This window comes from Hevea brasiliensis, chromosome 4, assembly GCF_030052815.1.
Source record: "Hevea brasiliensis isolate MT/VB/25A 57/8 chromosome 4, ASM3005281v1, whole genome shotgun sequence".
Lineage (NCBI taxonomy): Eukaryota > Viridiplantae > Streptophyta > Magnoliopsida > Malpighiales > Euphorbiaceae > Hevea > Hevea brasiliensis.
In genome coordinates, this window is record NC_079496.1 from 33,036,119 (window position 1) to 33,108,207 (window position 72,089).

The window sequence follows — 72,089 nt, forward strand, 5'->3', positions numbered from 1 at the left end:
ACATGCCGGGACCCGTGTAGTGACACACGGGCTGTGTACCTTGTAGTAGCCAATTTTCAAACTCGAATTCCCTCTCTTGTTTTTAGATTCAAATGAGACACCTAAAACCTTTTGGACTCAAAATGACCTAACCCTAGAGCAACCATTATAAATAGAAAAGAAAACATCAGAAAAGGGGCTGGCTGGCTCGCTCTCTCTTTTATGTTTTGACAACAATTTGGAGGAGTTTCGAAGGAGAGAAATCCACATCAGTACCAAAAGAAGCTTTCCAGCTAAAGCTCCACAAGATCAAAGCTACAAACTCTCTTCAGTGCCTTCATTTCATCTCCCAAGACAGATTTTTATTGTTCTATTTCTTTTACATGATTTTCTTTTTTACTGTTTTTATCTTTTATCATGATGTTTGCTGAACTCACCATGAGTGAGTAGTTTTCTTATTCTGGATTTAGGAGAGTAATGCTTGTAATTATTATTATGGATGAACACTAAGTTTTATTTATTGGATTTGAGATTCATTCCTTGATTTAATTTTTTGTGCTACATGTCGGTACCCACTTAGCCATGATTGTAGATGTTAATTGAAGGACTGAAAGGTGAAGATTAATATTAGAAAATCAAGATCTTGAACCTAGGAATTCTGACCTAAACATAGGCTGATATCTTTGTGGAACTTTAAAAATGGCCAAAGATCTTAAAGGATTTTAATTAATTTGATCACCACGAAAGTAGGGTTTTAGTTAATTAGAATACACCCTTGATGCCTTGAGAGATGATTTAGGATAACTTAGGATTGATTTCCATCAAGGCAAACAATCCTCAATCCAATAAATAAACGAGGTAACATCCCTAGTAAGATTCAAGTGTGAAATCTTAATTCCAGAATTATTTCAAACAAATCATTTCATTTTAAGTTCACCATTCTAGTGTTTAAAGTTAACAAACTTCATTCCCTAAGTATTCGATAGCCTAGACAGTCAAAATTACTGTGTAGATTGGTAGTTGCAAATCAGATTCCTCGTGGGAACGATACTCTACTCATTACTTTATTACTTGTTAGTGATCCATGTACTTGCGGGGTTGTCAAACCAGGCAAACAAGTTTTTGGCGCCATTGCCGAGGAATTTTTTGATTTTAGTAATATCTAGAGATAGGCAATTTAGCTGATTTAGGCAATTATATTTATTATTTAATTTTATTTTACTAGTTGTATTTCTCTTCTTTTATCTCAGGTCCATAATCTGGTATATGACCAGAACAAGGCCAGAAGAAGAAATTTTGGACTGTGATCCGGAGATAGACAGAACTTTGAAAGCCATTAGGAGGGAAAGGAAACATCAAGAGCACGGTCAAAGAGATCGTGAAATTCCAACCATGGCCGATAATAATGACAGACCAAGACTCTTGAGAGATTACGGAGCTCCATCTGTCCAAGGATTTCAGCCCAGTGTCACTAGATCCACAGTGGAAGCCAACAACTTTGAATTAAAACCAGCATGGCTCTAAATGATTCAACAAACCCAGTTTGCAGGTTCACCAACAGAAGACCCACACTCTCAACTCCAGTGCTTTCTTACCCTATGTGACACATTTAAGATGAATGGAGCGTCTGATCAGGCAATAAGACTCAAAGCATTCCCATTCTCCCTTCGGGACAGAGCAAGGAAGTGGTTACTATCTCAACTAGCTAGAACGTTCACTACTTGGGAAAACCTCTCTCAAGCTTTTCTAGCAAGGTATTTTCCACCTGCAAAGACTGTAAAACTGAGGCTTGAGCTCAACACCTTCAGACAAAAGGAAGGAGAATCACTCTATGATGCATGGAAAAGATACAAAGACATGCAAAGGAAATGTCTACACCATGGCATAGAAGATTGGCTATTAGTACAAAATTTCTATAATGGATTACTACCCTCTATAAGAAGCACAGTTGATTCAGCTGCAGAGGGTGATCTAATGGAGAAAACAGTGACACAAGCACTTGAACTTCTGAAAAGGGTTGCATACCATAATTATGAGTGGTCAAATGAAAGAGGAAATGCAAAGAAAACTACAGGGGTCCTGAAAGTAAATGCCTTAAGCATGATAAATGCTCAGTTTGATCAGCTCACAAAGAAACTCGAAAGAATGCAAGCCAACGCAGTTGGTATAAACAGTTAACATGAGGACAGCTATAGAGGAGGATACATGAGTTCAGAATACAACAATTTCAATTAACCCTCCATAGAACAGATGAACTATGTGAATAATGGAGGAAACTTCAACCAGAGGTAGCCCAACAATCCATATTCAAATACTTACAACCCTGGATAGAGGAACCACCCAAATTTCTCATGGTCCAATCAGTAGAACTTGCCAATAAACAAGCAACAAGGGTACAAACTACCAACACCCCCTGGATTTTAGAACATAGGTCAAAACTTTACACAGTCATCACTACCTCTACAACCTCAACAACCTGAACAGAAAATGACTATGGAAATCATGATGGAAATTCCTAGCAGCTCAACAACAACAAAATGAATTAATTAAACAGCTGACTTCCAAAGTGGACCAACTCGCTACTCATAACAAGATGCTAGAGAATCAAATCGCTCAGTAAGCAAGTTCTTCAAGTAAGGCTGCTGGCAAACTGCCTAGCCAATCAGAAATGAACCCAAGGGAGCATTGTAAGTCAGTTACACTGAGGAGTGGGAGAACTCTAGCACAACTAGAGGTAGAACCGACAGAGGAAACTATAGAAAAATCTAAAGACCAAGCAGAGAAAAAGGAGGAAGAAGTTAAGAAAGATCAAGAAGAGGAAGCAAGGAAAACAAAGAAATTACCAGAGCCATACTAACCTCCCCTACCTTTTCCTCAGAGATTTCAGAAAGCCAAATTGGACAAGCAGTTTGGGAAGTTTTTGGAAGTTTTACAGAAACTTTACATAAACATCCCCTTCACTGAAGCACTTTCTCAAATGCCATCCTATGCTAAATTTTTTAAGGAAATTCTATCAAAGAAAAGAAAGCTAGAAGACTATGGAACAGTAGCTCTAACAGAGGAATGCAGTGCCATACTGCAAAATAAACTGCCTCCAAAGTTGAAAGATCCAGGAAGCTTCTCCATACCTTGCCTCATTGGTAACAGGAAAATAGACAAGGCTCTTTGCGATCTTGGGGCAAGCGTCAGTTTAATGCCTCTATCAATATGCAAAAAGCTGGAGATCGGAGAACTGAAGCCCACAACAATCTCATTGCAATTGGTTAATCGATCTGTTAAATATCCTGTGGGAATACTTCAGAACATTCCTATCAAAGTGGGCAAATTCTTCATTCCAGTGGACTTTGTTGTCCTTGAGATGGAAGAAGATGTTAAAATTCCTATCATCCTAGGAAGACCATTCTTGGCAACTGCCGGAGCCATCATAGATGTTGAAAATGGGCGATTAACCCTCAAAGTAGGAGAAGAAGAAGAGGAGTTCAACTTGTTCGACACAAGAAAATACAAATTTAAATCTGATGAATGCTTCAAGGTTGGCACAATTGACGAATAAGTTGAAAAGGAATTTCATAAGACACATACTAAAGATCCTCTTGAAGCATGTATTGTGCACAGCCACACAATGGATGATGAAAATACAGAAATAGCAACCTGTACATAACAGTTAGTAGCTCATCCACCCCTACCCTCAGTTAAGGTTTCCGAGATGGAGAAGTTGAAGGAGGAACAAACCATAGGTAAGCGCCAGGAGAACGCCAAACAGGTAGAGCTTAAACCTCTCCCCTCCTCGCTAAGGTACACATTTCTTGACTCAAATTCTAAATATCCTATTATAATCAGACCTAACACACCTCTTCCTCACTCCCTATTGGTGCCTTCCCCTTTTCTTCTCTTCCCATTGGTTGAAACACCTCATCCATATTTCAGTCTGACCCAAATTCTACAATCTTAGTTGTTTAAGTTATCTGAACTTTATCATGCTAGGACTCCAAACCATATCACACCTCTCTCCCAAAACCCTATAAATACCCCACTAAATAAAAAAAGAAAAAAAAAAGAAGGTGGAGGAGAAGACAAAAAAAAGAAAAAAAATTTAAAGAGAGGAATAGCCAAAATTCTTTTAGTTCTTCTTTTTTTCTAATGATATTTCTTAAATGTTAGTTCTTTTATTTTCTTTTCAAGATCTATGTCATGTAATGTTTAATTCTATGTTCCTTGTTTTTAATTTATTTTATATATTTATATAGATCATGTAATCATGTTTAATTTGAGGGGATACACAACTCTGCACATATTTAGATTTCTGTCTCTCGTATTTTTATAATTTTTTGTTATTTTCTGAATATGTAAAAAATTTATAAAAATTATATTCATATTCTACACGAAATTCTATTAATTTTAGGCTTAAGAATCACTAAAAAACTTTAATAGTTTATAAGTTATGGCTGTTTGAAGTTAGGGTTACTGTAAAATCTAATTTGCAGGATATTCGACTTATGGAGCCCATATCTCCCTTGTTTCTTAATATTTTTGTGTAAATCTAGTATCTAAAATTAATTTCAGAATCTTATGAATCTTTTTCAATTAGTCTTGCATTCATATCTATTGTGGTTAATGAGTTATGAATGTTACAAAAAAGTAGTACGATTCTGTTACTTAGAAAAGTTACGATTTATATAGACCATTCGACTAGGGTTTTGTTTGATTTATAAATTTTATGATCTTGTATGATATGTAGGCTGTCTTCAGTAATTTTTTTTTATCATTTTTAGGCATGTCTAACTATTTTTAAAAAAATCGGGTTTCTTACTGCCGTTAATATGCTAGAATTTGGAAATTGTATATTTATGCATGTTCTTGGGTTTTAATTGATATTTGATCTATTTTTTTGTGTTCTTTTAATTCAACAAGTGTTATGAAGTGTTTGGATCATGTTAGAAAACTTAGACCATTAGGTAGTTGTAACTAATTAGGAATCTTAACTCTTTAGGAGACTAGAGTTAGAATCCAATGTAAATTATTATTAATATTTTCTTTATTTCTTTTATTTTCTTTATTTTTTATTACAAACAAAATTGGTAAGTAGCCCTAAGGTAAGTACCAAAGAGGGCATTTGCGTGGAGCTTATGTGGAACTAAATGGGAGTAAGCCATGGATATCATTACCCTTTTTTAAGGGTAGCTTGCCCTAATGACAACTGCATTTACCAATAGGTAAGTAGCTCTAAACTACTCGAATAATCATTGGCATGAAATTTAGTAATAATAGAATTTTTATTTGGTAAATTAAAATTAACTTTATTTTTAATTTAATCGATTTTTGCATGTAATTAATTTAAATAAATAATTTGTAAATTAAACTAATATTGGCATGTAAAATAAATTTAATTTAATACTTGGTAATTGTAAAATAAATTTGCATGTTAGGAATCTTTATTAGGTTGTGATTGTTTGGTTCTTATGTGATATTAGAATAAATTACACATATTAGAATAAATTACACATTTTAGAATCTTTATTAGGATGTGATTGTTTGGGCCTTATGTGACAAGCAGTTTGGGAAGTTTTTGGAAGTTTTACAGAAACTTTACATAAACATCCCCTTCACTGAAGCACTTTCTCAGATGCCATCCTATGCCAAATTTCTTAAGGAAATTCTATCAAAGAAAAGAAAGCTAGAAGACTATGGAACAGTAGCTCTAATAGAGGAATGCAGTGCCAAACTAAAAACAAACTGCCTCCAAAATTGAAAGATCCAGGAAGCTTCTCCATATCTTGCCTCATTGGTAATAAGAAAATAGACAAGGCCCTCTGTGATCATGGGGCAAGCGTCAGTTTAATGCCTTTATCAATATGCAAAAAGCTGGAGATCGGAGAACTGAAGCCCACAACAATCTCATTGCAATTGGTTGATCAATTTGTTAAATATCCTGTGGGAATACTTGAGAACATTCCTATCAAAGTGGGCAAATTCTTCATTCTAGTGGAATTTGTTGTCTTTGAGATGGAAGAAGATGTTAAAATTCCTATAATTCTAGGAAGACTATTCTTGGCAACCGCCGGAGCCATCATAGATGTCAAAAATGGCCGACTAACCCTCAAAGTAGGAGAAGAAGAAGTGGAGTTCAACTTGTTCGACACAATGAAACACAAATTTGAACCTGATGAATGCTTCAAGGTTGACAGAATTGACGAATAAGTTGAAAAGGAATTTCATAAGACACATCCTAAAGATCCTTTTGAAGCATGTATTGTGCATAGCCACACAATGGATGATGAAAATATAGAAATAACAGCTTGTGCACAACAGTTAGCAGCTCATCAACCCCCACCCTCAGCTAAGGCTTCCGAGATGGAGAAGATGAAGGAAGAACAAACCAAAGGTAAGCTCCAGGAGAACGCCAAACAAGTAGAGCTTAAACCTCTCCCCTCCTCGCTAAGGTACGCATTTCTGGACTCAAATTCTAAATATCTTGTTATAATCAAAGCTACCACACCTCTTCTTCATTCCCTATTGGTGCCTTCCCCTTTCCTTCTCTTCCCATTGGTTGGAACACCTCATCCATATTTCAGTCTGACCTAAATTCTGCAATCCTATTTGTTTAAGTTATCTGAACTTTATCACGCTAGGACTCCAAATCCTATCACACCTCTATCCCAAAACCCTATAAATACCCCACTAAAGAAAAAAAGAAAAAAAAAAAGAGGTGGAGGAGAAGACAAAAAAAAGAAAAAAAATTTAAAGAGAGGATTAGCCAAAATTCTTTTAGTTCTTCTTTTTCTCTAGCGATATTTCTTAAATATTAGTTCTTTTATTTTCTTTTCAAGATCTATGCCATGTAATGTTTAATTCTATGTTCTTGTTTTTAATTTATTTTATATATTCATATAGATTATGTAATCATGTTTAATTTGAGGGGATACACAACTCTGCACATATTCAATTTTCTGTCTTTCGTATTTTTATTATTTTTCATTATTTTTTGAATCTGTAAAAAATTTGTAAAAATTATATTCATATTCTACACGAAATTCTATTAATTTTAGGCTTAAAAATTACTAGAAAAGCTTTAATATTTTATAAGTTATGGCTGTTTGAATTTAGAGTTGCTGTAAAATCCAATTTGTAGGATACCCGACTTGTGGAGCCTATATCTCCCTTGTTTCTTAATATTTTTTTGAAAATCTAGTGTGTAAAATTAATTTCAAAATCTTATGAATCTTTTCTAATTGGTCTTGCATTCATATCTGTTGTGGTTAATGAGTTATGAATTTTATAAAAAAGTAGTACGATACTGTCACTTAGAAAAGTTACGATTTATGTTGATCATTTGGCTAGGGTTTTGTTTGATTTATAAATTTTATAATCTTGTATGATATGTAGGCTGTCTTCTGTAACTTTTTTATCATTTTTAGGCATGTCTAACTATTTTTAAAAAAATTAGATTTCTTGCTACCATTAATCTGCCAGAATTTGAAAATTGTATATTTATGCATGTTCTTGGGTTTTAATTGATATTTGATCTATTTTTCTGTGTTCTTTTAATTCAAGAAGTGTTATGAAGTGTTTGGATCATGTTAGAAGACTTAGACCATTAGGTAGTTGTAACTAATTAGGAATCTTAACCCTTTAGGAGACTAGAGTTAGAATCCAATGTAAATTGTTATTAATATTTTCTTTATTTCTTTTATTTTCTTTAGTTTTTTATTTTTTATTACAAATAAAATTGATAAGTAGCCCTAAGGTAAGTACCAAATAGGGCATTTACATGGAGCTTATGTGGAGCTAAATGGGAGTAAACCAGAGATATCATTGCCATACTAAAAGAGAAGACCCTTTTTAAGGGTAGCTTGCCCCAATGACAACTGCATTTACCAAGACGCAAGTAGCTCTAAACTCCTCGAATAATCATTGGCATGAAATTGTAGTAATAATAGAATTTTTATTTGGTAAATTAAAATTAACTTTGTTTTTAATTTAACCGATTTTTGCATGTAATTATTTTAAATAAATACTTTGTAAATTAAAATTAATCCTGTTTGTAAATTAAATTAACATTGGCATGTAAAATAAATTTAATTTAATACTTGGTAATTGTAAAATAAATTTGCATATTAGAAATCTTTATTAGGTTGTGATTATTTGGGCCTTATGTGATGTTAGAATAAATTACACATATTAGAATAAATTACACATATTAGAATCTTTATTAGGTTGTGATTGTTTGGGCCTTATGTGACAAGCAGTTTGAGAAGTTTTTGGAAGTTTTACAAAAACTTTACATAAACATCCCCTTCACTGAAAGCACTTTTTCAGATGCCATCCTATGCCAAACTTCTTAAGGAAATTCTGTCAAAGAAAAGAAAGCTAGAAGACTATGGAACAGTAGCTCTAATAGAGGAATGCAGTGCCATATTACAAAACAAACTGCCTCCAAAGTTGAAAGATCCAGAAAGCTTCTCCATACCTTGCCTCATTGGTAATAAGAAAATAGACAAGACCCTCTACGATCTTGGGGCAAGCATCAGTTTAATGCCTCTATCAATATGCAAAAAGCTAGAGATCGGAGAACTAAAGCCCACAACAATCTCACTACAATTGGCTGATCGATCTGTTAAATATCCTGTGGGAATACTTGAGAACATTCCTATCTATTAGTAGTATGCCCTAGAGCATATCATTTAGTATGTATCTAGTATATGTTTTATTAATAAAGGGCATTTTTACTTTTTCATTTACATAATATATTTATGTGTAATAGAAAAGGTCCATTGATATTTTATTAGAAATTCTATTCTTAAGTTGTTAAGAATATGAGTGACAGTATTTCTAGCACAAAGTATCATAAATAGGTTCACAATCGAGGATACTTCACAATAAGGACATGACTTATCCAGAAAGATTATATTCATGTTTGTTCCCAAGGTATTTATATGAGATATTAATAAGATGGAATGGTGAGTCTCATGCCATATAATAAACATGATAGGCATTTATACATGATAAGTAGGTCAAACCAGTGACATTTATGACAAGTACATGGAGTTTACTTTTGTCAATGTATTGTCATAAATCATATCAGTGCATATAATATTTAGATCTGAGATAGCACAGTTATCTTGTATATAGGTGGTTTGAGTTTGATACTGCTTTCATACTTGTACTGTGTATGGGTATATGGGCATGTGTTGGCTTCTACTAGTTATATATGGAGGTAGGTGTTGATCAAGATGGAATCTATTCCTCTAAGTAAATAGGGATAAAATCCTATGTTCATTTAATTATTCTTGATGTTTCAAGTTCCTGGCCAGGACAGATAGATTTAATTAGAAAAAGAGTTTATAATGAGAAAATCTTTTTAATCAAGAACTGAAATTAAAAGAGAATATAATATTCATAGCAAATGGGGTTTGACATAAACCATGACTCCAGCTTGAATTGGGATTTTGTAATAGAGAGATTCTAGTGCATGGTAACACATGATTATAGGCTCATTTAAGGTAAACCTTATTACTAATTGGGTGGCCATAGCATGCTATGCTAGGTGTTAACCATGGTCTATGAGGTGCATAAAATGATTTAGAGAAATCATTTATGGTAAGAAAGAGTTATGATGATATTAAGAGTTGATATCATGTCTCATTGCCAATTAGTGATGAGCCTAATAAGTCACACATATATACAAGTAATCACCAACTTAAATATGATTTAATTAATTAATTAAAGAGTTTAATTGATTAATTAAATAGGTTTGGTTTGCAAGTAGATTGCAAAGTCCCTAGCATGGCTTGAAATCAAATCTAGGTTATTAGATGTATAGTATAAGTTAAATTTTATTTAAAGTGTTTAAATATAAATTTAATTAATGAGAAATTAATTAATAGAGATTAATTAATTTATTTATATTTGATATAAATTGATTAGAAGAAGAGAAATAATTATTTTGGGTTGAGAGCTCAAAATTAAGACACAAGGGTATTTTGGTCATTTCACAGGGTGACATGTGGCACCATGAGATGGTGACACATAGCACTACACATAAGCTTGCCAAATGTCTTTTAATCATGTAAGATAGTTAAAATCAAGATTAAATATAGGTTTGACACTTGGCACAATGTGATTGGGTCAATTAAACCTAGAGCCAATCAGAAGGTGACATGTGGCAAGGGTTTTAAGTGATGACCTAGCTATATAAGTATTGTTATAAAAGAGTAAAATGTGTAGGCTGCTATTCTTTCTTTGTGCCACCACCCTTGGCTACCCTCTCCCCTCTTCTTCTTCATCTCTCATCAATTCAAAGGTATTAGCAAATAATCTCTTGAATTAAAAATACTAGAAATTATTTCTAGTGTCCTATTTACATTTGTAATCTCTCAAAAGACAAAACTTGATTTTCTAATTCATAGAAAAAGCTTTAGAAGCTGTTCAAGGGCTACCATAGGTGATCTTGGTGTGGACAAGCTAGAGGGACAACATCTGGTGTCCTAAAGACGCATCCCAAAGGTGCCAAGCACACTGCAGTGCATCAAAAAGGTTAGTGCACTTATTCTTAATCTAATCTAGGGTTCTAATGGATTAATCTGCTAATTCTAAAATCTTAAATGGCAAATGTAGATCCAAAAATATATTAAAAGAATTTTAATATGCTGTTTATCATTGAAATCAAATAGATAAAAATAAATCTTGCATGATGAATGTGACCCTAGAAGAAAATTTTTGAATTTCAATGATCTAAACTTGTATTTTTTATGCTTCCGCTCCTTCACTATCAAAGTGGGAAAATTCTTCATTCCAGTGGACTTTGTTGTCCTTGAGATGGAAGAAGATGTTAAAATTCCTATCATCCTAGGAAGACCATTCTTGGCAATCGTCGGAGCCATTATAGATGTCAAAAATGGGCGACTAACCCTTAAAGTAGGAGAAGAAGAAGTGGAGTTTAACTTGTTCGACACAATAAAACACAAATTTGAACCTGATAAATGCTTCAAGGTTGACACAATTGACGAACAAGTTGAAAAGAAATTTCATAAGACACATCTTAAAGATCCTCTTGAAGCATGTATTGTGCACGGCCACACAATGGATGATGAAAATATAGAAATAGCAGCCTATGCACAACAATTAGCAGCTCATCCACCCCTACCCTCAGATAAGGCTTCCGAGATGGAGAAGTTGAAGGAGGAACAAACCAAAGGTAAGCTCCAGGAGAACGCCAAATAGGTAGAGCTTAAACCTCTCCTCTCCTCGCTAAGGTACGCATTTCTCGACTCAAATTCTAAATATCCTGTTATAATCAATGCTAGCCTGTCTAAGTTGGAAGAGAAAAAATTGTTAAGAGAACTTAGTATCCATAGCAAGGCCATAGGGTATAAAATAGAAGACTTGAAGGGAATCAACCCTTCGATTTGCATGCATAGGATACCCATAGAAGAAAACCGTAAGCTCACGATCGAACACCAAAGAAGACTTAACCCAAACATGAAAGAAGTAGTCAAGAAAGAAATTTTAAAACTATTAGATGCAGGTATCATATACCCAATTTCTGATAGTAAATGGGTTAGTCTAGTACATGTAGTTCCTAAGAAAGGTGGGACAACTGTTATCTAAAATGCAAACAATGAACTAATCCCTACTAGAATAGTCACTGGGTGGCGAATGTGTATAGATTATAGGAAATTGAACAGTGCTACCAGAAATGACCATTTCCCTCTCCCTTTCATCGACCAAATGTTAGAAAGGTTAGCGAAACACTCTTATTTCTGTTATCTAGATGGGTATTCGGGATTCTTTTAAATTCCTATTCACCCAGAAGACCAAGAAAAGACAACATTCACTTGTCCCTATGGAAAATTTGCATATAGGAGAATGCCTTTTGGTCTTTGTAATGCCCCTGCTACTTTTTAAAGATGCATAATGGCTATCTTTTCTGATTATATTGAAGATATCATGGAAGTTTTTATGGATGATATTTCTGTCTATGGAACTACTTTTGATGATTGCCTAGCTAATTTATCTAAAGTGTTGCAGAGATGTGAAGAATCAAACCTGATCCTAAATTGGGAAAAATGCCACTTCATGGTAAGGGAAGGTATAGTTCTGGGACATTTTATATCAGAAAGAGGAATTGAAGTTAATAAGGCAAAAATTGAGATTATTGAAAACATGCCACCCCCAACATTAGTCAAGAGAGTGCGAAGCTTTTTGAGACATGCAGGATTTTACAAAAGATTCATTAAGGACTTTTCCAAAATAGCTAAGTCACTTACCAACTTGTTAACTCAAGATGTTCCCTTTGATTTTGATAAAAATTGCCTTGTCTCCTTTAACAGGATCAAGGAAGCCGTCATATCAACACCAATAATGCAGCTACCAAATTAGGAGCTACCATTCGAGGTGATGTGCGACGCGAGTAATTTTGCAGTTGGAGCAGTGCTCGGGCAAAGAAAAGATAAAAAGCTCCATGTTATTTATTATGCTAGCAAGACACTTGATGATGCGCAAATCAATTATGCCACCACAGATAAGGAATTCCTAGCAGTGGTGTTTGCAATGGACAAGTTCAGATCTTAACTCATTGTGTCAAAAGTGTATTCATAGATCATGGTGCAATATGGTGCCTTTTGAATAAGAAGGAAGCAAAACCAAGGCTGATTTGATGGATTCTACTTCTGCAAAAATTTGACCTTAAAATCAAGGACAAAAAAGATCCGAAAATGTAGTAGCTGACCATCTTTCCAAACTAAAATTGGAGTACACAGAGGACTTTGAAGATTTGCCAATTAATGATTCATTTCCTGATGAGCAATTACTTGCATTCTCCAAGGCTCCATGGTACGCTGACTTTGTTAATTTACTTGTATGCAGGGTATTGCCTCCAAACATGACTTATCAGCAAAGGAAGAAATTCCTACATGATGTGAGATATTACATATGGGAGGAACCTCTACTGTACAAGAGATGTAGTGATGGGTTGATAAGAAGATGCATACCAGAGGAAGATATGGAAAGTATCATTCATAACTGCCATTCATCACTATATGGAGGACACTTCAGCACCTCAAAAATCGCAGCCAAGATTTTACAAGCAGGGTTTTTCTGGCCACATTTATTTAAGGATGTAAGATCCTTTGTGCTAGGTTGTGATCAATGCCAAAGAACAATTAACAGTTCAAAAAGGAATGAAATGCTAGTACATGGTATACTTGAGATAGAATTGTTTGATGTATGGGGAATAGACTTAATGGGCCCATTTCCCTCTTCCCGTGGAAACAAGTATATTCTGGTTGGAGTTGATTATGTGTCAAAATGGGTAGAAGCAATTGCAACACCAACCAACGATGCTAGAGTGGCCACAAGGTTCCTCAAGAAGAACATCTTCACAAGATTTGGCACACCACGAGCAATAATTAGTGATGGAGGAAGTCACTTCTGCAACTAACAATTCAAAATACTTCTGAAAAAGTATGGAGTGACTCACAAGGTGGCCACACCTTATCATCCTCAAACCAGCGGTCAAGTAGAAATCTTAAACAGGGAACTAAAGTAGATTCTGGAGAAAACTGTAAACAGGTCCATGAAGGATGGGTGTATGAAGTTAGATGATGTACTACGGGCATACCACACTGCATATAAAACCCCAATTGGCACAACACCCTTCCGACTGGTTTATGGAAAATCATGCCATCTCCCTGTTGAACTTGAGCATAAAGCTTACTGAGCAATTCAGATCCTAAACTTTGACCTCAAAGCTGCTGGTGAGAAAAGACTCCTACAACTGAATGAGTTGGAAGAAATTCGACAGGATGCATATGAAAATGCCAAAATCTTCAAGGATAAAACCAAAAGATGGCATGACAGGCGCATAGCAAGGAAAGAGATAAAAGAAGGAGATCTTGTCCTTTTATTCAACACTAGATTGAAACTCTTTCCAGGGAAGCTGAAATCATGATGGTCCGGACCTTTCAAGGTCACCCAAGTCTTCCCACATGGAGCAGTAGAAGTGTGGAGCGAAACCTCAGGTGCATTTAAGGTCAATGGGCAAAGGCTAAAGCCTACTTTCAGGGAGAGCCCATAGAAATGGGAGTCAATTACACCCTCGACCATCCTACTGACAGACCATAAACAAGCAAAGTCTAACTAAAGACTATAAACAAGCGCTTTTTGGGAGGCAACCCAAAATTTTTCTGAACTTTTCTTTTTTTTTTTATCCTTTTTCATATTGATTTTTGTTTCGTACTCATTAGCATTTCATTTTTAGGATTTTTTGGAAAGCTAAGTAGAGATGAAGAGAGGAAAGGAATCACCAAGTCCAAACCACAAAAGGGAAAATTGGACAAAACCAGGGAAGTATCTCTATTGCTAAACTTTACATCCATTTCAAGTGTTGTGGTGATAAAACATTTTTCATTTGACAAAAATTTGGAAAATCAAAAAATTACACGGGTCGTGTACTGGTTTTACATGCCCTGTGTAACTTTCTGGAAGTCCGTAAATTTCTTGCATTTTTAACTCTGAGGGAGATAGAAAGTTACACAGGTCCATAGCCCAATTTACACGGACCATGTAATGTTCCTAGCAGAAAAACTTAAAGCCAGAAAGTTACACGGGCCTCCTTGTATTTGACACGGGCTATGTAACATATCCAGTAAAACAACTCAAGAGACAGAAAGTTACATGGGTCCCAGAGCTCATTTACACGGGCTGTGTACTATGACAGAATTTGAAATTTTCGGGCAGAAATTTACATGGCCCTACATGTCCAGACCTGTGTAATGATACATGACCCGTGTATCATGTTGCAGACGCGACTCCTGGGGCGCGAAACGTGCGAAATGAAGAGTCCTAACGGCTCTTTAAATGCACCCCTAGCGTTAAAACCCTTCATAAATGTAAAACCCTTTATCTACACCCATCCTAGTCTATAAAAACCTCTCAAATCTCATCTCACTTCACTAAAAGCTACTCTTCTCCTTCTTAAAAACTCAGCCATGGCTCCTGTAAAGAGATCTGCAAGAAGAATCGGCTTTTCCTTGAGGCAAAGAGGAGAATCCTCACCTTCTCCACCTCAGCCTCCACCCCAATGCCCAAGAACAGGGGTAGCCACTCCCCAACCATCTCAACAAGCCCATCCTCCACCGCAACCACAGCCACAACCCGAAATCTCCATTCCTTGGGAATTCCGTGATGATGCCCACAAAGCAATGTGCACCCGGCTTCACACCCGAAAAATAAGCTCCACCAAATACATGGACTTTCTGCTTTTGGAGCAAATCGAGCTGCAGGATGAAATCAATGGGCTACTTGATAGCATCGGGTGGACAAGGTTCGCCCAACTCCAATTTCTAGCATACAGGACACCACGCTGAAATTTTTGGGCAGTTTCAAGGCCACCTTATGGCCTACTGATAAGAAGGATAGGGCAAGATTGAATTTCGCCTCCTCGGTGTCGTCCGAGTGATGAACATAGACGAGTTCAACACCATCTTTGACTTTGACAACGCCGACCACCAAGAAATCCCTAGGAACTGCATGCTCTACAACAATATCAGCTTCTGGAATTCCATTACCCCGAACACGGAGCCATATAACTCCAGCAAATCCAAATCCATGGGCATCACAAGTCCAACCCTACACCATATGCATCGGTTCGCCGCCCACACCATCATGGGCCGTGGCGACAGCCTTGGCATTGTAAACACCAACGAGTTATTCTTCTTATGGTGTATGGTCACCGGACAGCGCTGTAGCACCGGCTTCTTTTCGTGCAACCATCTCTGATACCTCTGTCATCAGTCTACCGGGCACATCGTGCTTGGTGGCCTTGTCATAACTATTGCCCTCCATTTTGGCTTCGTTCCAAGACATCACAGACTACGCTCTATCACTGGAACGTCAAGAATATATCAAACTATCTGTATATCCATGGGGATATGTAAGAAGGTGGGAAACATATGCTACCTTCTGGATGCTGAAAGAAATGCCATCCCCCAGAGAGACGTAGCACGAGAAGGACCTGGTGAGACTTCACAGCCTCAAGAAGAAGGCCAAGAGCCAATGCTTCAGAAGTCCCCCGCTCAAGTGCCCCCATACACACCACCACCCACAGACCCGGTACTCACATTCCTACAGTGCATGGAGACCACAATCAACAACAGGATGCGAGCAATCGAAGACAGCCTCCAGGAAGCCCACAACAAATTGGACACGCTAATGGAGAAGCTATATGAGGAGGAGGAGGAGCCAGCATCGTCATCATCACCATCAGAGACCTTTTAGAGCTAGGACTATAGGATAGGATCTTTATTGTAATATCTTACATGCCTTAGTCCTAAGTTGCAATCATAGATCTCTTTTATATGCTTAATGTCCAAACTTTTCAATATCTAATAAATAATATGCTTCCTTATAATCTTTGTATATTTTCTCTGATTTTGCATATTATTTTAACATTGAGGACAATGTCTTGTTTGAGTTTTGGGGGGGGGGGGGGGGGAAAGGGGTTCAAGTGCATTGCATATCATTACATGCACATCATTACATTGTTGAAATTCAGCTATATTATTCTTGTGTATCAAAATTTTTGAAAATTTTTGGAAAATTTTTGGACTTTAAATTGTGAAACTTAGCACTATAACTAAATTCTAGTAAGCTAATAATTGGACTCCACAAGATAGAGGTATGAATGTATCTAGATAGGCAAAAAGGGATTCTAATATGTTGTTTGTGAAGAAACCAATCTCTTTAATAGAACTAGACTAGTTAAACCTCTTCATAAGTATTAATTTATCACATTGAACTTGTAAAATTAGGAGAACAATTTTTGAAATACAAGCAAATAAAAAAAAATGCCTCACTAGCTCTAAAACATATCTCTTTGACCTATCAAAGTGAAATCCTAGCATATGCCTGATGAAGAAATGATTAAGGCATTCTTTGATATAGCCTCACCAAGCCTTAGCCACCCCTAATTAAAATGTATATCCCTTGTAGCCAACTTGAAGCCTATGTTTATCCTTTAAAATTTATTACTTACCCATGTTATTTACTTAGCCCCTAGCCTAAACACCAACCATACCCTTTTGAGGAAGCAAAATGCATAAGGAAAATTAAGAAGGATATAGAACTCAAGAAAGAGTGCAAGTGTGTAATTGAAATCAAAGAAAAATTTACCTTTCCAACCCAACAAAAGCAATGAGTTTGGGAGAGAGGACAAAAGGGACATAAAAAAAAAAAGAGAAGAAAAGAGAAGAAGTCCTAAGACAAGTATCATGGAAGCATGCTTGGCACTATAAAAAACCAAAAGCTCCTCTTTTCCATGCAAAATAAGTAAAAACGAACTTAGTATACTTGGATTTTATGCATACATGCTATCCTTATATTTGCATTCCCTAAAAACCTTTCATTGGCAACCAAGTCATTATCCCTTTGGCCCCATTACAACCCTTTTAAAGACCTTTTGATCTTTTGAAAAGTGCATGCTATATTAGTAGAGATAGAAAATTGAGATATGCCTATGGAGTTGGAATTGAATTACTTTATTACAATTACTCACAAAAGAGGCAAATTTAGGGGAGTTAGTGTTTCTCAAATCTTTCTCGATAAAACAGGTTATTTGTGGCTTATTAATGGTCTTGTATAGAGAAATAATTAGTCAAAACACCATAAAAGGAGGTGAAGTTCTAAACAAGCAGCTATTAGAACCCTTATGCCTTGAAGAAGGGAAATTGATATGAAGGTTGGAGGAGTTCAATTCTATGCTTATTAAATTGTTGGTTATATTCCTAAGTATCCCCTGAAATGTGTTTTAAAATAGAGTTTTGTTTTGCTTGAGGACAAGCAAAAGTTTGAGTTTGGGGGTATTTGATACATTTGAATTGTATAGATATTTTTAAGCACATTTATATACTATTTCATAGCATTGAGGCAAGTATTTTCATGCATAATAGTTGATTTCATTAGTTTTTGTAATTTCTATTGTCAAGCCCTTAATTCCATGTTTTCTGCATCATTTCAGGTGTTTAGGTGAAGCCCCAAAGTATGGGAGTGCAAAGGAAAGCTTGGAGAAGTCAAGAGACAGAGAATTGTTGCTGATACAAAGTAAACGGGTCGTGTGAACCAAGCCCCAGACCCGTGTAACTCTTTGCCAAAAGAAAGCTAAGAGAATCAATGGAGAAACACAAGTACACGGGTCGTGTAAGTAGACTCGTGTAATCTGCAGGGACCCGTGTAAGTCTCTGCCGGGGACAAGCTTGAAGAACCTTATGGGAATAATAGTACACGGCCCGTGTAACTAGGCCCGTGTAATTGGCGTAGACCCATGTAACTCTCTATGCCAATGCAAAACTCTGCAGTTCTACTCCAGCAAGTTACACAGCCCTACATGCCAGGACCCGTATAGTGACACACGGGCCGTGTACCTTGCGGCAGCCAGTTTTCAAACTCAAATTCCCTCTCTTATTTTCGGATTCAAATGAGACTCCTAAAGCCTTTTGGACTCAAAATGACCTAACTCTAGAGCAACCATTATAAATAGAAAAGAAAACATTAGAAAAGGGGCTGGTCGGCTAGCTATCTCTTTTATCTTTTGATAGCAATTTGGAGGAGTTTCGAAGGAGAGAAATCCACATCAGTACCAAAAGAAGCTTTCTAGCTGAAGCTCCACAAGATCAAAGCTGCAAACTCTCTTCGGTGCCTTTGTTTCATCTCCCTAGACAGATTTTTATTATTCTATTTCTTTTACATGATTTTCTTTTTACTGTTTTTATCTTTTATCATGATGTTTGCTGAACTCACCATGAGTGAGTAGTTTTCTTATTCTGGATTTCGGAGAGTAATGCTTGTAATTATTATTATGGATGAACACTAAGTTTTATTTATTGGATTTGAGATTCGTTCCTTGATTTAATTTCTTGTGATCTTAATGCATCCTATGTACCGGTACCCACTTAGCCATGATTGTAGATGTTAATTGAAGGACTGAAAGGTGAAGATTAATATTAGAAAATCAAGATCTTGAACCTAGGAATTCTGACCTAGACATAGACTGATACTTTTGTGGAACTTTAAAATTGGTCAAAGATCTTAAAGGATTTTAATTAATTTGATCACCACGAAAGTAGGGTTTGAGTTAATTAAAATACACCCTAGATGCCTTGAGAGAGGATTTAGGATAACTTAGGATTGATTTCCATCAAGGCAAATAATCCTCAATCCAGTAAATAAATGAGGTAACATCCCTAGTAAGATTCAAGTGTGAAATCTTAATTCCAGAATTATTTCAAATAAATCATTTCATTTTAAGTTCACCATTCTAGTGTTTAAGGTTAACAAACTTCATTTCCTAAGTATTCGATAGCCTAGACAGTCAAAATTACTGTATACATTGGTACTTGCAAATCAGATTCCTCGTGGGAATGATACTCTACTCATCACTTTATTACTTGTTAGTGATCTATGTACTTGTGGGGTTATAAAACCAGGCAAACAAGTTTTTGGCGCCGTCGCCGGGGAATTTTTTGATTTTAGTAATATCAAGTGATAGGCAATTTAGCTGATTTAGGCAATTGTATTTATTATTTAATTTTATTTTACTAGTTGTATTTCTCTTCTTTTCTCTCAGGTGCCCGATCTGGTATATGACCAGAACAAGCCTAGAAGAAGAAATTTTGAATTGTGATCTAGAGATAGACAGAACTCTGAAAGCTATCAGGAGAGAAAGGAAACATCAAGAGCATGGTCAAGGAGATCCTGAAATTCTAACCATGGCCGATAATAATGACAGACTAAGACTCTTGAGAGATTACGGAGCTCCATCTGTCCAAGGATTTCAACCTAGTGTCACTAAACCCACAGTGGAAGCCAACAACTTTGAATTAAAACTAGCATGGCTCCAAATGATTCAAAAAACCTAGTTTGCAGGTTCACCAACAGAAGACCCACACTATCACCTCCAGTGCTTTCTTTCCCTATGTGACACATTCAAGATGAATGGAGTGTCTGATCAAGCAATAAGACTCAGAGCATTCCTATTCTCTCTTCAGGATAGAACAAGGAAGTGGCTACTTTCTCAACCAGTTAGAACGTTCACTACTTGGGAAAATCTCTCTCAAGCTTTTCTAGCAAGGTATTTTCCACCTGCAAAGACTGCAAAACTGAGGCTTGAGCTCAACACCTTTAGACAAAAGGAAGGAGAATCACTCTATGACGCATGGAAAAGATACAAAGACCTGCAGAGGGAATGTTCACACCATGGCATAAAAGATTGGCTATTAGTGCTACCCTCTACAAGATGCACAGTTGATTCAGCTGCAGAGGGTGATCTAATGGAGAAAACAGTGAAACAAGCACTTGAACTTCTAGAAAGGGTTGCATACCATAATTATGAGTGGTCAAATGAAGGAGGAAATGCAAGGAAAACTGCAAGGGTCCTAGAAGTAGACGCCCTAAGCATGATAAATGCTCAGTTTGATCAGCTCACAAAGAAACTCGAAAGAATGCAAGCCAACGCAGTTAGTACAAACAGTCAACATGAGGACAGCTATGGAGGAGGATACATGAGTTCAGAATATAGCAATTTCAATGAACCCTCCACAGAATAGATGAACTATGTGAATAATGGAGGAAACTTCAACCAGAGGCAGCCCAACAATCTATATTCAAATACTTACAACCCTGGATGGAGGAACCACCCAAATTTCTCATGGTCCAATTAGTTGAACCAGCCAATAAACAAGCAACAAGGGTACAAACCACCAGCACCCCCTGGATTTCAAAACAGAGGTCAAAACTTTGCACAGTCATCACTACCTCTCCAAACTTAATAACCTGAACCGAAAATGACTATGGAAACCATGATGGAAGGATTCCCAGCAGCTCAACAATAACAAAATGAATTGATTAAACGCTGACTTCCAGAGTGGACTAACTCGCTACTCATAACAAGATGCTGGAGAATCAAATCACTCAGCAAGCAAGTTCTTCGAGTAAGGCTGCTGGCAAACTGCCTAGCCAACCAGAAATGAACCAAAGGGAGCATTGTAAGGCAGTTACACTGAGGAGTGGGAGAACTCTAGTACAACCAGAGATAGAACCGACGGAGGAAACCATAGAAAAATCTAAAGACCAAGCAGAGAAAAAGGAGGAAGAAGCTAAGAAAGATCAGGAAGAGGAAGCAAGGAAGACAAAGAAATTACTTAAGCCATACCAACCTCCCCTACCTTTTCCTCAGAGATTTCAGAAAGCCAAACTGGACAAGCAGTTTGGGAAGTTTTTGGAAGTTTTACAGAAACTTTACATAAACATTCCCTTCATTGAAGCACTTTCTAAGATGCCATCATATGCAAAATTTTTTAAGGAATATCTATCAAAGAAAAGAAAGCTAGAAGACTATGGAACAGTGGCTCTAACAGAGGAATGTAGTACCATACTGCAAAACAAACTGCCTCCACAGTTGAAAGATCCAGGAAGCTTCTCCATACCTTGCCTCATTGGTAACAAGAAAATATACAAGGCCCTCTGCGATCTTGGGGCAAGCGTCAGTTTAATGCCTCTATCAATATGCAAAAAGTTGGAGATCGGAGAACTGAAGCCCACAACAATCTCATTGCAATTGGCTGATCAATCTGTTAAATATCCTGTGGAAATACTTGAGAACATTCCTATCAAATTGGGCAAATTATTCATTCCAGTGGACTTTGTTGTCCTTGAGATGGAAGAAGATGTTAAAATTTCTATCATCCTAGGAAGACCATTCTTGGCAACCGTTGGAGCCATCATATATGTCAAAAATGTGCAACTAACCCTCAAAGTAGGAGAAGAAGAAATGGAGTTCAACTTGTTCGACACAATGAAACATAAATTTGAACTTGACAAATGCTTCAAGGTTGACACAATTGACGAATAAGTTGAAAAGGAATTTCATAAAACACATCCTAAAGATCGTCTTGAAGCATGTATTGTGTACAGCTACACAATGGATGATGAAAATACAGAAATAGCAGCCTGTGCACAACAGTTAGCAGCTCATCCACCCCTACTCTCAGCTAAGGCTTCCGAGATGGAGAAGTTGAAGGAGGAACAAACCAAAGGTAAGCTCCAGGAGAATGCCAAACAGGTAGAGCTTAAACCTCTCCCCTCCTCTCTAAGGTACGTATTTCTGGACTCAAATCCTAAATATCCTGTTATAATCAAACCTACCACACCTCTTCCTCACTCCCTATTGGTACCTTCCCCTTTCCTTCTCTTCCCATTGGTTGAAACACCTCATCCATATTTCAGTCTCACCCAAATTCTACAATCCTAGTTGTTTAAGTTATCTGAACTTTATCACGCTAGGACTCCAAACCCTATCACACCTCTCTCCCAAAACCCTATAAATACCCCACTAAAGAAAAAAAGAAAAAAAAAAAGAGGTGGAGGAGAAGACAAAAAAAAAGAAAAAAAATTTAAAGAGAGGAATAGCCAAAATTCTTTTAGTTCTTCTTTTTTTCTAGCGATATTTCTTAAATGTTAGTTCTTTTATTTTCTTTTCAAGATCTATGCTATGTAATGTTTAATTCTATATTCCTTGTTTTTAATTTATTTTATATATTCATATAGATCATGGAATCATATTTAATTTAAGGGGATACACAACTCTGCACATATTCAGTTTTTTCGCTCTCGTATTTTTATTATTTTTCGTTATTTTTGAATCTATAAAAAATTTGTAAAAATTATATTCATATTCTACACGAAATTCAATTAATTTTAGGCTTAAGAATCACTAAAAAAGCTTTAATATTTTATAAGTTGTGACTGTTTGAAGTTAGGATTCTTGTAAAATCTGATTTGCAGGATACCAGAATTGTGGAGCTCATATCTCCCTTGTTTCTTAATATTTTTGTGTAAATCTAGTGTCTAAAATTAATTTCAGAATCTTATGAATCTTTTCCAATTGGTCTTGCATTCATATTTGTTGTGGTTAATGAGTTATGAATTTTATAAAAAAATAATACGATTTTGTCACTTAGAAAAGTTACGATTTATGTAGACTATTCGGCTAGGGTTTTGTTTGATTTATAAATTTTATGATCTTGTATGATATGTAGGCTGTCTTCTATAATTTTTTTTATGATTTTTAGGCATGTCTAACTATTTTTAAAAAAATCGAATTTCTTAATCTGTCAGAATTTGGAAATTATATATTTATGCATGTTCTTGTATTTTCTTTGGTTTTAATTGATATTTGATCTATTTTTCTGTGTTCTATTAATTCAAGAAGTGTTATGAAGTGTTTGGATCATGTTAGAAGACTTAGACTATTAGGTAGTTATAATTAATTAGGGATTTTAACCCTTTAGGAGACTAGAGTTAGAATCCAATGTAAATTGTTATTAATATTTTCTTTATTTCTTTTAGTTTCTTTATTTTTTATTGCAAACAAAATTGGTAAGTAGCCCTAAGGTAAGTACCAAAGAGGGCATTTGCGTGGAGCTTATGTGGAGCTAAATGGGAGTAAGCCAGGGATATCATTGCCATACTAAAAGAGAAGACCCTTTTTTAAGGATAGATTACCCCAATGACAACTGCATTTACCAACAGGTAAGTAGCTCTAAACTCCTCGAATAATCATTGACATAAAATTGTAGTAATAATAAAATTTTTATTTGGTAAATTAAAATTAACTTTGTTTTTAATTTAACCGATTTTTGCATATAATTAATTTAATAAATACTTTGTAAATTAAAATTAATCCTGTTTATAAATTAAACTAATATTGGCATATAAAATAAACTTAATTTAATACTTGGTAATTGTAAAATAAATTTGCATGTTATAAATCTTTATTAGGTTGTGATTGTTTGGGCCTCATGTGATATTAGAATAAATTACACATGTACATAATTAACTTAGTTCAATTATCCTTACGGTAACATGGTGAAAATTAATTAATTATATTAAATAGAAACGTAGGGTTATTTGAAATTGAATTTATTTGTAAATTAAATTCTCAATAATAAATTAATTTTAGTCATCTGATAAATATCATTTAAATAATTAGCAACTCAATAGATAGGAATTACTTGTGTATGAAAAGTGTGTGTAAACAATAACTCTTTTATGAATTACTTGCGTGTGTAGGATTAGAATTGCATTTTTAGGATAAAGTTTAATAAATGAATAATAAACAAGACTTCTAGAAACATTTGTAGAGGACTGGCACTCGAATAAACGAGGTTAGACCAGGCGTAAGGGGTGCCTAACACCTTCCCCTTACGTGCCCACTATCCCGAATCTAGACATTGGGCTATGGTAATGATGGTTGTGGAAACTCTGCAAGGAGTAAGTTATCATTCATGACCCTTGGAAGAAACACTGAATATGTCTTGGTTATTACCCGGGTGGCGACTCCTGTCTATCTATGCCTTCGTGTCATAAATCCTTAGTACCGTGGTAGTGTTATGGGAAGACAGTACTTACCAGTGGTTTGATTCTATTAGGATTGTATGAAGTGCATGTCAAGGAAATGTTGTCTAAGGAGGTGGTACTTAAGTAAGACCATTGTGACTCCACCATCTTTCCTGAGCATTACCTGGTGCATTCTATATAATTCTAATGGATGATATTTCACGCTCACACCCCTTCCTACAGTTTGGCAACTCCACTAGGGACTAAATGGATAGTTACTCCAACATGTTTCTATTAGTCTAATATTATTTCTCTGTTAAAGTTTTTGCATTGCACTATACTGTCACATGGATCACCCTTACCCTTTTAGCCCCGTTAATACTAGCCAAGGAGACTATGGTTCTACTCAATCTATGACGAATTGGTGAATGCTAGCACCTCATGCCCGTACCTTCGAGTATATAATAGAGCCACAGCTCTGGCCGTTGTGCTTAATGGACAAGCTCTGGCATGGGTAACCCTTTTCCAACCTGATAAAGCTCGTGAGCCATAGATTTCAGCTCTAGGTACCTCGTAGATTTTTGTTGTGCTGGATTTATAACCTTACTGTTCAAACCATAAGTTCTAATGGTAGTTGAGATGAACCTAGGCCTATGCATAAACTCAATGTGTGTATAGGCCCATGTCCATTTCAAAACCCATGTTAAGCAAGAGGATGCTTACTTATGGTTACACTTTAAGAATATAAATCCTTTGTTTGTGAGGGAAGGATCGTCCTGGACCACCCCCTATTGGTGTGTCCAGTGTACCGTAGCCTAAGATAGAATTTTTTTCTTACCCTGCGTGTGAGAGTTGAAGGTATAAGGGGGTGAAGATTCAGTTCTGGAGATTTTTTTTTTTTGTTTTAATTTAGTCTTTGGTCCGATCTTAGTTCAATTTATATGGTCTAGTTTTGGTTCAGTTTTGATTCTATTGGTGTAGTTCTGTTTTGGTTTTATAAAAGTAAAGGCAAAAAAAGAAAAAAAATGGTCCATTCATGCATTGCATTCATGTACATAGCATACTTAGGTTAACCCTTAAATCCTATTTTTTTGAGTAAACATAGCATCAAAATAAACCAAAGAGACTTCCAATAAGGTCACTTGGGTTATGGAAGGGAAGAGACTAGTAAGGATTTCACCTGCACTACTTAAGATGGAAGAAACTATGGCCGTGCTTGATGAAATATTGAACGCCAAGATGTTTAAGCTAGAAGAAAAAATTATGGTTAACTTTAGAAAGAAGCCTCGAGGTATATCAATTAAGTGGCATTAAAGTTATTGAGGTTCAAATTGTGTCTCACACCCCAAGAGATTTTTCCAATTCAGCCAACCCTTATCCGAAGTTTTGGAACGTCTCAAAGCTCAAGACCTCCTACAGCTCTTAGCACCCAGACTACTACCAAATCCACTCCCACTTAGCTATGATATCAACCAATGTTGCCAGTCCTACCAAGCCCACAGTCATGACACCGACTGATGCTTTCAACTTAAGTATAATATCTAAGACCTAATTGATGCTAAAAGGATAATTGACCCAGAAAATCAACCAAAAAGTCCCATGCCTAACCAAAATTTCCACATACACCCGGTCTCTACATGATCTCTATTACCCCAAATAGCCCTAACAGAATTATTGACTTTATCCAACCCATCTAAAAGCCCAATAAACCTACCCAACGAACCTATCCAACCCATCCAAAAGCCCAATGAACCTCATTCTATAATGGTTGTTGACATTTGTGATAATTCTAGCTATGATGAGGGTCCTTTGGATGTTTGGACTGATTCTGATGAGGAGATAGTTGCATTACAACTAGATGGTTCAGTTTCATTAGTGTTTGATTTTCAAGTTATTGGGATCTATGAAAACTAGATGGATCCAAAAGTGGCTACTATGAAGAAAGGGATGAAGTGTTTTCTTAGCATAGGCCTAGGAGAAAATATAGATAGTCTGGTGACTTTTCTTGAGATGAAGGGGCGAATCACGAGTCATGGTTTGGGCTATGAGCCAACAGAAGAAGAAGAAGAGCCAAAGCCTCCTAAGTTTTTAGAAGAGGGGGCAATTACCTTGGCATATGATTAGGGGTTACCACATGTGAAAGAATTAGAGACGAAAATTAGCACCATTGATCTAAAGACTGCATGAAAGCTAAGCATCTAAAGCTACACCCCTAAGTTTGAGTCTGTCTTTTGTAATGCTCATGGTAGTGATACTAATGTTTCTATTTCTGATGTACTTGATGAAGATTTCAAGGCAAAAATTACTAATATGACTAGTCATTTTGCTTACTTATTTGATATTTATTCTAATAGGCATATGCATGGCAATCATAATCATTTAGAATCAATTTCTATTAATGCATCAAAATTGATCTCTATTAATTTAGGTACACCAAATAATCCTAAAAACATTAAGTTAGCTGAAGATTTAACCCAAAAAGAAAGAGACAAATTTATAGCCTTGTTAACAAAGTACCAAGAAGCACATGCCTCGAGCTTAAAATTAGATGGCCAATTCCCAAGCCAAGCTAGTGTCCCCCATAGGAAAAGAATGATCAAAAGTTGACTTAGCTAGTTATCCTAATGAGGAGTAAAATTTCATGTTATGAAGGATCAATAGTAGCACATGTGGACCTAGAGGGAGAAGGAAAATAATATGAAGACATAAGGAGGTCTCTGGAAGTGAGAGAATACTCGTAATAAGCCCACAAAAAAGATAGAGTAACAATTCATATATTAGCCACTCAACTTACTTTAGCTAGGGGGCAATTCTACAAACTCTTATGTGTGATAGAAATATAGGCTGAACAAATAATGAAAGAAGTACATACAGAAATGTGTGGTCCCCATATGAATGGAAAGGTTCTAGTTGAAAAAAAAAATGTTCGAAACATATAAGGATTGGCCTAAAAAACTCCTTTATGTTCTTTAAGGTTATCGTAGTACTACAAGGACATCCATAAGGGCAACCCCATTCTCTTTAGTGTATGAGACTAAAGTAGTGCTATCCATTAAGCAAGAGGTCAAATCCTTAAGAGTAATGCTAAAATCTAAGATCCTAGAAAATGAGTGGGCCTAAAAGAGATATAAAGAACTAGCTTTGATTGATGAAAAGAGGATGTGAACCTTGTATCATATGCAAGCTTATCAGAGGAAGATAGCTAAAGCCTTTAATAAGAAGGTGAAGCCAAGAAATATCAAAGAGGGAGATATAGTTTTGAAACAAGCTCGGCTCGTCCCTTTTGATTTAAGAGGAAAGTTTAACCCAAGTTAGGATGGTCCATACATAGGCAAAAATATCTTACTACTGTAAGAATATCAAACCTAAATGAGAATGAATTTTAAGAACCAGTCAATTTAGATAGGCTCAAATGGTACTTTGTGTGAGATAGGCCCGCTAGGCTGAAAACTTACAAAAGGCAGTCTAGGCAAAAGTAAGGGTAAAAAAAAAATGCTAGATTGAAAACCTACAAAAGGCGATCTAAGCAAAAGGAGAGATGAGAGAAGATTTGGATGGAAAACCTGAAAAGGCTATTCGGCAGGTTATAAAGCTTATTTCTAACTTTGGAAGGTTGAAAATTTAGTAAAACTAAATGTAAGAAGGAGTAATAGTGTACCTGAATAAATAAAGAAGTTTTTATTGCATTAACCAGAATATAATTTATTTAATTATGATTGTGAATGTTTGTGTCTTGAGGGATACATCAAAAGATTAAGTAATTAAACTGCATTGTTTTGATTTAACCTATTGTCTTGTGAGCATGACAGAATAGGTGCTTGATATGAATGCCCTGGTGATTGTCTAATTTAAAAAAAAAAAAAGAACAAGAAAAAGAAAAGAAAAAAAAAAAGAGAGCTCGCTAAGTGGAAAACTCAAAAGGGCCGCTTAGGCAAAAGTTAAAGCAAGCCCACTGAAATGAAAACTCGAAAGAGCATTTCAGGTAAAAGTTATGGTACAAAGAATGGAGTTCATGGAAGAGAAATGAGTCAAGACAGAAACCATAGGGGGAGAGAAGAAAAAGAAAAATCAGAGGGAAATAGTATTGTGACCTTAAGGAAGTCTTTTTTGGTGAATAATTCTTCTGAAAAATTTTGAGGTTATAAGAAAGTTTTTGCAAAAAGAGGTCTCCCAGAGGACTAAGTTTTTTTAGAATATCTGGTAAAATTAGCATGCCCATGATAAGAAGTAACATACAGAAAGTATAAAAATCAGAGAGAATTTTGAGACCCAGTCATCCCAATTTTTTCAAATCATGAATTAGATATTTTTTAGTAAGTCCTTAGACATTATTTAGGGCGTACGACATAGTTGTGTAAGGCATAAAAATCATGCATCAATATGTCACCTGTATGTGTGTAAGACGTAGAATAACATGCATCACCACTGTTTCAAGTGTTGAACTACGAGGGGGTCTGATTTTTCTTCAGGATAGCGAGGGGGATACGTAGATAGTTTAGGAACGCGGTCCTAAATACGAACCCACAATATTTCATGACAAATATTTTTTGGCAAGTCCTTAGATGCTGTTTAGGGCACATGGCATAGTTGTACAAGGCATAGAAGAACACGCATCAACATGTCACCTGTAGGTGTGTAAGGCATAAAAGAACATGCATCACCACAGTTTCAAGTGTCGAACTATGAGTGGGTCTGATTCTTTCTTAGGATAGCGAGGGGGATACGTAGGTAGTTTAGGACTGCGGTCCTAAATACAAATCCACAACATTTCAAATCACACAGTTGCTATTGTCATGAGACCATAGCCAGTCTCATGACATAGAGTATATCGACAGAGCAAGATGCACTCAATTTTCACATGACACAGTTATCACTGTTATGAGACCCGTAGCTAGTCTCATGACGCAGAGTGTATCGACAAAGCAAGATACACTCATTTTTCACATAACACAGTTATTACTGTTATGAGACCGTAGCTAGTCTCATAACATAGAGTATGTCGACCAAGCAAGATATATTTGATCCTCATAGCCAATGTTTCATAGTTATTAGAAATTTCAATTTCACTTTGACGAAACTTGAGCAATGCTTTTGCATTGATTTCAACTTTCGCCAAAGTGGAGGGCAAACTGTAGACCCTTATTTTGTGATGAGTATGCGCATTGAGACTGTAAGAAACCCGATGATGAAAAATTATATGACTGTAATATGTAATTGGAGGCATGGAGCTAAATTATTAATTCCGTGGCATGATTTTGAAAAAAAAATAATATATTTTTTTGGTAAGCGAATTTAATTAAATTTAAATAAAATTTTGTTTTGTTTAAATTTAATATGGATAATTTTTAAATATACCTAATTAAGTTTAATTGGGCCCCATGGGCCTAAGAAAGCCTAGTTAGAAATTTTAAATAAGACCTATTTAATTTATTTTTTGAAAATTAAAATAAGAAAATATCTTTTTCTCTATCCCTCTTTTCCTATTGGTTGGAACACTATCTTCTTCTTTATTTCTTTTAGTTTCTTTATTTCTTATTACAAACAAAATTGGTAAGTAGCCCTAAGGTAAGTATCAAAGAGGGCATTTGCGTGGAGCTTATGTGGAGCTAAATGGGAGTAAGCCAGGGACATCATTGCCATACTAGAAGAGAATACCTTTTTTTAAGGGTAACTTGCCCCAATTATAACTGCATTTACCAACAGGTAAGTAACTCTAAACTCCTTGAATAATCATTGGTATGAAATTGTAGTAATAATAGAATTTTTATTTGGTAAATTAAAATTAACTTTATTTTTAATTTAACCGATTTTTGCATGTAATTAATTTAAATAAATACTTTGTAAATTAAAATTAATCCTGTTTATAAATTAAACTAACATTGGCATGTAAAATAAATTTAATTTAATACTTAGTAATTTTAAAATAAATTTACATATTAAAAATTTTTATTAGGTTGTGATTGTTTGGGCCTTATGTGATATTATAATAAATTACACATGTACATAATTAACTTAGTTCAATTATCCTTAGGGTAACTTGGTGAAAATTAATTAATTATATTAAATAGAAATGTAGGGTTATTTGAAATTGAATTTATTTGTAAATTAAATTCTCAATAATAAATTAATTTTAGTCATCTGGTAAATATTATTTAAATAATTAGCAACCCCATAGATAAGAATTACTTGTGCATAAAAATTATGTGTAAACAACAACCCTTTTGTGAATTACTTGTGTGTGTAAAATTAGAATTGTATTTTTTAGGATAAAGTTTAATAAATGAATAATAAACAAGACTTCTAGAAATATTAGTAGAGGACTGGTACTCGAATCAACGAGGTTAGACCAGGCGTAAGGGGTGCCTAACACCTTCCCCTTACGTACCCACTATCCCGAACCTAGACATTGGGCTATGGTAATGACGATTGTGAAAACTCTGCAAGGAGTAAGTTACCATCCATGACCCTAGGAAGAAACACTGAATATGTCCCGGTTATTACCTGGGTGGCGATTCCTGTCTATCTATGCCTTCGTGGCATAAATCCTTAGTACCGTAGTAGTGTTATGGGAAGACGGTACTTACCAGTGGTTTGATTCTATTATGATTGTATGAAGTGCATATCTAGGAAATGCTATCTAAGGAGGTGGTACTTAAGTGAGACCATTGTGACTCCACCATCTTTCCTGGGCATTACCTGGTGCATTTTATATAATTCTAATTGATGATATTTCACGCTCATGCCCCCCCTCCTATAGGCGTCTTGTGCTTGGCCTGCTAGTATGACTAACGTCCTCATGGCACCACTTTCCACCTCAGCCAAATTCACACTATTTTCGTAATTTTTGTAACTCAAACTCCTTTTTGGTAATTTGCCTTCTACAGCACCCTTGTACAGTAAAAGGCTCCAAAACATGCTTGAAATTCTGTAGCTTTCATGTTGTATCATCATTTTGAATCAGTCCATTTGTTCAATAACAACAATTAAATATTTTCAATCTTCACAAAAAAAAAAAAAAAAAAAAACCGTTCTTTGAGTTTTGGCAATTGAAGTTGCTTTTAATTACGGGTTTCGATAAACTTACTTAACTATTTTAATTTATCGTTCTGGCACACGAAAGTTTATTATTTGAATATTTCCATACTCATTAGACACAGTAGCTTAGATAATTAGTTGTTTAGAAGTATGTTCACTCTGCAAATTAAAAGTTTATTATTCTAATCTTTCCATACTCATTAGACACAATAGTAAAATATTAAGAAAGTACTAATGAACCCATGATACTTTCTGGATTTTTAGGATATTTTGTATCACTACCATGGTCTAGCAGAAAGAAATTTCTTGGAGCTGCAAAGGGCCTTGCCTTCCTCTATGAATCACAAAAACCTATCATATATTCATTCTCTCATAGGACTCAGTAAGTATCTTTCATAATCAATATTCATTCTCTTCCTATTACATATACAACGCAATCTTCTTAATTATCATTTGATTAATTATATAATATGGTTTCACTAATGTCTATTGGATTATACACCTAAACTTTCATTTTTTGGGCTAGCAAAGGATGGTCTCGAAGCATCTGATACGCATGTTTTCACTCGAGTTATGTGAACACAAGGCTATTTGCTGTTCCTAAATATATCATGATAGGTGATTATAATTTATCGAAGTATTAAACCAACCCATAATTTTCCCTGCATTTATAACTATATTGAGGATTTTGAAAATTTAACATGACATTGATTATTTCCAAGTCCCTTAACGATAATGCGAATGATGTGTATGGTTTTCGAGTAGTACTCTTGGAGCTTGTTACAAGGAAAAGGTCAATGGACAAGAGCCGCCTTTGAAGAGAAGAGAACTTGGCAGAGTGGGCAAGACCTATGTTGAATGAACCCCATAAACTTGGGAGGATAATGGATATAAAACTCACAGGCCAATACTCGGAAACAGGGGCTTGAAAGTGTAGGATATTTAAATTATTAGACGAAAGTTTTGTTAATTAGTTAGAGAGGTTGTTGTAGTTTGTTATAAATGCTACTGAGCTAGAAACAAGTGGTTAAGAGTTTGTTACAGATCTTATCCTTATGCAGCTTTGCATATAAATAGCCAATAAATGATCAATGAATCAAAGATTTCTTCTCATTTTTCACTCTCTGTTTTTTGTGTAAACTACATCAGAAAGGCAACTATGTTGGCTTAAAAGCAACTTTGTTGACTTATCAATGCCTACATTACAGATCAAAGTAGAGCATGAAAACCCAGTCTGTACATATTTGTATATTTCATCACTGATCTTCACGCTCTCAGTGATGAAAATAGTTTAGGTTTCTCTTTCTTTGAACAAAGAAGGGAGAAAATGGGAGATTTGAAGAGGAAGGGACTGTTTGGCATTATTGTTGAAACTGCTATTGAGAAAATCACTTTTTTAAATATACTAGTCAGAAAGTGTTAAAAAATAATTAAAAATTAAATTTGATCAGTATTAGTCATAAGAATACTAAAATAAAAAAATAATTTTTTTCAAATTATTTTTTTAAAAAATATTTAAAATAATACTTTTATTCAAAAAAATAGTTTCAAAATCTGAAATTCAATGCCAAATAGGGCAGAGGATGAAAAACTAAATTATGTGATTTTTAGATTAGATATCACGTGACATAGAGAACTCACTTTTTTAATAGTTTTAATTTCATTTCGGCCTCTGCACGTCGGCCTCTGCACGTCAGCCTCTCATAGGAAAAATCACCGAGAACCGGTTTGAAGTACTTTAAGTTACATTATAAATTAAAGTTAAAATATTTTTATCATATAAATTAATGTTGAAAGTCTTTAATAAAATAATAATTAAAAAAAATTGTAAAATGGTAAGTGAAATTTAGAAGTTGGCCGCCCAATCATCCACATTTTTGGAAAGATGGCATAAGAATTGGCAAATTCCCTCCAAAACCCCTCTGAGAAGAAACCATGGCTTCTAGCAAGACGCTAAGAGATTTCTTACAACCCGCCAAGCGCATAAAGCTATCCTCTCCTTCCGATCATTCAAAACCCCTAAATCTTCACTTTTCCACAACTGCCTCCAAGTCGATTTCCGATTCTTCTTCCTCCGACCTCACTACCCACCAGAGATCTCGCATTGAGTTCAACAAACTCCGTGCTAAGTCTAAGCGAAATCTCAATCTCTGTTCCCAATTAGTTTCCAAGTCCAAAAGTCATTGCTTCTAAGCTTCAATCTGTTTTGGTTTTATTTTATTTGATTTTCTTGGATTTTTTTTTGTTGTTGCTTGTTTCCTGATTTCATTTGTTTCTATTACCAGCTGAAGGTGTGGGCTTTGTGAAATTGGAGGAGCTGTTGGTGGAGGAGACCTGGTTGGAAGCTCTTCCTGGGGAATTGCAGAAGCCTTATGCTAGAACTCTCTGCAAATTTCTAGAGAATGAGATTTGTAATGGCAGTGTACCCATATATCCGCCTCAACACATGATTTTCAATGCTTTTAATTCCACCCCATTTGATAAAGTCAAGGCTGTTATCATTGGGCAGGATCCTTATCATGGCCCCGGTCAAGCAATGGGCCTTTCCTTCTCTGTTCCTGAGGGAGTCAAGGCTCCTTCAAGTCTTGTTAACATATTTAAGGAACTTGAGAAAGATCTTGGCTGTTCAATTCCATCTCATGGAAATCTAGAACCTTGGGCCGTTCAGGTATATTTTAATTTGATTGTGTAATCTTATTATTTGTTTAGCTGTTTACTTCTAGCTTTCTCTCTCATTTATTGATGCATCTTGGGCTCCATTTGTTTCTTGGAAAGTATTTTTTAAGAAAAGCATTTTCTGAAAAGTAGCAATGCTGGAAAATATAGTTTGGAGTGTACTGAAAAATGTTAATTTTATTTTAATTTATAATATTATAAAAATGTTTATACTATGAAAATTTTATTTTTTATTATTTTATTGTTGAATATGAGAAAAAAAATTGTAAATTGTGGTGGCCACCATCAATTGCCAGCTGTGATGGTCAAGGGTGACCAGTGGTGACCAGTAAACTAACGGTTATGCATTTATGTCATTTATTTATACGTTTCTTTATATTTTAATGAGTTTGTAAAAGTCGGGAAAATGACTTGAAGCTGTTGATCAATTTTCTTAGTGCGCCAATGCAGAAAATATTTCCTAGGAAAATATTTTTTGTGAATCGAACAGGACTTAGTTGTTTTACATGCGGTGGACTGCTCTCTATCTGATTAGATTTCCATCCACAATAATGTGGCACTTAATACTTGTGTGTCCTTTCTTGGGTTAGTACTCCTATTATGTTAGTTAAGTATTATCATTTAGTGTTGTTGAAATTGAATTTCTTAAAGTTGCTAAGTTATACTGTTGTCTTTCTACACATAAATAAGGATTGAACTTCAATTTTTGTTGTTTCATTTCACATAAGAGGGATGAATCTCAAGGTTGATTGGATAAAACAAGAAAACCAGAAACAGAAAAGAGAACAGGAATTGAGAGAAAAGGAAATCTTATTCCATTTATGGCTTCCTCACAACAGCTCTTTCTTCAATGGCTATGGGACGTGTCCGTGCTTCTTATGTACTCCACAGTGTGTCACTAAGATGACTCGCACCCTACTGCCTTTTATTCTTTCTTCCTTCTTTTATTTCTGTTACCCACGACATTGTATCAAATCAGTGGTGCTTTTCCTTTTATGTGGAGTCTCAAAGATCAGGATTAGAAAGTGAAACATTTTAAGTATCATATGAATATTTGGACATCTTCAATCCTCATGAAGCATGAGATGCTTTTGATTCAAAGATTTGAGGCATTTCTTCCTTAATTTTTACTGCATTTGGCCATGCATATCAGCAGGTTGTAATTTAGTGGTTGGCATGGTACAGAGTTGGCATTTGGTTTCTTAAAAAAAAGTTCCGTGGTTCAAGAGTTCCTCCAGATGGAGATAATAGAGAATTTTTCTGGAATTTTTATTATTGCCTTGATTTATGAATTATGAAAATGGCCATTCTCATGCCAATCATAAATATTCTTATGAAACCTATTTAAAAGATGAAACGCCTTTGTTCACGTTCATGGATAAGGCCCTAGACTGCCAGACCTGCTCATTGAGGAATGTTTACTAAATTGTTCATATGTATTGTTGACTTTTATAATGAACTCCTCTTCCTTCTTCTCCTCCATGTTTAGCAATTTTAGTTTACAAAAGTTATTTAATTTTCGGAATGAGATTCCTTGTCAAAAAAGAAAAGAAGACAAAAAGAGGGAACCACATTTACTCTGTTGCTGTTTCTTTTCTAGGAAAATATTCTGACAAGTGACATGTTCTTTTTTTTTTCCTTGGAAATTTCAGGGCGTTCTGTTGCTCAATACTGTTCTTACAGGTAAGATTCTTCATTATGCCAGTGAGTTTATTGTCTGTTTATATTTGGAGTCCTTTCCAATTGTTGCATGGCTGAGAAGAATTGGGCTTCTGATTTGGAAGAACCCGCAAAACTACTAATGCTAGCTATATTTATATTTATATAAGTTGCAAACAAAATTTTGCACAATTCTTCTGTGAAACCAATTTATCCCAATTTCACGAAATTCTAATTTTTTAAAAATTTTTATATGATTCCAATTTGAAGCCCATTGTTATAATTATTTTTTTTAACTGACTTAAATTTTCACTACCAATTTTCAAATGGCCTAAAGAATTATATGAAATGAAATATACAGTGTAGAAAAAACAGATATAGACAAAATCAAGCTCAATACTCTTCTTATTATCATTCTGCAATTAACGATACGGCAATGCAGTTGGTTAATTTCTATCTATGTTGTTTTTGCTGAGCATTATCAAAATTTACCCATTTCTGAGGTTAAATGTGGCTTCTTGCTGCTGTTATATAATTCAATCATGCATCTGTTTGGGCATGCACCAATCGAATAGGGAAATAAAAAGAAAAAGAATTCAAATATGCAATAGTTGACCTACCTCGTGATACCTCTTGTAAGAGATGACACCGTCTGCTTTTTCATGTTTCTTTGTCATTTCAACAGGAAACACGGTCCATCCTGTTATATTTCTTGTTACTTTGCATCTTCCCTTTGTGATGATGATTGATGTATTATATTTCTCTAATTTTTCATTATATATAATACACACACTCATATTTCATTTTAGTGAGCAACTTGTGCTAGGCACTTGCATTGTTGGTCTTTTGATTCAATTCAGCCTTAAGAATTGCATTCCAAGCACCTTTTTCCTCTGAATTCAATTTGGTGTGGAAAACATGTCATCCATGTAACTTCTCATCTTTGTTATATTCAGTTAGGAGTCGTCAAGCAAACTCCCATGCTAAAAAAGGATGGGAACAATTTACGGATTCTGTTATCAAAACAATTTCACAGAAGAAGGAAGGGGTTGTTTTTCTCCTGTGGGGAAACTTTGCCCAAGAGAAATCCAGGTACTTCTGTTTTGTATATTTATTGTTAGTGTTATCAGGCTTTATTAAGATTTTCATTTTTTATGAAATAATAAACTATAACATAATGCTGATTTACTATCTCCCCTTGAGATGTGATGAAATATTACTTCTTGCCTCCTTTTTTAAAGTGAACTAAAAGGTCCTTAGTATTGTATTCTGTCAGACTGATTGTTCCTTTCATTAGGTTTTTGTACAATGAATGCCCTCAATTATAACTACAAAAATTTGACACTCCTAGAACATAAAAGCAAACACTATCTTCATTATTTTGAAAAGAGTTGCAATATCTTAATAGCCATCCATAGTTTAGATTCAAAAACCAATTTGAGCCAAAGGCATCATTTCAAGTTTCTAAAGAATATTCTCAATTTTAAAGAACTACAACTTTAAATTGCCACAAGCAATAATTGATAGCTTCAAACTCAAATTATTTAAATAGAATATCCTTTCAATAATGCCATCCTTGTAGAGCAAGAAATTAAGAAATGGGTATTGCTATTAACAAAATTGCAAGGTAAGATTAAATAAAAAGGAAAAGAAAAAGAAAGGAAAAGAGAGGTATTTCTTGGAAACATGGAAGTAGCAAATCGAAGCCAAAAACTGAAAATTGAGAGGAAATGAAAATTATAGGAAAGTGAGAACTTCATAGGACTTGGGCTGTCAAACCTTGACTCCAATTTTGGGGTAGAAACTTGAGGTCACTTGGGACTTGAGCTTCTGTTGTTGCTGCTGCTACTTTTTGGCATTGGCACATGAAATTGATTTGGTATATATGGGAGTTTTGGGAGAAAAGGGGAGAGTGATTAAAAAGAGGATTGGAGTGATAAGAAGACCAAAGAGAACGACGAGCAAGGGAGAGAAGTGAGGAGGTCACAAGTGCTTGGTTTGAGAATTAATTCAAGAAATTGCAAGAAATTTGAATGATTTTATTTTGATAGCCAAATGAATCAAAAAAATTCAAACATTTGCACATTATTGCAATTATATTTAAATATTTTAATTTTGTTAATTTTATTCAAAACTCAGTTTCAATTGTGTCCAAGCGTTCTAAATTGAAATTAAAATTGATATTTCTTTGCAAACTGAAACAAAAAAAAATAATTGTCATTTATTTTTCTTTCCCCTTGGACAAACACAAGGAAAAAAAAAAAGATATTTTATTGCTGATTGACATAAAAAACTGTTAATTTTTATACCAATTTTGATTAGGTGGATAAAATTGGAACTAAGTTTCGAAATCATGACAAAATTGATAAAATTAAAGTTTTGGATATAATTGGAAATGGAAAAAAAGGGCAAATGTTTGGCGCTTTTTTTTTTTGGTAATTAGGCTTATTTTGATTCTAACTAGGTTGAATAGTCCATTCTCTTAGTTAGGTCCATAGGTTCAAGATGATAATTGACAAAATAAAAAAATGATTATTTTGCCTTTGAAGTCTGAACAAATGGTAAATTGTACAAAAATTTATCAAAATGACTAATTAGTTAATGCAATAAAATATTAAAGACATTTTAATTCATTTTTAAAAAAATGCAAGAATAATGTTGTATATTTTTTAAACCTTAAAGGAGAAATAATAATTCACACACAATAGCATGATTTATTATTTAAAGTTAATAGATAATATAAAATATGTTTAAAAGGGCTATTGAGTGCTTGAACTTCTCTCTTTCTCTCTGTTTTTTTTTTTTTTTTTCTTTTCTTTTCTTTGCGATTGAATGTTTGAAGGGGGAGAATTTGCAATTGAGTGCTTTTGCACTTCTAGTAATCAAAAGTGCTGAGATGGATTAAAATAATATTAAAATCTGGCTTGGCTTGCCCCATTAGCAAGCACATGATTATTGTAATTAAAAAACAAAATTTGTGCCTCAAATGACACCCTTACCAGCTTACCCTACCCTTTCTATTTCCCTTTCTCCAGCCCGTTGTATTTTTCTCTTTGTATCTCTATTTTTTGACCTAAATCCAATCTCTTTCATTTTTTTTTTGGATAAACTTGCTTTGATGGTTTTATGAAATATAATTTTTTTTTTCACTGAATGTACCCAACCAAAGAAAAGTTCATAAAATTAAGGAATTTAAGGTTTAAAGAGAGAGAGAGAGAGAGAGAGAGAGAGAGAGACTGAGAGTCTCTAAGAGAGAAAGAGAAGAGAATGGGGAGTTGATGGGTGGTGGTGTCATGCGAGGACACTTATTTTTGAATTAATATAGTTATATGTCCATCAAAGTGTCAAATAACGGCCAACTTCATATTAATTTAATCCTTGTTGGTGCTTCTAGTCATTGGTAATGTGGAAGGCACTTGACTATAAATCTGCCCAAAACAAAATGCACATACTTTTATATGAGTTATGTTAATTTATTTTAGGTTTAGGATTAAGCAGGAGCAAAGACTTCTTGGTGTTATTTGCTGTTTGTCTAAAGTGGTGTGATTAGTTTGAGCTAAGGCAAGAATTTTATGGAAAATCAATTATCATCAATTATCATCAAATTTATCTGGGATGTGATTTCTTTTTGGGTACTTGAGAAAGTAAAAATGGGATAAGATTTTGTATTAGGTGTCATTATGATATTTTCTGATGTCAAGATGAAATAACTCTTTTGGAATTTTGTAGGAAAGATGTCACAGGAAATGCTTTCTTCTTCTTCTTCTTCTTTTTTTTTTTTTTGAATAGTGTTGGCACCAATTCTTTTCTTTAGTTTTTAGTTCGGCAAATGGCTTATTTTGGCCTTTAAAGAAAAATCCAATAGTCATTTAGGCTCCTGTCAAAAAAGAACAGTCAATCAGGCTCATATTTATTTTAAAATAGCTCATTTAAGGCCAAATTTCTTAAAAATGGAACGTAATCCCTAAATTTGACCACGTGACTGTGAATGGATGTCTCGTCCCCAACTGCTCTGTTATCTCTACCATCTAAGAACAGAAGTGGCTTGCTGGATTTGGGAGAAATGAGCCTATATGTTCATTAACTACACCTAAATCTGTTTACCTGGAGAGGTCCCGAATGAGGACAGTTTTGCCTTCAAATGAATTGATTTATGAGACCTTCAAGATGCCTTAAACAGGGAAGCAAGAACAAGTTGAGCTGGTTTTTATGATTCTTTAGAGCATACTGTAGTTCAGAAATTCCTTGGTTTGGGAAGGGAAGAGGGTGCTTGAGGATATTGTTGTTCAACAGGATAAGACGCACTTAACAGATTGGCAGCAGGCGCAGCAATGTAGACTGGGACAATGCATTAGCTGACCTCCTTTTGTTGCTAAATGGGTACTGCCGACTTCTTTGTTTTATTAATGCAATGTAGATGCTGCTTTGACTATGGGACAGCGCTGCTGTGGTTTCGGTTGCTTGCTTCGGGGCTTCACTGGCTTTCTTTTAGGAGGCTTGCAATTGCAGTATTCTGGGCCTCTTGATGTTGATGTGGCAGAAGCTTTAGCAGCTAGGGAAGCTCTCAGTTGGTTAAAGCATCGAGGTGCTTGCAGCATTATTTTGGAGACAGATTCTCTAAGTTTATTTCATGCTATTACTGGTTCTTCTTCTTTGCTTTCTTATTTTGGTCTCATGGTGATGATTGTAAAGCTCTACTTATGGAGCTCCCTAATAGTAGGTGTAGTTTTGAGAAGAAATCACAAGCCACTCATGCAATGGCCAGAGTGGCTGTTTCAATGTGTGGTTAGGTTGAATGGGGAATTCACCTGCATCCTTCCTCTGTGATGTACTGTTATTTGATGTTAGTAATATATAATTTCCAGTTGTTTGCTTCAAATAAATAAATAAATAAAAAATCCCAGAAGTACAATCCTTCTGGCACTAATTTGGCCTGCCAGTCTTATCCTGTGATCTGCCTTTTCTATTATTTTGAAGCTTGTAGAGTTAATTATTTGAGCCAAATAAATTAGAAATGTAAGTGCATGGAAATCTAATATAGGATGACAAAGATTCAAAAGTGCAAATTAAGATCATTTCATCAATTATTCAATGACCCAGATTACTTAAAGTTCTGTTGGATGAACACATTAGAAGAATGTTTCTCGGACTTGTCTTTTGAATGCATAAAGTGCTTGTTGTGCTTATAAGAATGGTGTTGCACAGGTTAATTGACGGGACAAAACATTACATTCTGAAGGCAGCACATCCTTCTGGTTTATCTGCAAACAAAGGCTTCTTTGGTTGCAGGTTAGTTTTACTTTGTGTACGATAACTTTTCTCCAACTTTGTGCACTTGAAACAAAAATTTTCTTTATTTAAACAAAGTATCACTTGAATCTGTTTATAATTTAAAAAAAAAAAATTCCTCGGATTTTTGGGCAAAACAGTTTCTTTCTAATTCAATGAATAAATGCATTCATACAAAGCTAAAGTCGACACTTATTGAGCAAAATACGAGAGAATGGAAACTGAAATGGTTTGAACTTGTGCATTGTAGACCAGTAAGTGCACCAGTACAAAAGGACATGTACATTGAAGCATAAGGTGATAGTTTATGAGAACAAAGAAGAATTTGTTACATAGCAAAATCTCAGAACACCATAACACCAGAATTAGAAGAAGAAGAAGAAGAGAGAGAGAAAGAGAGAGAGAGAGAGAGAACAATTAGAGAGAGGAAATAACTGTTGTATTGTTGATTTGATGATTCCTATCAATTACAATGCAAAGGGCTATTTATATCATTCACTAACTACTTAGTCATAACATTCCCTACCTCTTGAAATCATTCTTGTCCTCAAGAATGAAGAAAGGAACTATAATCAGCAAAAACATATTTCAATTATAAACCACCAGCTACAATTTTAAGTCTTCTAATGAATTGTAATGTTCAAAACTAATATACTGAAATTGTACTTTCTTTCCTCATATTTCCTTTTCTTTCTCTGCCTTCTCCATCTTTCAAATTCATCTTCTTTAAGAATTACAAATGCAGCTCCCTTCAAGATTAATTTCTTCTTCAGCCTTCTTGATTTCTCCCATTTATCCTCCATGGAAATTAGGAATACACAAGAATACAAATTATAATCTTGGTCCTTTTGATTTAGTAAGATCAATTCATCCCCACTGCGCCAAGAAATTGCATTTTCTAGCAAAATTTTGTGTGACAAGAGCAAATTTTCTGAGCTGAAAAAGGCAATTCGATAGCATCCCACTCCATTTCTCGAACTCCAGCAACAAGAACCTCATTTTGGTTGGTTAACACATGCTGAAGGCCATAACGGAAATTTTGGACTTCCTTCACAACACAATGCTCAAGAAATTCTGAATTTCTTTCTTCAAAATTCTGTTCATGAGCATCTTTAATCCCAAAATCAATGTAAATTGCTTCTTGGATTTGAGAAAACATTCCACAATCATCCTCAAGAAATTCCTCTGTTTCTTTCTCTATTTTTTGCTTAAATTTTCCTTGGTGATCTATCATATCTTCATCAGCTCCAAGGGTTATGGATTCTGCACTCAGAAATTCTTCAACAGTAGCAATATTATCAATATTGCTTTGATCTTTCATTTGTGGATTAGCCGGATCCTTTGGAAATATTAGCAAACCACTACTTTCGGCTCTCCTAACTCCAATACCTTCAGTAGAGACCTCCTTGCCTTTTTCCCTTACAAATTTACTCACCTAATTCTCAAATCCTCCCTCAATGCATTGTTATCAACAGAGACTTGATCCAATTTATCCACGGTAGGGACCTTCTCTTTCTCCTTTATGAATGTAATCATGAAAGATCTCAAATCCTCCCTCAATGCATTGTTATCAGTAGAAAATCAGTCCAATTTCTCTTTCAGCACATTAAATCTTTCCTCTATTGAATTAAATTTTCCACTCACATTCTCTTGCATAACCCTAATTCTTTCTTCCAATTTAGCAACCCTAAACAACTCGGAATTAACCACCATAGAGCCCATAGATTAGTCTTTATTGAGACAGTAATGTAGTAAAACGCAAGAACTTCAAGAACGGGGTTTCAGTATGATATGGAGTTTCAAGAATTTCGAGAAACAAAGAAATCAAGAAAGAACATAGATCTAATTCTTGGAAAGCAGAAATTTTGAGGAAGAAAGAAGATTTCAAGAAATTGAAGAAAATACTAATTCCCACCAAAACCCTAACTTTAGGGTTTGTACCTTAAAGAAAAGAACTAACAGGAAGAATAAAGAAGGAAGAAGAAATAAGGGGAAGAAAGGGAAGAAATTTTAGGGAAGAAGAAGAAGAAGAAGAAGAAGAAGAAGAAGAAGAAGAAGAAGAAGAAGAATAGAGAGAAGACAAAGATCTCAGAGAAGAAGAAGGAGAATTGGAGGAAAGAAGAGAGGAAGAGAGAAGAATAGAAGGAACTTGGTATTTGGGAAGAGTAATCTGCCATAAATGTTGTCCATTGATCTAACAGCTCTGATACCAGTTTGTTACATAACAAAATCTCAGAACACCATAACACCGGAATTTGAAGAAGAAGAAGAAGAAGGAGAGAGAGAGAGATAGCGAGAGAGAGAGAACAATTAGAAAGAGGAAATAACTGTTGTATTGTTGATTTGATGATTCCCATCAATTACAATGCAAAAGGCTATTTATATCATTCACTAACTACTTAGTCATAACAGAATTCTAAGCAAATAACCCTGTACTTGGGTGATCTACACCCCATAATTTATAGCCTCTCAAGAAGAATATTTTCTTCTTGATTAATGGAAATCAAAGGAGATTTTGTCTTTACAATTTCATTCCCTAATTACAGCTATCATAACATTTACAGTATATACAAAATACATTATTCTCAATCATGTCCATGATATCTGACAAACATAAGGATTAGCACATTGAAGTATAGGAGATAAGAAAGTAAGGGACAAGCCTAGGATGACATTGTGGAAAATGGTGAAGAGGATGTAGCAATTGTAGATCTTTCTAAAGATGTAGCCCCAAACCATTGTGGAATGTAGGAAATATATTTTAATAGCTAGTTTCAACTAGTTTGGGATTAAGGTCTTAGTTGAATTGAGGTTGAGTTATCTAAGTTTGTGTTTTAGGGTTTTAAGATTAAGGTAAGTTGAAAGAGTGATTTATATGAAAAACATAAGTCTGAAACAATTTGCTGGAATTTGAGAGAATTTAGCTTTTGCTGAGGCATAGTGGTATAATAATTGCCTTATAAGGAAGGCTATAGAAAGTGTGACATACTTTTAGGGAAGTTGGCTTTCATGCCGGTGGAGTTTAGAAGTAAGAGCGTGGTTTCAAATCGCAGTTCGCGGTCACGGCTGCGAGTAACAGAAACAGGCCCATGACGGTCGTAACGTAACTGCCTGACGTTATGCAAATTTTTGTGAAAAATTTGTAAAGTTCGTAAAATGACTATATGTTGGTAGATACAAATAAAACTAAGATACACAACTATATAGTAAGAATAAATACATCAAATAAAAACATCATATCTATCATTTTTAGACATCATTAGTTTTAAACAATTTGTAGGCTAAAATAATTATGTAAACAATACTGAACTATAATATAGAATACTAGATATAGACATATAGTAAAAAAAAACTAACCTTACTACCACTAAATAATTTACACTTACATATCCATTAAATATTACCTATAATAACTAAGATAAGTATTTAATTTAAACTTAAGTTTTAATGAAGCCTAAATTTTCTATTCTCAACTCTGAACTTATACATACCTTTAGCAAATATTAATGAAGCGTAAATTTATTTTATGTTGTTTTGTAATTAATAATGTAAACCCTAAAATTAATTCTGACAATAGTTCAAAATAAATAAAAAAACACAAAAACCTATAGATCAAGCAAACTAACCCTTCAAACTACTAGCTTAACAACAAATCGAACATCAACATTAGTTTTCTTCAACAAATATGCAAAATAACAAAGAAAACGAAAAAAAAAACAGCACATAATGAAAATAAATTGTATAAAACAGCAAATAACTCACCTCTTTTAGTCTTTTTCCAAGAATTAGTTTTGGAAAACAGAATAATCTATTAATCTTAGTCAAGATTCTTAAAAAACAATGAAAGGAGAGATGTTGTATGAAGAAAGGAGGAAACTTTGAGTGAAAATTTGAGAGAAATTAAAGTCAAACAACAGCTACTGAAGTGCTGCATGCAGAGACAAGAAAAAAGGGCACCGAAACACTGTGCACATGTAAAAGAGTAGCAGAAGAATCTTCAAAGTAATTGCCATTACCATTATTTAACGGCCGTTATCATTACCGTTATGTAACAGCGTAACGGCTGCAACTCCTTGTGTGCCTGCAAATAATGGCCTCATGGGTAACGGCACCCTTCAAAACTTGTAAATAATAGCCGTTACATTACATAACGGACATTGTTTGAAACCATGAGTAAGAGTATGACATAGGACAGCATAGGACAGCTTGTAAGACTGAATATTAAGGCTGGATTTTGGGTTATTTGAAAGTTAAAATTATTAGAAATATAGGTGGACAATTAGGGTTTGTAAAAAGGTGGGATTGAGAAGTGAAAACAAACATTCAACTGTGGCATTGCACTATCACTGCATTTTCTTGTCCAAAGAAAGTCATTAACGTTGCAATTAGTGAAACGTTTCAAAGGGTAAAAGTGAGCAAAGCAAACAATGGAAAAGTAAGAATCAAAACAAGAAGGATTTTTTTTTAAGGGCCCAATGACCAAAAAAATGTTAATCTTTGGGTGTTTTCGAATTATATCAGAGCTTTTAAACTGGGAATAAGTTCTTTTTTTTTTTTTTTTTTTTTTTTTTTTTTGAGATTAACCCTAGATTATTTTGGTTTGTATTGTTGAACTTAATTGGAGAAGAGTTATATATATATATATATATATATATATAAACTTAATTGAATTGTGATATCATTTACATGTTGACCTTAAATTAGCCCACCATTTCTAGACATATAGTTTCAATTACTGGTAACCCGTATTTAGACGAATAATTCATTTAATGAAGGGAAAACACCAATCACTGAGCTTTTTGCAGTCTTTGTATTATTTATAAGGATAAATTACAAAAAACAAAAAACCTTTAGCATTTGGCAAAATTAAGTGTTGGATTTTCTCAAGGTGAATTTTATAATTCTTAATTCATCAAATTCTTTGCATTATAATCCTTGCATTAAAATCTCATACACTTCAACCTCTAATTTTTTCAATGGATTAACTTTATAGTCTCTATATTTTCTATGTGCTACACATTTTACTCTTATTTTAGACTGAACTCTGAAGTATATAAAATATAAAAACTAGGGGATTAGAATATTGGCTAATTTAAAAGTGAGGAACTAAAGAGCAACTAAGGGACTTGAGCAAATTTTAGATGTCTAGGATCATATGGTCAAGTGCTCAAATGTATATTTTGCTAAATGTCAAAAGCTCTTGTAGTTTTATCCTACTGTAATGAACTAAATTGTAGAAAGATGTTTTCTATTGCAAATGCCTCTTTCATTTTGCCTGCTAGTCCATTCAATTGCATGAACTTTATTTATGATTGAAAGATGCCAAGCTGGTGCAAGTTGTTAAGCAATAGAACTACATTGCTGCCGATCTTGGAATCACATAGATTTCGTTCTTAAGGTAGTCTAGTCGTAATAAGTTTCACTTCACAATGTGCAACTTGATGTGAAACAAGTAGTGCAACTGTATTTCAAGAACACATTTGTCTACAATAATAATGAATTAAGTTTCGAGAACTACATAAATCAGCAACATTTTCTTGCTTCTTCTTCTTCTTCTTCTTCCTTTTTTTTTTTTTTTTTAATGATAAATCCTTGAAAATTACACATCTACTAACTATTTTGTTGCACATAATACGGTCAGGCATTTTTCTCAGACGAACAAGCTTTTGGAGAAAATGGGAATTCCTCCAATAGATTGGCAACTTTGATTTGACAATTAGCTACTGATCTTCATGTCTTTTTGTTCAGGCACACATTTTCTGGCCTCAGATAGATTTCTATCTGGTTTTGTTATATTGCCATAGACTGCAAACCATGACCTCTATTTTTGTGTACTTGCCTATTGCTAAAGTCCCTTGGTTCTGCTGATGCAAAGGCTCCATTTAAGCGGAAGAAAAACTTTAAACTTTTCTAGTTTTGTCTATTGAATTTCCTATTCTTCAATTGCTTTCTGTTGAGTCTAATAGGTTGGGTATGGATGAGTTTTATATTTCCACTAGTCGTATATCCATGCTTTGTGGGGAATAATTTTATTATTCTTAATAGTATAAATATATACTATTAATATGTTAATGTTATAAATTCTACTAACAACAATATAAATTAATGAAATTGTATATTTATTATAATTTATCCAATTTTGTTAAAAAATGAATAACTCATCTTATAATGAAATAAGTAAATAATCAAATGATTGAATATCAACAAATGGCGGATTAAAAAATAATTGAAGAAAATGTTGCATGTTGAAGAAAAAGATAAAAGGAATAGATTTTATAAATTATGAAATAGCACATTTTATTGACAATCAAATTTCTTTCCTTTATCAAGTTGAATTTCACTTAAATTTTAATTATTGTTTCAATCAGAATTGTCATTAATAATACAATAGGAAAAGATTTTGTTTTAGGACTCTTAATAAAAAGTCAAATTCGTTTTAGAAGATTTTTTTTTTCTTTTAAGTTTTCATGAATTAAGTAGATTTTCCGCAGATGCTGCCTTTGAAAATTTTCAACGTGATATATATCATATAAAAATTATCATATTTTATATTTAGAATAGTTATTATAAAAAATGTTAAGCATTTAATTCTCCTTTTATTTTGTTTATAAGACTATTATTGACTTTGCCACCTTAATTTTCATAATAAAATTATTATTTTTTTAATAATTGATTGTCAAATCTTAAAGCCTTCATTATTAAATTTATCTAAAAATTATTGTACATTTTTAGATTAAATAATTAAAAAAAAAATTAAAAAAATTCAAACCTTTTCAAGTTTTTTCACTTTTAGCAAAACCTTTTTAGTTTTATCAATTCAGTATCAGAATTTCACATTAGTTTTAATTTTAGCAATGATTTAATTGATAAAAATAATTTAAATATTTATCAAAATTACTAATATTAGTCAATCAATTTAATTTTTTAATCATTTTAGCAATTATTCTTAAAGAAATAATAAAAGTATTATTTTACTAAATTAAATTCTTATTATTTTGAAAGTTATAATTTGATTTATTTTGGTTTTATTAATATTTTAAGTTTAAATATCTGAATTTTTTTTAGGCCTTAAATTTGAGATAAAATACTGAGAAAAATGTGAATTAAGAGTATAATAAAAAGAGATGAAAAAATAAAATTAAAATAATAATATTAGATATATTAATTCAATTATTATATTTTTTTATTAATAGGAAGTTTGTTAAAATTAATGAAAATATTAAAATTATTGAATAAATTAATAAAATTAAATAGATTAGTTAGAACTGATAATATATAAATGAAAATATTCAAATTATTTGTCAAAATTTAATTTTGATTGAATTTAATTATAAAATTGAAAACAACATGAAAGTTTATGATTAAATTGATAAAATTAAATAGTTTAACTAAAATGAATAATTGATGTCACGACCCAAATTCGGGGCTGAATTTACATTAGGACTTGAGTCAACATAAGACCTCCAAAACCTATAGTAAGCCTAACTATTTCTAGCCCAATCTTAAAGCTTATTTTCAAGAAATCAGCCAGATAAAGTCCAGTCATAAACTGGACTGCCCAACGAGGAGTTTTTAGCTCACATGACTTATAAATACCAAATACATCAAGTTGGGGAGTTCAGCTCACCCTCACAATCCTCAATCAGTCACATAATCAAATGGGAGCTCAGCTCCCTCATCCTTAGAATAATATATTCCATATATCCACATACATTCATATAATTAATGTTACATCCTCAGAATTTAATTATTACAAACCAAATAATTATTACACTGTTGGTATTGCGGAGTTCTAGAATGAAGATAAGGAAAAAAAAAATGTAATTAAACTTCTTTAACTAAACCTGCGAGGAAGGAGGCAGGTTACTCAAAAATAAAATCCTCCTGTGATCTGGAAAAATAGGATAAATAGGAGTGAGCATTCTACTCATAAAGTAAGATATTGATTTTCATACAATTTCTATAACTATCTAAGTCTAGTGCATCCCTAAGAATGAAATGTAACATTTTCACACAATTCAAACAAGTCAAGTCATAATTACACCAAAGCAATATGGAGTACTCACACATATATATATAGAAGCTGATCCCCTATACAACTCTCTTAATTCTAACCTCTGCCAGCAAGATCAACTTAAAGCCAGACTTTCTCTTAATATCAAAATGCGGAGACTAGTGAAATCAACTAGAGCCGTGCCTATCCCGACTTATCCATAATAAAGGATCGGGTCACAGCGAGTCAAGCTCCAACTGTGTCTACCCGTCCTATCCATATCCATGTGCACACCACTTGCACACCAACTCACACACGCAGCTCTAGATCACCATAAAACAACAATCATAGCAATATCATCAAATACAAATGCAATACAAGGCATGCCTAGCAAATAACTATGTACGTATATCTATAAGTGATACATAAATATGCCTTGAATACATAATAATATTGAAATTATAAGTAAAATCAATATCTACTCATAGTACTTTACAAGTCACTGTGGCTGGATGGAGGAGGAAGGCTTGCCCAGCTCACCTAAACAATTACATTACAAATTGATCGATATTTACTTAAAGCAAAACTTTGAAAGAGTCAAAGACAGCTTAGTTTTTACTGAAAATTCGACAGAATTTTTCCTATACCTAAGACCTGCTAAACCTGCAAAGTAACTCAAATCACACTTCTAAAATTACAAGTCTCAAATTCACATCTCAACAACATTATCTGGCCCCTCCTAGGCCCTCAAACTAGTTAAGACTCACATACTACACATAAAATAATTATTTAAAAATTCGGGGTGTTACAATTGGCATAAATGTTTTAATTTTTTTCTCTTTTTGTCATTTTTTATTCTATTAAAAACAACAATAATATATTTTTTTTAAAACACTCTTACGTCTTATAATATATATATATATATATATATATATATATATATATATATATATATATATATATATATATTTATATATATATATATTTATCATGGATTATTTTTCTTACAACTCATTGATATGTTCATCAAATGTTACACATTAATTTTATAAGATTGATGAATAGATTTTTATTAATATCAATTGAATCATAGTTTATTAAACTAATTTTGAAGGGATTGATAATTTAATTTAAAATGAGATAATTAAATAAAATTAAAAATTAAGATTAAAAATTTATTAATTATTATAATTAGTAAAAATATTCGATATCATATATTTAATTAATGTTCATTTAATTGATAAATTTTTATTATTTTCTTATTTAATTTTTTGTATTACAAAAATTTAAGAATTATATATTTTAAATTAGTAAAATAATCTAAAAATATATTATAAAAAATTAAAATTTTAAATATATTTGCATGGCAAGGCATTTTGCTAGTTAATTTATATGACAAAATAGTTTTATAAGGCAAAATGATTAAGGGCTATCTAAATTCAAACTCAGAGTTGAAATGGGTAATTTTGATTTTTACCAGGATCAATCTCTCTTAGAATTCTAGAGAGAGAATTTTCTGTCATCTCATTTTGTTATTTGAGACACCAGGCCTTCTTCAATTGTCAAATCTTGCAGCCTTCCCTAACCCATCTGGGCAGGGGAGGGGTTTGCCTACTGCCTAGAGAGTGGGTTCACCATCTCCATTTCTGGGTGGCTGTAAATAATTTTTGTTATGTGGTTTTCTTATAGATTTGTGCTAAGGGAGATGGTTTTATTCGATCTGCTTTATGTTTGTTGGTGTGCTAGCTTCATTGAAGTTGTAGCGAGGGCCATGGCTGGTGTGTATGAACTTTCCGATGGTTGCATGCAGTGCATTTTGGGGCATTTGCTTCCTGCTCTAGGAGAGTTTGTTCACTGGTTGTGATGATGGTACATCAGGGGTTTGTAAGCTAACTTTGTCTCTATCACGATCCTTAAGGCTTGCCATAAGCCCTGCATCATCTCCTCTGTTGGTTGTGTCTTCTTTGTGTATTTATTCAGAGTCAAGCTTGCAGTTCTCTATTAAGCTCAATTTGGGATAGATTTTGTGATCTTGAGGATCTCCACTAGGACTTGAATAGTGTTAGCATAATTACAGCAATTAGCATAATTATAGAGGATTTGTGTAGCATAATTATAGCAATTAGCATGATTATAGGAGATTTGTGTAGCATAATTACAGCAATTAGCATGATTATAGGAGATTTGTATAGTATAATTACAGAAATTATTATTCTTGTTTAAATTAGCTCATATTCTCATGTATAAATAGATGTAATATTTCTGTAAATAAGACACAGATAAATATACAATCATTTCCTTCATTACTTATATTCTTTCTTCTAACATGGTATCAGAGCCGTAAAGCTTTTATTTCTAGTTTTTGGGGTCTCTCTTCTCTCTCTACAACCTGTTCTGGTTCATTCTTTCATTCTTGTTATTATACCATTTTTTTTTCTCCTCATCTTGTTATCAATGGAGAAATATGATATTTCAAAACCTATTGCAACAGTTCTGACTGGTTCTAACTATAATATTTGGGTTCAAGGAATGAAAAGTTTTTTGATAGGTCGTAAGCTTTGGCGTATTGTTACTGGAGATATCACTACGCTGACAAGAGAGAACGATGAAACTGATGCAAAATTTGCTGACTGTCTTGAGGATTGGGATAATAAAAATCATCAGATCATCACCTGGTTTCACAATACCTCTGTCTCGTCCATCCACATGTAATTTGCTAATTATGACTCTATAAAAGAAATCTGTGATTTTTTGGCTAATCGATATCAGACCACTGGACTTGCCCACTATTATCAGTTGTGGACTACTCTTAATAATCTGAAATAAGAGGCAGGTCAATCTGTGAATGATTTTCTTGCCCAGGTCCAACCCATTTGGAATCAAATATTTCAGGCCAAAATCAGTGAAGATCATCTTCATCTCGTTCAAGTTCTAATGGCTCTTCGATTAGAATATGAGGCCATTCAAGCATCCCTGCTACATCGAAATCCACTCCCATCATTGGATACTGTTATTCAAGAGATTATTTTTGAAGAGACTAGTCTTAGTTTGGATAAACTCCTCAATTTGAAACTGCTCTTGTAACTACTTGATCCTCACATCATAAATCTGGCAATCAACTCTGTAAGAATTTTAATCAAATTGATCATGCTTTTGCATATTGTCTTACTATAGAATACAAATATTGTCATGGTTACGGTTATATTCTTGAACATTGTCCCACATGCCCTCCAAGACCAAAAGGAGGGCATTCTAAATTCAAGAATGTCTCAAAGCTTGGATCTTCCTCTGTCACTGCTGTTGCTGCTACTGAGGGTTCTACTGCCATCACCATGAGTGATCTTGAGGCATTATTCAAACAGGTTATCTCTTCTAATTCTCCTGCTGCCATGTCTGCCACTCCGAGTAATTCTTATTGGCTTTTTGACTCTGCATGTTGTAATCATATGACCACTAATCTTAAATTCTTGTTTTCTGCAAAACCTATATCTTCCTTACCACCAATCCATACTACAAATGGTACTAAAATGAACATCACACATACTGGTCATGTGTCTATCTCAAATCTTCATCTCCCTGATACCTACTATATCCCTAATTTGACACTCAATCTTATTTCTGTTGGTCAGTTGTGTGAAAAAGGACTAAATGTTATTTTTTCTCCCCATGGTGTCCAGGTATAGGATCCACAAACGGGACAGATTCTTGGGGAGGGTCGCAGAGTGGGTCGATTATTTGAGCTTGCATCTTTACATCTTCCTCAGAGATTTGTGTCTGTAGCTACAATCCCTAATTCCTCCATTCACCAATGGCATCTTCGTCTTGGTCATGTTTCTGCCAGTAAAATTCAACCTTTAATTTCTCATGGATTATTAGGATCTACTAAGTTTGAGTCATTTAATTGTTTAAATTGTCAGCTTGCAAAATAACCTGCATTATTTTTTTCTCATAATACTACTACTTCAGACACTCATTTTGGTTTAATTCATTCTGATATTTGGGGTCCTTCTCCTATTTCTTCAATAAATGATTTTCGTTATTTTGTGATATTTATTGATGATTATTCTCGGTTTACTTAGATATATTTTTTGAAACATCGATATGAGTTATCACAAATTTACATCACATTTGCAAAAATGATTAAAACTCAGTTCTCTTGTGACATTAAAATTCTCCGAACAGACAATGCCATGAAATATCAGGATTCTTCTTTACTTCAGTTTCTTAGTCAACAAGGCACCGTTGTTCAACATTCCTATCCTCACACCTCTCAACATAATGGGCGTACCGAATGCAAGCATTGCCATATTCTTGATTCTGTACGTACTCTTCTTCTTTCTGCCACATGTCTAGAAAAATTTTGGGGAAAAGCAGCTCTTCATGCTGTTTATATTATTAATCGTCTTCCTACCTTGGTTCTTCATAATTTATCTCCTTTTGAAAAGTTGTTTGGACAACCTCTTGACTATTCCATCCTTAAACCTTTTGGATGTGTTTCTTTTGTTCTTTTACAACCTCATGAACATACCAAATTAGAACCCCGTGCTCGTTATGGCATTGAACACAAAGGGTATCGTTGTTGGGATCCTATTTCTAATAAGTTACGCATCTCTTGTCATGTTAACTTTTAGGACAATACTATGTTCTCTTCTCTTTCCAAATTTCATCACTCTATCAATACTGACTCTCTATTTTTCATTGACTCCTCCAAAGAGCTGTTTCCAAGTCTTGATCCAGGTGATTGTGATGTGCTCAATATTAGCCCAACTACACCTGCTCTTGTTGAATCTGCACCAGTTGTTGATCCAGTACCTACGCCTGCATCTCCTCCTAGCACTATTCTTCGTCGTTCTACCCGTGTAAGAGAAACTCCTCATTATCTTTCTGATTTTCACTGTTACTCTATTATTGCAACCCTTCATGAGCCTCGTTCTTATTGTGAGGCAAGTACTGACACTCTTTAGCAGCAAGCTATGGCTGAAGAATTTCAGGCTTTAGAGAAAACTCATACTTGGAATTTAGTTGATCTTCCACCAAATAAGACCTCTATTGGTTGCAAATGGATTTACAAAATCAAGACCCTTTCTGATGGAACTATTGAACGCTATAAAGCTCGCTTAGTAGCCAAAGGGTACACTCAAGAGTATGGTATCAACTATGAAGAAACATTTGCTCCAGTGACCCGATTAACATCTATTCGTAGTCTCTTAGCTATTGCTGCAGTTCGTAAATAGAAACTTTTCTAGGTGGATGTCAAAAATGCTTTTCTTCATGGTGATTTAACAGAAGAGGTTTATATGCATCCTTCTCCTGGATATCATTCTCTTTATAAGGTTTGCAAACTTCAGCAAGCCTTATATGGATTAAAACAAGCTCCCAGGGCTTGGTTTGCCAAATTTAGTTCCACTCTTACTCAACTTGGTTTTCTCTCTAGTCCACATGATTCTGCATTATTCACTCGCCGAACTGACAGTGGTATTGTTCTTCTGTTGATTTATGTTGATGATATGATAATAACAGGAGATGATTCATCTGGTATTTTAGAGTTACAATATTATCTCAATAAGCATTTTGAAATGAAAGACTTGGGTTCTCTCAGCTATTTTTTGAGTCTTGAAGTTTCTCAAAATTCTGATGGTTATTATCTATCTCAAGCCAAGTATGCATCCGACTTACTTTCTCGAGCAGGCATCACTGATAGCAAAACAGTATCAACCCCATTGGAGCTCAATTGCAAACTTACACCTCTTGATGACACTCCTCTTGATGATCCTACTTTATATCGACAGCTTGTCGGGAGTCTTATTTATCTCACAGTTACTCGACTTGATATTTCATATGCTGTTCATCTGGTCAGCCAGTTTATGTCTGCTCCTCGCTCAACTCATTTCTCTGCAGTACTTCAAATCCTTTGTCATATCAAAGGCACTCTTTTTCATGGTTTACACTTTTCTGCTACCTCCTCCCTAGTATTATCTGGCTACTCTGATACTGATTGGGCTGGTGATCTGACAGATTGTCGCTCTACAACTAGTTATTGTTTCTTCTTGGGTAATTCTCTTATCTTTTGGCGTAGCAAAAAGCAAACTGTTGTTACACGTTCTAGCACAGAATCTGAATATCGTGCTCTTGCTGATGCTACATCTGAATTACTTTGGTTATGGTGGTTATGAACTGATTTGGGTGTCACTCATTCTTCTGCCACAATGCTTCATTGCGATAATAAAAGTGCCATACAGATTTCTCATAATGATATATTTCATGAGCGCACCAAACACATCGAAATTAATTGTCATTTTGTACGTTATCATGTTGCTCATGGCACCATATGTTTGATTCTTGTCTCCTCTGTCAGCCAAACCATTGATATATTCACCAAAACGCATCATCCCGCTCGCTTTCAGGATCTCTTAAGCAAACTCAAGTTAGCACCTGTGCTACCACCTTGAGTTTGAGGGGGGGGGGGTGTTAGCATAATTACAGTAATTAGCATGATTATAGGAGATTTGTGTAGCATAATTACAGTAATTAGCATAATTATAGGAGATTTGCATAGCATAATTACAGCAATTATTATTCTTGTCTAAATTAGCTCATATTCTCATGCATAACTAGATATAATATCTCTGCAAAATAAGACACAGATAAATACACAATCATTTCTTTCATTACTTGTATTCTTTCTTCTAACAAATAGATCTCTTTTGTTTGGGGCTCTCTTTTTCTTGTCGCTTCATGTTGCAGAAAAAGTCTACCTTGAAGTTGGTGGCTTCGGTGTCTAACGAGTAACGATGATGTGTTACCACCTTCTCTACCTTGTCAGGTTACTCTTTTCAAATTGAATTATCACACCTTACCCCTCTGTAAGGCATAACATGATCCCGTAGAATACCTAATGAACTACCGAACTTCACCTACCGATAACTCATTAAGTACCCTACAAGGGATTTTAAACAATTTCTTACTTTTGACAAGTGGTGAGCATTTTCTAATAGGTATTTAAAACATATGATTAAAAGTAAATCTAGTTAATATTTTTGGTCCATTTTGTTTTTCCTCAAATTTTATAAAAATTTTGACAGAGTTTTATCTGTCTTTTGAAAAACCAGTTCTTCAAATACCTGTAAAAAGCACTTCTAAAAATTTTTCTCAACAACTACTTCAATTTCACAATCAAACTCAATCCATTTCAATCAATTTCTCAAGTTCAAAATTCAATAATCCTCAAAATACTAGCAATACATTTCATTCAAATTAAATAAAATAGTTCCACTCATATTTCATTAAAGACAAAACAATTTATACACATCCTTACAAATTTATATCAAAAGAAACACAAACTAAACTTTATTACAAACTTCATACAAATTTTTGTACAAGCTGCTCAAGACCCATTTACATGTTCATACATTTATATACAATACATACATCAAAAGAAATATTTACAATTAGAGTATAAATTATACCCGATAGCTTCAAAATAGGAAGATCCTCAATCCTTAGCAGCCCAGTCTGCTGCTCTTCTAGTCTCTGTATCTGCGACAGTAATAGAAGCTATCGTTGAGTACTAGGACTCAGTGGTGCACAACATACTAAAATAATCTTTATGCAAAACATAAATCACATTTATTCAAAAATTTGGCTGAACATGAGAATTAAGTACAAATCATGCATTATAAGATTTTAAATGCAAACCAAGTTCATTTCAAAGTATCAAAACACATTTCATAAAACCCACAGTTAAATCATGTCATTCGAAACAAATAAAATCTCAATAGCCAGAGGCTAAAGAGAAATCACATCACAAGGCTAGCTAGCTCAAATATATGGATATCCATTCACATCCTCTTCTACTGGCACACCTCAATACTTCTCCAGAGAAGGAATCAAAATTCGAAACTAATTACCCCCACTAGTCATACTAGTGAGGTGTTCAAATATATGGTCATGACACTGTGGTTTCAAAACTTATCTTAACAATTTGCTAAACATTGTCATTTCAAATATACACAATAACTTTCAACAATTTAAGTCAAAACATCATAACTAATGTCACAAATAAATTTTCAACAATTCAAAGCAAATGTAAAATACATATTTCATTCACTTTATTACTACATTTTAAAGCATAGTGATGTTGTGCACAAACCTTAAGCGAGTCGCCCCTTAGCCTCGACTCGGTTCCTCGGGTTCCTTCCCGATATTCTTTTCAACTGAAACACACAATTTTACAATGTTTCAGTACTAGAACTTAACATAAATCCAAAATAAATTTAGCCTCATTTTTACCTAGCTCTAACGTGTTAAACTCGACGTTCTTGAAATTTTGTGCTTCGGGTTACTATTCACTATACTATTCAAGTCAATTCGTTGACTTTCTAAGGCTTAATAGGTATGGGAATTCCAACTTCACCCACATACCACATTTTGGTCACTAAACTTGGTTGTTTTGGTCATTTTCTCAAAACTTAGGTCTTTTAGGCAAAATTGCTAAATTTTTAATTTTGGTGTCCCTAATTGTACTGTTTCATTGGTCAGTTTACTGTTGGAATTTGATAAAACTTTCTTCATAGAAAATGTTTCCTATTGTCTCAAGTTTATTCTCCTTTTTGAATCACCCCAATTGGAGTTTTTTAGCTCAAGTTATAAGCAAATTATGTTTACTGTTTATGCTGCAAAATTTGGTTCTGCAGATTTGTTGATCCAACTTCATTCAGTAATTTGATCAAGTTAGGTCCATAATTTGATCTAACTTTCTTCATATGAAATGTTCTACTATGCCTTAGGTTTCCATCGGTTCAAGAATCACCTAAATCGGAGTTTTCTAGAGAGAGTTATAGCCATTGAAACTTTACTGTTCAAATGGCAAATCTGCAGTCTGCAGATTCAGGTCACCAACTTTGCTCAGTAATTTGATTGGGTTAATGGCATAATTTGGGTTGGTGTTCTTCATGAAAGTTTTAGGTCTATATCTCATCTAACCACTGGTAAAATTTCAGGTCATTTTGACCTGCCTAGCTCGAGTTATGACCAAATAAATAAATACTGTTCATTTGGTTAGCTTGTGCAGAGGCAGCCTACGATTTTCCGACTTCGGTCACTTTGTTCACTAGGTTTTAGTCACTTTTTGGGCAGGCTTCCTAAATGAAAATTGTGTCATTTAGTGCCTATTTTCATCCCCAATTGGTCCCATATCAATTGGAATTGTAAAATTTCATTTTTGGTCCCTCAAAGTTGACTTTTGGTCATGGTGCATACCCAATCCGAATTTGACTTTGATTCAAACACTTTTAATACACTTAATTAGGTCACAAATGGTCATTTTTTTCCTTAAAATAAGTCAAAGACATCATTTACCAATTTCTTAAATTTTATCCCAAAACCCTAAGGGTCAAGAACCCAAATTCCTGAATTTCCTCAATTCATGAACTCTAAGTGTACAAGTCTCACTTACTTACTCAATCAAGCATGAGTACCTCTTTAATTCTAACAATTTCTGTCAAACCCTAATTAATTTCATGCTACAACTTTCATAAAGCTTCATACATGAGTGATTTCTTGAGTTTCTATGTAATTTGCTACTTATTCAAGCTCATTTCTATGCATTTTACTCAAATTAAGTTAGAAAGAGGGACTTGTTGAGCAGAATTGTAATTCCAAATCTTCACTTCTTTTTGATCCTTCTTATTTCAAATCTCTCTATCAAAGCCAAAGAGCAAGACCTTACTTTGGTGAGTATGAAATTTGTGAAGAAATAATAGGGTTTAAGAAGCTTAAATGACCATTAATGGAGGAAATTGAAAAGGAAAAGAAAGAGAAAAGAATGGGAGTCGGCTGAATTTTTTTAGGGAAGAAAAAATGACTTTTCCTTCTAATTTTTTAGGTATTTTAAGTGAAATTTTATGTATTTGACTTGGTAAAAAAAGTTGGGAAATTAAAATTGATTTTTGACATCACAATGATGTCATCCACATGATTCAATAAACCTTTTTCTTTTCTTTTTCAATTTTCTTAAAATTTTCATTAGTTCTTTAATCTAATCTTAATTCAAAAATTTTTATTTTCTCCGATTTTATTAGACAGTTAGGTCAGGAGTCAGCTATCGGGGTCAATTGACCAAATTACCCCTCGCCGGTTCATCCCGGTTTGCAAATAATTCAATATTTCTTTCGGCTCCCTGACCTAATTATTTGACTGACTTAACAATTCTTTTTCGTGATTTTCTCTTTTCCACTGTGTTCGTAATGGTCCTAAGGACCGCAGCGTCACATTTTACGGTTCGAAATTTGAGTTTAAAATGACTTTGCAGTCCTTCCCGAGAAGGTCACCCATCGCTGTGACTCTCAGCTCGTTTAACTTCTTATGTTCTATTTTTCTTGTTTATACTTAACTAATTGGACATTACTAATTATTTGTGTTTATAGCTTCTCTAGTTGTTTTAAGTGTGGCTCTAATCCCCTTAATTGTCCGGACCGACATCGGTCACCGGAACAGTGAAATCTGCCAGGCTATGCAAACAGGGGTGTTACAATTCTCCCCCCGTTAAAATAAATTTCGTCTCAAAATTTTACCTGGTACTGATATCTGAATAGCTGTGGGTGCTATCTCCTCATGTCCTCTTCTCGTTCCCAAGTAGCCTCCTGGCCTGAATGATGGTTCCACAGCACCTTTACCAACGGTATCCGCTTGTTTCGTAGCTGCTTCACCTCATAAGCCAGAATCTCTATGGGTTCTTCTTCATATGTGAGGTCTGGATTCACTTCAATTTCCTCTACTGGTAGTATATGAGATGGGTTTGATCGATACCTCCTCAACATAGACATATGGAAGACATTATGTATCTTCTCTAACTCTGGAGGTAGTGCCAAACGATATACCAAAGGACCCACTCTTTCCAGAACCTCATATGGCCCAATGAAGCGAGGACTCAGTTTCCCCTTTCTGCCGAATCTCATAATTCTCTTCCAAGGAGAAACTTTGAGGAAAACTTTCTCACCCACTGCATACTCAATATCTTTTCTCTTCAATTCAATGTAGGACTTCTGACGGTCTGATGCAGTCTTAAGTCGATCTCGGATCACCCTGATTTTCTCTTCAGTGTGCTGAACAATTTCGGCTCCAATCATCTTTCTTTCACCCACGTCATCCCAACACAACGGGGTTCTACATTTTCTGCCATACAAAGCTTCAAATGGAGGCATTCCAATGCTTGATTGGTAGCTGTTGTTGTAAGTAAACTCAATCAAAGGCAAGTGTGTATCCCAACTGCCCTCAAACTCAATCACACAAGCCCGTAGCATGTCCTCCAAGATCTGAATTACCCTCTCGGTGGCCATGCATGCGTGGGTGGAATGCCGCATCAAGTTTAATCTAGTTCCTAGGGCTCTCAAGACTACCCCAAAATCTAGAAGTGAACCTAGGATCTGCATGCGACACGATGGATCTGGCACTCCATGCGCCTCACAATCTCATTGATGTATAATCGCCAATCTTTCTAAATCGTAGTCCATCCGATCGCGTAAAATGAGCAGACTTAGTTAGTCTGTCGACAATGACCCATACTGCATCATGACTCTTCTGTGTCCTCGGAAGTCCCATCACAAAATCCATTGTTATTCTTTCCCATTTCCATTCTGGTACTGGTAGTAGATGTAACAACCAGTGGGTACTTGATGCTCTGCCTTCACTTGCTAACAAGTTAGGCATTTGGATACAAACTCTGCCACATCTCTTTTCATACCCATCCACCAGTAATGCTCCTTTAGCCCCCTATACATTTTTGTGCCACCAGGGTGCATGGCAAAAGGAGACTCATGTGCTTCCTTCAAAATGATCTGCCTCAAATCAACATCATTAGGAACACACATTCTGCCCTGGTTTAGCAATAGACCATCATCTCTGATTGAGAATTCTGGTTTCTTGCCCTGTCGGACTTCTTCCATCAACTTCTGATACTTCTGATCATTCTGAGCAGCCATTCTAATATGATCAATCAACACTGGCTGTACATGCCATGCAACTGCTGTCTGCCCATCATCATTAATCTCTAAGCTGGCATGCAATGATCTTAACTCATGTACCATAGACAAAGGAGTAACTCGTAGACTTGCCATAGTCTTGCGACTTAAGGCATCAGCCACAACATTAGCTTTTCCTGGCTGATAGTCTATCAGACAATCGTAGTCTTTTATCAACTCTAACCATCTCCTTTGTCTCAAATTCAGCTCTTTCTGGGTGCCCAAATACTTCAAACTCTTATGATCTGTATAGATGTAATACTTTTCCCCATACAAATAGTGTCTCCAGATCTTAAGAGCAAACACAATAGCTGTAAGCTCCAAATCATGTGTTGGATAGTTCCTCTCATGCGGTTTCAGCTGGCGTGATGCATAGGCAATGACATTTCGATCTTGCATCAATACACAGCCTAACCCATTGTGAGAAGCATCACTATAAACTGTGTATTCTTTACCCGGAATAGGTAAAGTCAGGACTGGAGCTTCAGTCAAATATTTCTTTAATTCATCAAAACTCTGTTGGCATTTATCCGTCCACTGAAATTTTAAATCTTTTCTAAGCAGCTTGGTCAATGGAGATGCCAACATGGAGAATCCCTTCACAAATCTACGGTAGTATCCAGCTAAACCCAGAAAACTACGAATTTCTGTGACATTTCTGGGTGGCCTCCAATTAAGGACAGCTTCATTCTTACTTGGATCTACCTTGATGCCCTCTTCTGATACTACATGCCCCAAGAAAGATATTTCTTTCAGCCAAAATTCACACTTCGACAATTTGGCATATAGCTGTTTCTCCCTCAAAGTCTGCAGTACAATCCGTAGATGTCTTTCATACTCTTCTGCATTCCTCGAATAGACCAATATATCATCTATGAATACCACAATAAACTGGTCAATGTATGGTCTGAAGATAGTGTTTATCAGATCCATAAAAGCAGCTGGAGCATTAGTTAACCTGAATGGCATAACCAAAAACTCATAATGGCCATAGCGGGTTCTAAAGGCAGTTTTAGAAATACTCTGCTCTTGTACTTTCAGCTGATAATAACCTGATTTCAGGTCAATTTTGGAGAACACAGCTGCACCCCTCAACTGATCAAACAAGTCATCAATGCGGGGCAATGGATATCTATTCTTTATAGTCACCTTATTCAACTGTCGATAATCAATACACAAGCAGAGAGTGCCATCCTTCTTCTTTACAAACAATACTGGCGCTCCCCAAGGTGACACACTAGGGCGGATAAAGCCCTTGTCAAGCAGTTCTTGCAACTGCACTTTCAACTCTTTCAATTCTGCAGGTGCCATTCTATATGGCGTTATGGAGATTGGATCCACACCAGGTATAACATCAATATCAAACTGCACCTCTCTTTCTAGAGGTAATCCTGGCAATTCATCAGGAAACACATCTGAAAAATCACATACTGTAGGGATGTCCCTTAGTGCTGGGCTCCCCACTTGGGTGTCCATCAGATGTGCTAAGTATGCTTCACACCCCTTTCTGATCATTCTTCTAGCTAGTGCAGCCGAAATGATATTTGATGGCAGTAAATGCCTCTCCCCATGTATTACCACATCACCGTACAGAGGGAGACCAAAAGTGACTGTCTTTAGTCTACAGTCAATCATGGCGTGATGCCTGGCTAACCAATCCATGCCTAAGATAATATCATAATCTCTGAAGGACATTTCAATCAAGTCTGACAGGAAAACATATCCTTGGATCACCAAAGGACAGTCTCTATAAATTCTGTTGACCCGGACCTCTTGTCCTAACGGACTAGTTACTAGGACTTCAAAATCCATTTGCACACATGGAACAGCAAGTGAACAGACTATGCTAGCACTAACATATGAATGGGTTGAACCCGGATCAAACAATACAAATACTTCTTGATCAGAGATAGAGAATATACCGGCTACAACATCAGAAGTCTCAGCCTCTTCTCGCTGTCTCATTGAATAAACACTGTAAGAAGCACTCCCTTGTCGATCGACCAATCGTGCCCGACTACGAGCAGTGCCTCTACCTTTACCTCTTCCTCTGCCAACTGACTGTGAACCTCTGGGAGCAGGACTCTGAATAGATCCCTCGCCAGTAGTAGGAGCTGGACCATATCTCGGAGCACTAGTACAGTCTTTAGCCATATGGCCCTTGCCTCCGCAGTTAAAGCAGGCTCCAGTGGCCCAATAACACTCCCCCCCATGAATCTTGCCACAAGTCTCACAGGGGCGGGCAGAATGTGAACCCCTGCTCGGCCACTGACCTAGGGGTCTCTGTCGCAAAATCTGCCCCTACCAAATCTTCCACCTCGACTCCTGCTGGGTCCATTAAATTTCTTCTTTTTCCCAGAAGTCCCACTAGAACTCAGCTCTACTGACTTTTCCTGTAACACCCCTCACCCGTCTACAGTGTAGCCGAGCAAGGCGTTCTACAATCGGTGCCGGAGCACCCTATCTTATCTTACTTTATTCCTTTCATATTTTAATCTTGATATATATTAATATTAATTATTTTTTGACGGAGAAACCAGCGGAGTTTCCCCTATTTTATTACCAGTTGACATATTTTACTATTTACCTGTTTGAAAGTTTCAATAATATTTTACAAATAAAATCTCATCAATTATTTTCATAACCATCTCATAATTCACATCTCATTCATATATCTCAATTTCATACTCATTTCCATGCATTATCTATATATTTCAAATCTGTCTTCGAATCCATACAATCTCATTCATACTCAAATCACATAAATAAAATTTTCAAATTTCTTAAATTTACATAATTTCATAATTTACATGATATATAAATTAATTACATATGAAAAAGCTAATTTATTAAATTACATTACATTTCTATTAATTACCTGCTCATAATCTACATTATAATACAATATCTAGCATTTTATACTAAATACAAAATATGATCTATATGGGCCCTATCTACATGCATTGCTGAGGAGGTGACAACCTTGAATACTCCAGCCACTTCTGAACTCTTAAAATTTCCAGTCAAACGTCCAGTGGGTTCTAGCTTCAGTACCTGTGCGAGGAAACAATTCCATATCGCTAAGCATTGCTGCTTAGTGGTGCAATAATATAACAAGGAAATAATATACAAATAAAGATAGAAATAAAACATCATTCAAATAATTAAGATCTATTTATACTTCACATGCGGTTTCTAAAATTTAATATGTTTTATCCTAATTTAGTCTTCTTTGGAAGCGTTTATTTCGCCAATGTACAGTAATAATGTACAAGAAAAAAAATGATCTGAAAATAATAAATTTATGCTTATATTATTATATAAGTCTCATTTGTAATATTTATTTATTTTATAATTTTCTTTGCTAATCTTTTATCATTTTCCCAATACTTGCTAGGTTGTCTCAGATTATCTCATAATAAGTAAATTTTAATATCTGTCCAGTTCATTTCGATTCTTTCTAATAAATAACTATTCTAATTTATTTTAGGTCATCTTACTCATTTATTTTATTTAATTTCTAATATTTTAAATTGCTAATATTCTTAACTTATCTCAATAAATTTCACTGCCCAAGTAACCTATGACAGGCTGACTAAACTGGATAACGGGTCGTTGGCACTGGACACCTTAGTGCCTCGGGCCGTCATACCATGGGACGCAGAACGTCAACCACTTATGCAGTCAGTATGGCTAGAAAGCCATGATAACACATAATCGGGCGTAGAAGCCATGAATGTTGGCATAATGCCATGAATGCGGGCATAAAGCCATGAATACGGGCATAAAGCCATGAATACAGGCATAAAGCCTTTTGCAGTACTGCTAAAACAATACCCTATTGGCATGCCAAACTATCCAATCTGACACACATGTCTAGGCAATACAAGGGCCCATAATATCATTAAACATTAATATATTGTGTTTTATGACTTCATTATTTCATAATAAATTTCAATTATAATTCATACATTCATTTGATCATTTATATGATCACAATTCACATCAATTATCCTTTTTATACCATTGTACTCAAAATACTTCTCCTTTCTACAATAATGAGAACTAATGTCTCATTCATACATTAATATGGTTCATTTATTCATTCTTTATGTTATTCATATTAATCACAATTCTAAACAATGGTTCACATGTATCATTGTATTTAAAACATTTTTCCTTTTCTCATTTATACATTCAAGAATCTACTTATGTAATTGCAAATTTTATATTTCAAGTTGAGTTATTAATATTTTATGAATTCCATTTGTGATGGGCATATAAGCCCTAACTATCTATTTACATCAATTAGATGACTTATTTTTCATGTTTCCAGTAATCCATGAAAATTTCATGGACTTCAAATTTATGCTCTTAATTTCCTTTTAACAATTTTGACTAAGATGCATAGTCCACATTTGTCATACCATTCTAAGCATTAAGCTTAGAATTGGTTATAGGTCTTCATCTTAATTTGCTAATTATTTTGACTACTATTCACCTTACTAGTCAACCAAAATGTTGACTTTTTCTACTTAATGGATATATTAGTTATAATTACACCAAGATCCCACATTTTGAGTTTTACATTTGCTAGTATTAATTGCCAATTGCAATTTAAAGTCCCCTAGATGCATTTCTAATTTCACATTTTAAATTTCAATTTTTGGTGTCACTATTCACCTCATTGGTCAACAAAAATGTTGACTTTTGGATGGAAAATAGGTACATTGGTTTTAACACTCCCAATGCACCACATTTTACATTTAAAACTTGTTGGAATTGATTACCATTACCATTTCTAAGCTTAAAACAAGAGGGCAGAATTTGCAGTTTTTGAAGCCTAACTTTACTATTCCATTAAGCACTGTTGCAGTGGGAATTTGAGGAAATGGTAAACATGAAAGTTGTTCCTTATTTTGTTTAGTTGAATTTCTTTTTTTGAATCACTCCATTTGGAGTTTTGTAGCTCCAGATATGGTCCAAAAACCACAGCTGGCTGGATTTCTATTCTGCAGAAATTACCAAATCTACAGTGCCATGAATAGTGACAGTGACTGCCATTTGAGTTAGGTTCTGGTCATAATTTGGAGTAGGTTTCTTCATGAAAATTGTTTGTCTATGTCTTAACTTGTTGCTGTAAAAATTTCAGGTCAATTGACCATTTCTACAGTGAGTTATGGCCAAATGAACAGTTAGTTTGGTCATTCTGCAGAATTGGCTTGCAGGGTACCCGGATTGGGGCAAACTTTTGGTCCACTTGCTTTGGTCTTTTGGGCATGGTTTCTTCAGCAAAAATGTGTCATTATAAGTCTAGTTTCGTGTCCAATTGGCCAAACACCAATTGGACCAACACAGCCAAAGATATGGCTGTCCAAGTGGGCTGGACTCACAGTCACCCTGCTGGTTACCCTAGGCAGCCTACTAAATCAGTTTGCAATGCCATAATTCACTTCAAATTATGGCCAACTTACCTCAAATGGTCATTTGAGTGAACATTTTAATGGTCATTAATTGACCATTAAAATGTTCACTCACCATTTCATAAACAAAGTCCAAGTTTCACTCCCCAAAACCCTAATTCCAATTGACCAAGCCTCCAATTCATGCATCCCACTCCTAATTTGCTATACTAATCATATAATTTATAAGAGGGGCAGCAATATGTCACTTTAAACCAAAGATTTCTCCTAACCCTAACTCATGTCAAGGCTGCCAAAACTTCATGGAATATAACCATGCTTCATTAATTCAATTTTTGTCAAATTTTTAACTTAACTTAGCTCAAATTCATGATTAAAAAGATGTAAAAGCAAAGGTTATGGCACTAACCTCTTTGGTGATTTTCTAAGCTTGTTCACACCTCACTTTCTTCCACTTTCTTTTGTTTTCTTGGCTGCCAAATACTTCTCCTTGGTGTGGGTATAATTTTTAGTGAAGGGAGGATAAGCTTTTAAGGGGAATTGAAGTGGGAAATGAAGCTTAAGGGAGCTTTAATGGTGGAACCTCTTCTCTCTCTCTCTCTCAACGTTTTTTAGGCTGCCCAAGGTTGAAGATGCAGATTGGTTTTTCATATTTTTGGTCTCTTTTATCTCTTTCAATGAGTTTAACAAATTGTGATTGGTGGAGGAAATTTAAATGACATCATATGATGTCATAATTAGCATTTTCTTTCATTTTCTTTTCTTCTCTTCTCTACTCATTTTCAATTTAATTTTTAGCAATATTTATTCATATTTTAGATCATAATAATTATTTGCTTAACTGGACAAGTCGGCCAAAAATTATCTCTGAAGGCGAAATGACCAAAATGCCCTCCGTTTGGCTTAACGGGTCAAAATTGTCTGCATCTTGATTGAAAAATTTTTCTAAATATTTTCTTGGCATTCTAATGCCATAGGAACCTCAATGACCCTTCTCTGGAGTCCCAAAAATTATTTTATGAATTTTTCCCTGTCTAGGGCTCCTCGTTGCGAACCGCAACTTCCTCCGTTACCCATCGCTTGGGCACCGGCTCATTTGACTTAATTGTATTTTATTTCTAAAATTTTTACTAAATTTTTCTTGTTAATATTTGAGTTAATTATGGTTCCTGACTTTAGTTTAAATATTTTTCCGGATGTTCTAGCTGTCCGGACCGACACCGGTCACTGGAACAGTAGAATGTACGGAGTTGCTACCGAGAGGGTGTTACATTTCCCCCTTATCTTTCTCTGATTTCTCAGCTTTCTCTGATTTTTCTTTCACTGGGGTTTCTTCTAATTCTATTCTTTCCAACTCAAGTGCTTGAGACATGAGCTCTGAGAAGTTGCTGTGTTGGAATCCCACAACTTGCATCCTTATGTTGGGCTTCAAACTCGTCTCAAATCTCTTGCACCTTGCCTTGCTGGTAGTAAGGAGACTCCCAGCATAATGACTTAAGTGGGAGAACTCTCTCTCATACGCTGCCACTGTTCTGTTGCCTTGTTTTAGACTCAGAAACTCTTGTAACTTCTGATCAACATATGCATCTGGGATTTATTTCCGTCTGAACTCTCTGATGAAGTCATCCTAGGTCAGCACTGATGGTTCAGCTAAGCTGTGGGGGATGGTCTTCCACTAATCATACGCATCCCCTTGTAGTAGAGACATAGAATACTCAAACTTCAGTTCATCTTGGCAGTGCAGCTTCTTAAATACTCCGTCCATTCTTTCAAGCCATTGCTCTGCCTCTAAAGGGTCCACTGTACCCTTAAATTCTGCAGCCCCATACTTCAGTAATTTATCATATTGTCTGGCTGGAGGCAGTGGTTATGCCACAGGTGTTTGGGGTGGAGCTTGAGCAGGCATACCCCCAGCCATTTGTTGAAACATCGCAGCCATCTGCTGTGCGAACTTTGCAGGAAACTGTGGCATTTGTGGGGTTGGTGCTGCTGACCCACTAACATTCGGTAAAGCAGGGGCTTCCCCTTATGCCTCAGCTTCAACAGACTGCTCAACTGAGCGATCCCCTTCTTCCATTTCAGGCTGAAGTTAGGGTATCTCCTGAACAAGTAACACAAGGAGATTTCCCTCCGTTAGTTCATATTCATGATATAATGCACTGTATGTAACAATTATGGACATTGAGCAGTTGTACTTAACAAAGAAAAACACAAATTTACAAGTTAAAACATACTTCAAAAATTTGCTCTGATACCACTAAAACATGTCACACCTTACCCCTCTGTAAGGCATAACATGATCCCGTAGAATACCTAATGAACTACCGAACTTCACCTACCGATAACTTATTAAGTACCCTACAAGGGATTTTAAACAATTTTCTTACTTTTGACAAGTGGTGAGCATTTTCTAATAGGTATTTAAAACATATGATTAAAAGTAAATCTAGTTAATATTTTTGGTCCATTTTGTTTTTTCGCAAATTTTATAAAAATTTTGACAGAGTTCTATCTGTATTTTGAAAAACCAGTTCTTCAAATACCTGTAAAAAGCACTTCTAAAAATTTTTCTCAACAACTACTTCAATTTCACAATTAAACTCAATCCATTTCAATCAATTTCTCAAGTTCAAAATTCAATAATCCTCAAGATACTGGCAATACATTTCATTCAAATTAAATAAAAAAGTTCCACTCATATTTCATTAAAGATAAAATAATTTATACACATTCTTACAAATTTATATTAAAAGAAACACAAACTAAACTTTATTACAAACTTCATACAAATTTTTGTACAAGCTGCTCAAGACCCATTTACATGTCCATACATTTATATGCAATACATACATCAAAAGAAATATTTACAATTAGAGTATAAATTATACCCGATAGCTTCAAAACAGGAAGATCCTCAATCCTTAGCAGCTCAGTCTGCTGCTCTTCTAGTCTCAGATCCATGACGGAATAGAAGCTATCGCTGAGTACTAAGACTCAGTGGTGCACAACATACTAAAATAATCTTTATATAAAACTTAAATTACATTTATTCAAAAATTTGGCTGAACATGAGAATTAAGTATAAATCATGCATTATGAGATTTTAAATGCAAACCAAGTTCATTTCAAAGTATCAAAACACATTTCATAAAACCCACAGTTAAATCATGCCATTCGAAACAAATAAAATCTCAATAGCCAGAGGCTAAAGAGAAATCACATCACAAGGCTAGCTAGCTCAAATATATGGATATCCATTCACATCCTCTTCTACTGGCACACCTCAACACTTCTCCAGAGAAGGAATCAAAATTCGAAACTAATTACCCCCATTAGTCATGCTAGTGAGGTGTTCAAATATATGGTCATGACACTGTGGTTTCAAAACTTATCTTAACAATTTGCTAAACATTGTCATTTCAAATATACACAATAACTTTCAACAATTTAAGTCAAAACATCATAACTAATGTCACAAATAAATTTTCAACAATTCAAAGCAAATGTAAAATACATATTTCATTCACTTTATCACTACATTTTAAAGCATAGTGATGTTGTGCACAAACCTCAAGCGAGTCGCCCCTTAGCCTCGACTCGGTTCCTCGGGTTCCTTCCCGATATTCTTTTCAACTGAAACACACAATTTTACAATATTTCAGTACTAGAACTTAACATAAATCCAAAATAAATTTAGCCTCATTTTTACCTAGCTCTAACGTGTTAAACTCGACGTTCTTGAAATTTTGTGCTTCGGGTTACTATTTACTACACTATTCAAGTCAATTTGTTGACTTTCTAAGGCTTAATAGGTATGGGAATTCCAACTTCACCCACATACCAAATTTTGGTCACTAAACTTGTTGGTTTTGGTCATTTTCTCAAAACTTAGGTCTTTTAGGCAAAATTGCCAAATTTTTAATTTTGGTGTCCCTAATTGTACTGTTTCATTGGTAAGTTTACTGTTGGAATTTGGCAAAACTTTCTTCATAGAAAATGTTCCCTATTGTCTCAAGTTTATTCTCCTTTTTGAATCACCCCAATTGGAGTTTTGTAGCTCAAGTTATAAGCAAATTACATTTATTGTTCATTCTGTAGAATTTGGTTCTGTAGATTTGTTGATCCAATTTCATTCAGTAATTTGATCAAGTTAGGTCCATAATTTGGCCTAACTTTCTTCATATGAAATGTTCTACTATACCTTAGGTTTCCATCGGTTTAAGAATCACCTAAATCAGAGTTTTCTAGAGAGAGTTATAGCCATTGAAACTTTACTGTTCAAATGGCAAATCTGCAGTCTGCAGATTCAGGTCACCAACTTTGCTCAGTAATTTGATTGGGTTAATGGCATAATTTGGGTTGGTGTTCTTCATGAAAGTTTTAGGTCTATATCTCATTTAACCACTGGTAAAATGTCAGGTCATTTTGACCTGCCTAGCTCGAGTTATGACCAAATGAACAAACACTGTTCATTTGGTCAGCTTGTGCAGAGGCAGCCTATGATTTTCCGACTTCGGTCACTTTGTTCACTAGGTTTTAGTCACTTTTTGGGCAGGCTTCCTAAATGAAAATTGTTTCATTTAGTGCCTATTTTCATCCACAATTGGTCCCATATCAATTGGAATTGTAAAATTTCATTTTTGATCCCTCAAAGTTGACTTTTGGTCATGGTGCATATCCAATCCGAATTTGACTTTGATTCAAACACTTCTAACACACTTAATTAGGTCACAAATGGTCATTTATTTCCTTAAACTAAGTCAAAGACATCATTTACTAATTTCTTAAATTTTATCCCAAAACCCTAAGGGTCAAGAACCCAAATTCCTCAATTTCCTCAATTCATGAACTCTAAGTGTACAAGTCTCACTTACTTACTCAATCAAGCATGAGTACCTCTTTAATTCTAACAATTTCTATCAAACCCTAATTAATTTCATGCTGACCAACTTTCATAAAGCTTCATACATGAGTGATTTCTTGAGTTTCTATGTAATTTGCTACTTATTCAAGCTCATTTCTATGCATTTTACTCAAATTTAGAAAGAGGGACTTACTTGTTGAGCAGAATTGTAATTCCAAATCTTCACTTCTTTTTGATCCTTCTTATTTCAAATCTCTCTATCAAAGCCAAAGAGCAAGACCTTACTTTGGTGAGTATGAAATTTGTGAAGAAATAATAGGGTTTAAGAAGCTTAAATGACCATTAATGGAGGAAATTGAAAAGAAAAAGAAAGAGAAAAGAATGGGAGCCGGCTGAATTTTTTTAGGGAAGAAAAAATGACTTTTCCTTCTAATTTTTTAGGTATTTTAAGTGAAATTTTATGTATTTGACTTGGTAAAAAAAGTTGGGAAATTAAAATTGATTTTTGACATCACAATGATGTCATCCACATGATGCGATAAACCTTTTTCTTTTCTTTTTCAATTTTCTTAAATTTTTCATTAGTTCTTTAATCTAATCTTGATTCAAAAATTTTTATTTTCTCCGATTTTATTGGACAGTTAGGTCAGGAGTCAGCTATCGGGGTCAATTGACCAAATTATCCCTCGCCGGTTCATCCTGGTTTGCAAATAATTCAATATTTCTTCCGGCTCCCTGACCTAATTATTTGACTGACTTAACAATTC

The 72,089-nt window shown here is 34.6% G+C and overlaps 1 protein-coding gene and 2 non-coding genes across 5 annotated transcripts; 1 reads left to right on the plus strand and 2 right to left on the minus strand.

The window, feature by feature from the left end:
- Positions 1–1,758: 1,758 nt before the first annotated feature.
- LOC131179748 (small nucleolar RNA R71) lies at positions 1,759–1,865 on the minus strand. The gene has a single exon (XR_009148635.1). It is a non-coding gene; the product is annotated as a small nucleolar RNA R71 (small nucleolar RNA).
- Positions 1,866–20,126: 18,261 nt separating this feature from the next.
- Positions 20,127–20,233, minus strand: LOC131179781 (small nucleolar RNA R71). The gene has a single exon (XR_009148667.1). It is a non-coding gene; the product is annotated as a small nucleolar RNA R71 (small nucleolar RNA).
- Positions 20,234–33,246: 13,013 nt separating this feature from the next.
- LOC110655965 (uracil-DNA glycosylase, mitochondrial) lies at positions 33,247–46,968 on the plus strand. Of its 3 annotated transcripts, none has more exons than XM_058145678.1 (6): positions 33,248–33,580; positions 33,687–34,069; positions 35,730–35,760; positions 36,693–36,828; positions 40,942–41,025; positions 46,774–46,968. In XM_058145678.1, the coding sequence occupies exons 1-6, from the start codon at positions 33,337–33,339 to the stop codon at positions 46,796–46,798; spliced, it is 903 nt and encodes a 300-aa protein (XP_058001661.1). In that variant the 5' UTR covers positions 33,248–33,336; the 3' UTR covers positions 46,799–46,968. The 3 variants fall into 3 exon arrangements, with proteins under 3 accessions (XP_058001662.1, XP_058001661.1, XP_021668160.2); XM_021812468.2 differs by having other exon boundaries at positions 33,250–33,580; positions 46,667–46,968; XM_058145679.1 differs by lacking the exon at positions 40,942–41,025 and having other exon boundaries at positions 33,247–33,580; positions 46,667–46,968.
- Positions 46,969–72,089: the final 25,121 nt, after the last annotated feature.

What these genes read in the sequence shown, in the direction of transcription:
- LOC110655965 (XM_021812468.2), top strand. Translation starts at nt 33,337, where the DNA reads ATGGCTTCTAGCAAGACGCTAAGAGATTTCTTACAACCCGCCAAGCGC. An exon ending in TTTGCCCAAGAGAAATCCAG is followed by an intron (nt 36,829 to 40,941) that starts GTACTTCTGTTT and finishes GGTGTTGCACAG; the next exon opens with GTTAATTGACGGGACAAAAC. An exon ending in AAAGGCTTCTTTGGTTGCAG is followed by an intron (nt 41,026 to 46,666) that starts GTTAGTTTTACT and finishes TAATACGGTCAG; the next exon opens with GCATTTTTCTCAGACGAACA.